The sequence below is a fragment of the Heterodontus francisci genome, unplaced genomic scaffold, assembly GCF_036365525.1.
Source record: "Heterodontus francisci isolate sHetFra1 unplaced genomic scaffold, sHetFra1.hap1 HAP1_SCAFFOLD_56, whole genome shotgun sequence".
NCBI lineage: Eukaryota > Metazoa > Chordata > Chondrichthyes > Heterodontiformes > Heterodontidae > Heterodontus > Heterodontus francisci.
The window spans coordinates 10908310-10980398 of NW_027141174.1; positions in this window are offsets into that span (position 1 = coordinate 10908310).

Here is a 72089-nt window from a genome sequence, read left to right on the forward strand (position 1 = left end):
ACAGACACACACTTACACCAAGTAAGACAGACATACACTGACACCCAGTAACACAGACACACACTTACGCCAAGTAACTAAGACATACACTGACACCCAGTAACACAGACGCACACTTACACCAAGTAACAGACATCCACTGACACCCACTAACAAAGACATACACTTACACCAAGTAACACAGACACACACTGACACCCAGTTGCACAGACACACACATACACCAAGTAACACAGACATACACTGACACCAAGTAAAAAAGACATACACTGACACCAATTAACAAAGACAGACAATTACACCAAGTAACAAAGACATACACTTACACCAAGTATTTTGACATACACTGATACCCAGTAACACAGACACACACTTACACCAAGTAACAAATACATACACTGACACCCAGTAACAAAGACATACACTGACACCCAGTAACACAGACAAACACTGACACCAAATAACACAGACACACACTGACACCCAGTAAAAAAGAGATACACTGACACCAAGTCACAAAGACGTACACTGATACCAAGTCACAAAGACATACACTGATGCCCAGTAACACAGACACACACAGACACCAACTAACAAAGACATACACTGACACCAAGTAACAAAGACATACACTTACACCAAGTAACAAAGACACACACTTACACCAAGTAACACATACATACACTCACACCAAGTAACAAAGACGTACACTTACACCAAGTAACAAAGACATACACTTACTCCAATTATTTTGACATACACTGACACCAAGTAACAAAGACATACACTGATAACCAGTAACGCAGACACACAATAACACCCAGTAAAATAGACATACACTGACACCAAGTCACAAAGACATACACTGACACCAAGTCACAAAGACATACACTGATGCCAAGTCACAAAGACATACACTGATGCCCAGTAACAAAGACACAAACTTACACCAAGTAACACAGACATACACTGACACCAAGTAACAAAGACAGTCAATTACACCAAGTAACAAAGACATCCACTTACACCAAGTATTTTGACATCCACTGACACCAAGTAACAAAGACATACACTGATACCCAGTAACACAGACACACACTTACACCAAGTAACACCAACATACACTGACATCAAGTAACAAAGACATGCACTGACACCCACTAACAAAGACATACACTTACACCCAGTAACACAGACACACACTTACACCAAGTAACTAAGACATCCACTGACACCCACTAACAAAGACATACACTTACACCAAGTAACACAGACACACACTGACACCAAGTAACACATACATACATTGACACCAAGTAACAAAGACTGACAATTACACCAAGTAACAAAGACATACACTTACACCAAGTATTTTGACATACACTGACACCAAGGAACAAAGACATACACTGATAACCAGTAACACAGACACACACTTACACCAAGTAACACAGACACACACTGACACCCAGTAACACAAACAAACACACACTGACACCCAGTAACACAGACACACACTTACACCAAGTAACAAAGACATCCACTGACACCCACTAACAAAGACGTACACTTACACCAAGTAACACAGACATACACTGACACCAAGTAACAAAGAAATACACTTACACCAAGTAACAAAGACAGACAATTACACCAAGTAACAAAGATATACACTTACACCAATTATTTTGACATACACTGACACCAAGTAACAAAGACATACACTGATACCCAGTAACACAGACACACACTTGCACCAAGTAACAAAGACATACACTGACACCAAGTCGCAAAGACACACACTGACACCCAGTAACAAAGACATATACTGACAGCAAGTCACAAAGTCATACACTGATACCGAGTAACACAGATACACACTTACACCAAGTAACAAAGACAGACACCGATACCCAGTAACACAGACATACACTTACACCAAGTAACAAAGACATACACTGACACCCTGGAACAAAGACATACACTGACACCCAGTAACACAGACACACACGGACACCAAGTAACACAGACACACACTGACACCCAGTAAAAAAGACATACACTGACACCAAGTCACAAAGACATACACTGATAGAAATTCACAAAGACATACACTGATGCCCAGTAACACGGACACACACAGACACCAACTAACAAAGACATACACTCACACCAAGTAACAAAGACACACACTTGCACCAAGTAACACATACAAACACTGACACCAAGTAACAAAGACAGACAATTACACCAAGTAACAAAGACATACACTTACAACAAGCAGTCTGACATACACTGACACCAAGTAACAAAGACATACACTGATACCCAGTAACACACACACACACTTACACCAAGTAACACAGACACACACTGACACCCAGTAACACAAACAAACACACTGACACCAAGTAACACAGACATACACTTACACCAAGTAACAAAGACATACACTGATACCCAGTAACACAGGCACACACTGGGAGGTGGTGGGGGAACATTGGCGCTGTGGTTAGCACCGCAGCCTCACAGCTCCAGGGACCCGGGTTCGATTCTGGGTACTGCCTGTGAGAAGTTTGCAAGTTATCCCTGTGTCTGCATGGGTTTCCTCCGGGTGCTCCGGTTTCCTCCCACATGCCAAAGACTTGCAGGTTGATAGGTTAATGGGCCATTATAAATTGCCCCTAGTATACGTAGGTGGTAGGGAAATATATAGGGACCGGTGGGGATGTGATAGGAATACGGGATTAGTGTAGGATTAGTATAAATGGGTTGTTGATGGTCGGCACTGATTCGGTGGGCCGAAGGGCCTGTTTAAGTGCTGTATCTCTAAACTAAACTAAATACTGACACCTAGTGTCACAGACACACACTGACATCCAGTAACACAAACAAACACACACTGACACCCAGTAACACAGAGAAACACTGATGCACAGTAACAAAGACATACACTGACACCAAGTAACAAAGACATACACTGACACCAAGTAACAAAGACCCACACTTACACCAAGTATCACAGGCATACACTGACACCAAGTCACAAAGACAGACAATTACACCAAGTAACAAAGACATACACTTACACCAAGTATTTTGACATACACTGACACCAAGTAACAAAGACTTACACTGATACCCAGTAACACAGGCACACACTTACACCAAGTAACACAGACACACACTGACACCCAGTAACACAAACAAACACACACTGACACCCAGTAACACAGACACACACTTACACCAAGTAACAAAGACATCCACTGACACCCAGTAACAAAGACGTACACTTAAACCAAGTAACACAGACACATACTGACACCCAGTAACACAGACACACACATACACCAAGTAACACAGACATACACTGACACCAAGTAACAAAGACATACGCTGACACCAAGTAACAAAGACATACACTTACACCAAGTAACAAAGACAGACAATTACACCAAGTAACAAAGACATACACTTACACCAATTATTTTGACATACACTGACACCAAGTAACAAAGACATACACTGATACCCAGTAACACAGACACACACTTGCACCAAGTAACAAAGACATACACTGACACCAAGTCACAAAGACACACACTGACACCCAGTAACAAAGACATATACTGACAGCAAGTCACAAAGACATACACTGATACCCAGTAACACAGATACACACTTACACCAAGTAACAAAGACAGACACCGATACCCAGTAACACAGACACACACTTACACCAAGTAACAAATACATACACTGACACCCAGTAACAAAGACATACACTGACACCCAGTAACACAGACACACACGGACACCAAGTAACACAGACACACACTGACACCCAGTAAAAAAGACATACACTGACACCAAGTCACAAAGGCATACACTGATAGCAATTCACAAAGACATACACTGATGCCGAGTAACACGGACACACACAGACACCAACGAACAAAGACATACACTGACACCAAGTAACAAAGACACACACATACACCAAGTAACACATACATACACTGACACCAAGTAACAAAGACAGACAATTACACCAAGTAACAAAGACATCCACTTACACCAAGTATTTTGACATCCACTGACACCAAGTAACAAAGACATACACTGATACCCAGTAACACAGGTACACACTGGGGGCGGGGGGTGGGGGGGACATTGGCGCAGTGGTTAGCACCGCAGCCTCACAGCTCCCGGGACCCGGGTTCGATTCTGGGTATTGCCTGTGCGGAGTTTGCAAGTTCTCCCTGTGTCTGCGTGGCTTTCCTCCGGGTGCTCCGGTTTCCTCCCACATGCCAAAGACTTGCAGGTTGATAGGTTAATTGGCCATTATATGTTGCGGCTAGTACAAGTAGGTGGTAGCGAAATATATAGGGACCGGTGGGGATGTGATAGGAATACGGGATTAGTGTAGGATTAGCATAAATGGGTTGTTGATGGTCGGCACAGACTCGGTGGGCCGAAGGGCCTGCTTAAGTGCTGTATCTCGAAACTAAACTAAATACTGACACCTAGTGTCACAGACACACACTGACACCCAGTAACACAAACAAACACACACTGACACCCAGTAACACAGAGAAACACTGATACACAGTAACAAAGACATACACTGACACCAAGGAACACAGACACACACTGACACCCAGTAAAAAAGACATACACTGATACCAAGTCACAAAGACATACACTGATGCACAGCAACAAAGACACACACTTACACCAAGTAACACAGACAGACACTGACACCAAGTAACAAAGACAGACAATTACACCAAGTAACAAAGACATACACTTACACCAAGTATTTTGACATACACTGACACCAAGTAACAAAGACATACACTGATACCCAGTAACACAGACACACATTACACCAAGTAACAAAGACATACACTGACACCAAGTCACAAAGACACACCCTGACACCCAGTAACGAAGACATACACTGACACCAAGTCACAAAGACATACACTGATACCCAGTAACACACACACACACTTACACCAAGTAACAAAGACATACACTGACACCCGGTAACACAGACACACACTTACACCAAGTAACAAAGACATCCACTGACACCCACTAACAAAGACATACACGTCGACCAAGTAACACAGACACACACTGACACCCAGTAACACAGACACACAAATAGACCAAGTAACACAGACATACACTGACACCAAGTAACAAAGTCATACACTTACAACAAGTAACAAAGACAGACAATTACACCAAGTAACAAAGACATACACTTACACCAAGTATTTTGACATACACTGACACCAAGTAACAAAGACATACACTTGTACCCAGTAACACAGACGCACACTTACACCAAGTAACAAAGACATACACTGACACCAAGTCACAAAGACACACACTGACACCCAGTAACAAAGACATATACTGACACCAAGTCACAAAGACATACACTGATACCAGTAACATAGACACATACTTACACCAAGTAACAAAGACAGACACTGATATACAGTAACACAGACACACACTGACACCAAGTCACAAAGACATACACTGATCCACGTCACAAAGACATACACTGATGCACAGTAACAAAGACAGACAATTACACCAAGTAACAAAGACATACACTGATACCCAGTAACACAGACACACACTTACACCAAGTAACACAGACATACACTGACACCAAGTAACAAAGACATGCACTGATACCCAGTAACACAGACACACACTTACACCAAGTAAGACAGACATACACTGACACCCAGTAACACAGACACACACTTACATCAAGTAACTAAGACATCCACTGTCACCCAGTAACACAGACGCACACTTACACCAAGTAACAAAGACATCCACTGACACCCACTAACAAAGAAATACACTTACACCAAGTAACACAGACACACACTGACACCCAGTAACAAAGACATACACTGACACCAATTAACAAAGACAGACAATTACACCAAGTAACAAAACATACACTTACACCAAGTATTTTGACATACACTGACTCCAAGTAACAAAGACATACACTGATACCCCGTAACAAAGACATACGCTTACACCAAGTAACAAAGACAGACAATTCCACCAAGTAACAAAGACATACACTTACACCAAGCATTTTGACATACACTGCCACCAAGTAACACAGACATACACTGACACCAAGTAACAAAGACATACACTTACACCAAGTAACAAAGACAGACAATTACACCAAGTAACAAAGACATACACTGATACCCAGTAACACAGACACACACTTACACCAAGTAACAAAGACATACACTGACACCAAGTCACAAAGACTCACACTGACACCCAGTAACAAAGACATATACTGACACCAAGTCACAAAGACAGTCACTGATACCCAGTAACACAGACACACACTTACACCAATTAACAAAGACATACACTGACACCCAGTAACAAAGACATACACTGACACCCTATAACACAGACACACACTGACACCCAGTAAAAAGACATACACTGACACCAAGTCACAAAGGCATACAGTGATACCAAGTCACAAAGACATACACTGATGCCCAGTAACACAGACACACACAGACACCAACTAACAAAGACATACACTGACACCAAGTAACAAAGACATACACTGACACCCAGTAAAAAGACATAAACTGACACCAAGTCACAAAGGCATACAGTGATACCAAGTCACAAAGACATACACTGATAACCAGTAACACAGACACACACTTACACCAAGTAACACAGACACACACTGACACCCAGTAACACAAACAAACACACACTGACACTAAGTAACACAGAGAAACACCGATACACAGTATCAAAGACATACACGGACACCAAGTAACACAGACACACACTGACACCCAGTAAAAAAGACATACACTGACACCAAGTCACAAAGACATACACTGATGCCAAGTCACAAAGACATACACTGATGCCCAGTAACAAAGACACAAACTTACACCAAGTAACACAGACATACACTGACACCAAGTAACAAAGACAGTCAATTACACAAAGTAACAAAGACATACACTTACACCAAGTATTTTGAGATACACTGACACCAAGTAACAAAGACATACACTGATACCCAGTAACACAGACACACACTTACACCAAGTAACACAGACACACACTGACATCAAGTCACAAAGACACACACTGACACCCAGTAACGAAGACTTACACTGACACCAAGTCACAAAGACATACACTGATACCCAGTAACACAGACACACACTTACACCAAGTAACACAGACATACACTGACATCAAGTAACAAAGACATGCACTGATACCCAGTAATACAGACACACACTTACACCAAGTAACTAAGACATCCACTGACACCCACTAACAAAGACATACACTTACACCAAGTAACACAGACACACACTGACACCAAGTAACACATACATACACTGACACCAAGTAACAAAGACAGACAATTACACCAAGTAACAAAGACATACACTTACACCAAGTATTTTGACATACACTGACACCAAGTAACAAAGACATACAATGATAACCAGTAACACAGACACACACTTACACCAAGTAACACAGACACACACTGACACCCAGTAACACAAACAAACACACACTGACACCCAGTAACACAGACACACACTTACACCAAGTAACAAAGACATCCACTGACACCCACTAACAAAAACGTACACTTACACCAAGTAACAAAGACACACACTGACACCCAGGAACACAAACAAACACACTGACACCCAGTAACACAGACATACAAAGACACCAAGTAACAAAGACATACACTGATACCCAGTAACACAGGCACACACTGGGAGGTGGTGGGGGGACATTGGCGCAGTGGTTAGCACCGCAGCCTCACAGTTCCAGGGACCCGGGTTCGATTCTGGGTACTGCCTGTGCGGAGTTTGCAAGTTCTCCCTTTGTCTGCGTGGGTTTCCTCCGGGTGCTCCGGTTTCCTCCCACATGCCAAAGACTTGCAGTTTGATAGGTTAATGGGCCATTATAAATTGCCCCTAGTATAGGTAGGTGGTAGGGAAATATATAGGGACGGGTGGGGATGTGATAGGAATACGGGATTAGTGTCGGATTAGTATAAATGGGTTGTTGATGGTCGGCACAGACTCGGTGGGCCGAAGGGCCTGTTTAAGTGCTGTATCTCTAAACTAAACTAAATACTGACACCTAGTGTCACAGACACACACTGACACCCAGTAACACAGAGAAACACTGATACACAGTAACAAAGACATACACTGACACCAAGTAACAAAGACATACACTGATACCCAGTAACACAGGCACACACTGGGAGGTGGTGGGGGGACATTGGCGCAGTGGTTCGCACCGCAGCCTCACAGTTCCAGGGACCCGGGTTCGATTCTGGGTACTGCCTGTGCGGAGTTTGCAAGTTCTCCCTTTGTCTGCGTGGGTTTCCTCCGGGTGCTCCGGTTTCCTCCCACATGCCAAAGACTTGCAGTTTGATAGGTTAATGGGCTATTATAAATTGCCCCTAGTATAGGTAGGTGGTAGGGAAATATATAGGGACCGGTGGGGATGTGATAGGAATACGGGATTAGTGTCGGATGAGTATAAATGGGTTGTTGATGGTCGGCACAGACTCGGTGGGCCGAAGGGCCTGATTAAGTGCTGTATCTCTAAACTAAACTAAATACTGACACCAAGTAACACAGACACACACTGACACCCAGTATAAAGACATACACTGACACCAAGTAACAAAGACAGTCAATTACACCAAGTAACAAAGACATACACTTACACCAAGTATTTTGAGATACACTGACACCAAGTAACAAAGACATACACTGATACCCAGTAACACAGACACACACTTACACCAAGTAACACAGACACACACTGACATCAAGTCACAAAGACACACACTGACACCCAGTAACGAAGACTTACACTGACACCAAGTCACAAAGACATACACTGATAACCAGTAACACAGTAACACACTTACAACAAAGTAACACAGACACACACTGACACCCATTAACACAAACAAACACACACTGACACCCAGTAACACAGACACACACTTACACCAAGTAACAAAGACATCCACTGACACCCACTAACAAAGACGTACACTTACACCAAGTAACACAGACACACACTGACACCCAGTAACACAAACAAACACACTGACACCCAGTAACACAGACATACAAAGACACCAAGTAACAAAGACATACACTGATACCCAGTAACACAGGCACACACTGGGAGGTGGTGGGGGGACATTGGCGCAGTGGTTAGCACCGCAGCCTCACAGTTCCAGGGACCCGGTTTCGATTCTGGGTACTGCCTGTGCGGAGTTTGCAAGTTCTCCCTTTGTCTGCGTGGGTTTCCTCCGGGTGCTCCGGTTTCCTCCCACATGCCAAAGACTTGCAGTTTGATAGGTTAATGGGCCATTATAAATTGCCCCTAGTATAGGTAGGTGGTAGGGAAATATATAGGGACCGGTGGGGATGTGATAGGAATACGGGATTTGTGTAGGATTAGTATAAATGGGTTGTTGATGGTCGGCACAGACTCGGTGGGCCGAAGGGCCTGTTTAAGTGCTGTATCTCTAAACTAAACTAAATACTGACACCTAGTGTCACAGACACACACTGACACCCAGTAACAAGAGAAACACTGATACACAGTAACAAAGACATACACTGACACCAAGTAACATAGACACACACTGACACCCAGTAAAAAAGACATACACTGACACCAAGTCACAAAGCCATACACAGATACCAAGTCACAAAGACATACACTGATGCCCAGTAACAAAGACACAAACTTACACCAAGTAACACAGACATGCACTGACACCAAGTAACAAAGACAGTCAATTACACCAAGTAACAAAGACATACACTTATACCAAGTATTTTGAGATACACTGACACCAAGTAACAAAAACATACACTGATACCCAGTAACACAGACACACACTTACACCAAGTAACACAGACACACACTGACATCAAGTCACAAAGACACACACTGACACCCAGTAACGAAGACTTACACTGACACCAAGTCACAAAGACATACACTGATACCCAGTAACACAGACACACACTTACACCAAGTAACACAGACATACACTGACATCAAGTAACAAAGACATGCACTGATACCCAGTAACACAGACACACACTTACACCAAGTAACTAAGACATCCACTGACACCCACTGACAAAGACATACACTTACACCAAGTAACACAGACACACACTGACACCAAGTAACACATACATACACTGACACCAAGTAACAAAGACAGACAATTACACCAAGTAACAAAGACATACACTTACACCAAGTATTTTGACATACACTGACACCAAGTAACAAAGACATACACTGATAACCAGTAACACAGACACACACTTACACCAAGTAACACAGACACACACTGACACCCAGTAACACAAACAAACACACACTGACACCCAGTAACACAGAGAAACACCGATACACAGTATCATAGACATACACTGACACCAAGTAACACAGACGCACACTGACACCCAGGAAAAAAGACATACACTGACACCAAGTCACAAAGACATACACTAATGCCAAGTCACAAAGACATACACTGATACCCAGTAACAAAGACACACACTTACACCAAGTAACGCAGACATACACTGACACCAAGTAACAAAGACAGTCAATTACACCAAGTAACAAAGACATACACTTACACCAAGTATTTTGAGATACACTGACACCAAGTAACAAAGACATACACTGATTCCCAGTAACACAGACACACACTGACACCCAGTAACACAAACAAACACACACTGACACCCAGTAACACAGACACACACTTACACCAAGTAACAAAGACATCCACTGACACCCACTAACAAAGACGTACACTTACACCAAGTAACACAGACACATACTGACACCCAGTAACACAGACACACACAGACACCAAGTAACAAAGACATACACTTACACCAAGTAACAAAGTCAGACAATTACACCAAGTAACGAAGACATACACTTACATCAATTATTTTGACATACACTGACACCAAGTAACAAAGACATACACTGGTACCCAGTAACACAGACACACACTTGCACCAAGTAACAAAGACATACACTGACACCAAGTCACAAAGACACACACTGACACCCAGTAACAAAGACATATACTGACATCAAGTCACAAAGACATACACTGATACCCAGTAACACAGACACACACTTACACCAAGTAACAAAGACAGACACCGATACCCAGTAACACAGACACACACTTACACCAAGTAACAAAGACATACACTGACACCCAGTAACAAAAACATACACTGACACCCAGTAACACAGACACACACGGACACCAAGTAACACAGACACACACTGACACCCAGTAAAAATGACATACACTTACACCAAGTCACAAAGACATACACTGATACCAACTAACAAAGACATACACTGACACCAAGTAACGAAGACATACACTTACACCAAGTAACAAAGACACACACTTACACCAAGTAACACATACATACACTGACACCAAGTAACAAAGACAGACAATTACACCAAGTAACAAAGACATACACTTACACCAAGTATTTTGACATACACTGACACCAAGTAACGAAGACATACACTGATACCCAGTAACACAGACACACACTTACACCAAGTAACACAGACACACAGACACCCAGTAACACAAACAAACACACTGACACCAAGTAACACAGACATACACTGACACCATGTAACAAAGATATGCACTGATACCCAGTAACACAGGCACACACTGGGAGGTGGTGGGGGAACATTGGCGCTGTGGTTAGCACCGCAGCCTCACAGCTCCAGGGACCCGGGTTCGATTCTGGGTACTGCGTGTGCGGAGTTTGCAACTTCTCCCTGTGTCTGCGTGGGTTTCCTCCGGGTGCTCCGGTTTCCTCCCACATGCCAAAGACTTGCAGGTTGATAGGTTAATGGGCCATTATAAATTGCCCCCAGTATAGGTAGGTGGTAGGGAAATATATAGGGACCGGTGGGGATGTGATAGGAATACGGGATTAGTGTAGGATTAGTATAAATGGGTTGTTGATGGTCGGCACAGTTTCGGTGGGCCGAAGGGCCTGTTTAAGTGCTGTATCTCTAAACTAAATACTGACACCTAGTGTCACAGACACACACTGACACCCAGTAACACAAACAAACACACACTGACACCCAGTAACACAGAGAAACACTGATACACAGTAACAAAGACATACACTGACACCAAGTAACAAAGACATACACTGACACGAAGTAACAAAGACATACACTTACACCAAGTAACAAAGACACACACTTGCACCAAGTAACACAGGCATACACTGACACCAAGTAACAAAGACAGACAATTGCACCAAGTAACAAAGACATACACTTACACCAAGTATTTTGACATCCACTGACACCAAGTATCAAAGACATACACTGATACCCAGTAACACAGGCACACACTTACACCAAGTAACAAAGCCAGACACCGATACCCAGTAACACAGACACACACTTACACCAAGTAACAAAGACATACACTGACACCAAGTAACAAAGATAAAGAACAAAGAACAAAGATAATTACAGCACAGGAACAGGCCCTTCGGCCCTCCAAGCCTGCGCCGATCCAGATCCTCTCTCTAAACATGTCGCCTATCTTCTAAGGTTCTGTATCTCTTTTCTTGCTGCCCATTCATGTATCTGTCTAGATACATCTTAAAAGACTCCATCGTGCCCGCGTCTACCACCTCCGCTGGCAATGCGTTCCAGGTGCCCACAACCCTCTGCGTAAAGATCTTTCCACGTATATCCCCCCTAAACATTTCCCCTCTCACTTTGAACTCGTGTCCCAGAGTAATTGAATCCCACACTCTGGGAAAAAGCTTCTATCCACTCTGTCTATACCTCTCATGATTTTGTACACCTCAATCAGGTCCCCCCTAAACCTCCGTCTTTCTAATGAAAATAATCCTAATCTACTCAACCTCTCTTCATAGCTTGCGCCCTCCATACCAGGCAACATCCTGGTGAACCTCCTCTGCACCCTCTCCAAAGCATCCACATCCTTTTGATAATGTGGCGACCAGAACTGTACGCAGTATTCCAAATGTGGCCGAACCAAAGTCCTATACAACTGTAACATGACCTGCCAACTCTTGTACTCAATGCCCCGTCCGATGAAGGAAAGCATGCCGTATGCCTTCTTGACCACTCTATTTACCTGCGTTGCCACCTTCAGGGAACAGTGGACCTGAACACCCAAATCTCTCTGGACATCAATTTTCCCCAGGACTTTTCCATTTACTGTATAGTTCACTCTTGAATTGGATCTTCCAAAATGCATCACCTCGCATTTGCCCTGATTGAACTCCATCTGCCATTTCTCTGCCCAACTCTCTAATCTATCTATGTTCTGCTGTATTCTCTGACAGTCCCCTTCACTATCTGCTACTCCACCAATCTTAGTGTCGTCTGCAAACTTGCTAATCAGTCCACCTATACTTTCCTCCAAATCATTAATGTATATCACAAACAACAGTGGTCCCAGCACGGATCCCTGTGGAACACCACTGGTCACACGTCTCCATTTTGAGAAACTCCCCTCTACTGCTACTCTCTGTCTCCTGTTGCCCAGCCAGTTCTTTATCGATCTAGCTAGTACACCTTGGACCCCAAGCGCCTTCACTTTCTCCATCAGCCTGCCATGGGGAACCTTATCAAACGCCTTACTGAAGTCCATGTATATGACATCGACAGCCCTTCCCTCATCAATCAACTTTGTCACTTCCTCAAAGAATTCTATTAAGTTGGTAAGACATGACGTTCCCTGCACAAAACCATGTTGCCTATCACTGATGAGCCCATTTTCTTCCAAATGGGAATAGATCCCAGCAGCTTCCCTACCACTGACGTCAGGCTCACCGGTCTATAATTACCTGGATTATCCCTGCTACCCATCTTAAACAAGGGGACAACATTAGCAATTCTCCAGTCCTCCGGGACCTCACCCGTGTTTAAGGATGCTGCAAAGATATCTGTTAAGGCCCCAGCTATTTCCTCTCTCGCTTCCCTCAGTAACCTGGGATAGATCCCATCCGGACCTGGGGACATGTCCACCTTAATGCCCTTTAGAATACCCAACACTTCCTCCCTCCTTATGCCGACTTGACCTAGAGTAATCAAACAGCTGTTCCTAACCTCAACATCCGTCATGTCCCTCTCCTCGGTGAATACCGATGCAAAGTACTCGTTTAGAATCTCACCCATTTTCTCTGAGTCCAAGCATAACATTCCTCCTTTGTCCTTTAGTGGGCCAATCCTTTCTCTAGTTACCCTCCTTCTCCTTATATATGAATAAAAGGCTTTGGGATTTTCCTTAACCCTGACATACACTTACACCAAGTATTTTGAGATACACTGACACCAAGTAACAAAGACATACACTGATACCCAGTAACACAGACACACATTACACCAAGTAACAAAGACATACACTGACACCAAGTCACAAAGACACACACTGACACCCAGTAACGAAGACATACACTGACACCAAGTCACAAAGACATACACTGATACCCAGTAACACAGACACATACTGACACCCAGTAACACAGAGAAACACTGATACACAGTAACAAAGACATACACTGACACCAAGTCACACAGACACAGACTGACATCCAGTAAAAAAGGCATACACTGACTCCAAGTCACAAAGACATACACTGATACAAAGTCACAAAGACATACACTGATGCCCAGTAACAAAGACACACACTGACACCAAGTAACACAGACATACACTGACACCAAGTAACAAAGACAGACAATTACACCAAGTAACAAAGACATACACTTACACCAAGTATTTTGAGATACACTGACACCAAGTAACAAAGACATAAACTGATACCCAGTAACACAGGCACACACTGGGAGGTGGTGGGGGGACATTGGCGCAGTGATTAGCACCGCAGCCTCACAGCTCCAGGGACCCGGGTTCGATTCTGGGTACTGCCTGTGCGGAGTTTGCAAGTTCTCCCTGTGTCTGCGTGGGTTTCCTCCGGGTGCTCCGGTTTCCTCCCACATGCCAAAGACCTGCAGGTTGATAGGTTAATGGGCCATTATAAATTGCCCCTAGTATAGGTAGGTGGTAGGGAAATATATAGGGACCGGTGGGGATGTGATAAGAATACGGGATTAGTGTAGGATTAGAATAAATGGGTTGTTGATGGTCGGCACAGACTCGGTGGGCCGAAGGGCCTGTTTAAGTGCTGTATCTCTAAACTAAACTAAATAATGACACCTAGTGTCACAGACACACACTGACACCCAGTAACACAAACAAACACACACTGACACCCAGTAACACAGAGACACACTGATACACAGTAACAAAGACATACACTGACACCAAGTAACACAGACACACATTGACATCCAGTAAAAAAGGCATACACTGACACCAAGTCACAAAGACATACACTGATACAAAGTCACAAAGACATACACTGATGCCCAGTAACAAAGACACACACTTACACCAAGTAACACAGACATACACTGACACCAAGTAACAAAGACAGACAATTACACCATGTAACAAAGACATACACTTACACCAAGTATTTTGAGATACACTGACACCAAGTAACAAAGACATACACTGATACCCACTAACAAAGACACACACTTACACCAAGTAACAAAGACATACACCGACACCAAGTCACAAAGACACACACTGACACCCAGTAACGAAGGCATACATTTACACCAAGTAACACAGACATACACTGACACCCAGTAACACAGACACACAATTACACCAAGTAACTAAGACATACACTGACACCCAGTAACACAGACACACACTTACACCAAGTAACAAAGACATCCACTGACACCCACTAACAAAGACACACACTTACACCAAGTAACACAGACACACACTGACACCCAGTAACACAGACACACACATACACCAAGTAACACAGATATACACTGACACCAAGTAACAAAGACATACACTGATACCCAGTAACACAGGCACACACTGGTGGGGGGGGGGAGGGGGGACACATTGGCGCAGTGGGTAGCACCGCAGCCTCGCAGCTCCAGGGACCCGGGTTCGATTCTGGGTTCTGCCTGTGCGGAGTTTGCAAGTTCTCTCTGTGACTGCGTGGGTTTCCTCCGGGTGCTCCGGTTTCCTCCCACATGCCAAAGACTTGCAGGTTGATAGGTTAATGGGCCATTATAAATTGACCCTAGTATAGGTAGGTGGCAGGGAAAAATATAGGGACCGGTGGGGATGTGATAGGAATACGGGATTAGTGTAGGATTAGTATAAATGGGTTGTTGATGGTCGGCACAGACTCGGTGGGCCGAAGGGCCTGTTTAAGTGCTGTATATCTAAACTAAACTAAATACTGACTCCTAGTGTCACAGACACACACTGACACCCAGTCACACAAACAAACACACACTGACAACCAGTAACACAGATAACCACTGATACACAGTAACAAAGACATACACTGACATCAAGTAACACAGACACACACTGACACCCAGTAACAAAGACATACACTGACACCAAGTCACAAAGACATACATTGATACCAAGTCACAAAGACATACACTGATACCCAGTAACACAGACACACAATGAGAGCAAGTAACAAAGACTTACACTGACACCAAGTAACAAAGGCATACACTTACACCAAGTAACAAAGACATACACTGACACCAAGTAACAAAGACAGACAATTACACCAAGTAACAAAGACATACACTGACACCAAGTAACAAAGACAGACAATTACACCAAGTAACAAAGACATGCACTGACACCCAGTAACACAGACACACACTTACACCAAGTAACAAAGACATTCACTGATACCCAGTTACACAGACGCACAAATACACCAATTAACGAAGACATACACTGAGACCCAGTAACAAAGACATACACTGACACCCAGTAACACAGACATACACTGACACCAAGTAACAAAGACATACACTGACACCAATTAACAACGACATACACAAAGACCCTTAACAAAGACATACACTGACACCCAGTAACACAGACATACACTGACACCAAGTAACAAAGACACACACTTACACCAAGTAACACAGACTCACACTGACACCCAGTAACACAGACACACGCTTACACCAAGTAACACAGACATACACTGACACCAAGTAACAAAGACATACACTGATACCTAGTAACACAGGCACACACTTACACCAAGTAACACAGACATGCACTGACACCAAGTAACAAAGACATACACTTACACCAAGTAACAAAGGCATACACTTACACCAAGTAACACAGACATACACTGACACCAAGTAACAAAGACATACACTGACACCAAGTAACACAGACACACACTTACACCAGGTAACAAAGACACACACTTACACCAAGTAAAAAAGACATACACTGACACCAGGTATTTTGACATACACTGACACCAAGCAACAAAGACATACACTGATACCCAGTAACACAGACACACACTTTCACCAAGTAAGACAGACATACAATTACACCAAGTCACAAAGACAATCACTGACACACAGTAACAAAGGCATACTCTGACACGAAGTCACAAAGACACACACTGACACCCATTAACAAAGACATACACTGACACCAAGTCACAAAGACACACACTTACACCAAGTAAGACAGATATACACTTACAGCAAGTAACAAAGACATACACTGACACCAAGTCTCAAAGACACACACTGACACCCAGTAACAAAGACATACACTGACACCAAGTCACAAAGACATACACCGATACCCAGTAGCACAGACACACACTTACACCAAGTAAGACAGACATACACTGACACCCGGTAACACAGATACACACTTACACCAAGTAACACAGACATACACTGATACCCAGTAACACAGACACGCACTTCCACCAATTAACAAAGACATACACTGACACCCAGTAACACAGACACACACTTACACCAATTAACAAATACATACACTGAGACCCAGTAACAAAGACATACACTGACACCCAGTAACACAGACATACACTGACACCAAGTAACAAAGACATACACTGACACCAATTAACAACGACATACACAAAGACCCTTAACAAAGACATACACTGACACCCAGTAACACAGACATACACTGACACCAAGTAACAAAGACACACACTTACAGCAAGTAACACAGACTCACACTGACACCCAGTAACACAGACACACGCTTACACCAAGTAACACAGACATACACTGACACCAAGTAACAAAGACATACACTGATACCCAGTAACACAGGCACACACTTACACCAAGTAACACAGACATGCACTGACACCAAGTAACAAAGACATACACTTACACCAAGTAACAAAGACATACACTGACACCAAGTCGCAAATACATACACTGATACCCAGTAACACAGACACACAATGACACGAAGTAACAAAGACATACACTGACACCAAGTAACAAAGGCATACACTTACACCAGGTAACACAGACATACACTGACACCAAGTAACAAAGACATACACTGACACCAAGTAACAAAGACACACACTTACAAAAAGTAACAAAGACACACACTTACACCAAGTAAAAAAGACATACACTGACACCAGGTATTTTGACATACACTGACACCAAGCAACAAAGACATACACTGATACCCAGTAACACAGACACACACTTTCACCAAGTAAGACAGACATACAATTACACTAAGTCACAAAGACAATCACTGACACCCAGTAACAAAGGCATACTCTGACACCAAGTCACAAAGACACACACTGACACCAAGTCACAAAGACATACACTGATACCCAGTAACACAGACACACACTTACACCACGTAAGACAGATATACACTTACAGCAAGTAACAAAGACATACACTGACACCAAGTCACAAAGACACACACTGACACCCAGTAACAAAGACATACACTGACACCAAGTCACAAAGACATACACTGATACCCAGTAGCACAGACACACACTTACACCAAGTAAGACAGACATACACTGACACCCAGTAACACAGACACACACTTACACCAAGTAACACAGACATACACTGACACCAAGTCACAAAGACATACACTGATACCCAGTAACAAAGACACACGCTTACACCAAGTAACAAAGACATACACTGACCCCAAGTAACAAAGGCATACACATACACCAAGTAACACAGACATACACTGACACCAAGTAACAAAGACAGACACTGACACCAAGTAACAAAGGCAGACACTTACACCAAGTAACACAGACATACACTGACACCAAGTAACAAAGACAGACAATTACACCAAGTAACAAGACATACACTTACACAAAGTTTTGTGACATACACTGACACCAAGTAACAAAGACATGCACTGATACCCAGTAACACAGACACACACTTACACCAAGTAACAAAGACATACACTGACATCACGTCACAAAGACACACACTGACACCCAGTAACAAAGACATACAGTGACACGAAGTCACAAAGACATACACTGATACCCTGTAACACAGACACACACTAGCACCAAGTAACACAGACATACACTGACACCAAGTAACAAAGACATACACTGATACCAAGTCACAAAGACCTACACTGATACCCAGTATCGCAGAAACACACTGACACCAAGTAACCAAGGCATACACTGACACCAAGTAACACAGACACACAATGACACCCATTAACAAAGACATACACTGACACCAAGTCACAAAGACATACACTGATACCAAGTCACAAAGACATACACTGATACCCAGTAACAAAGACACACACTGACACCAAGTAACAAAGACAAACTCTGATACCCTGTAATACAGACACACACTTACATCAAGTAACAAAGACAGACACTGATACCCAGTAACACAGACACACACTTACACCAAGTAACAAAGACATACACTGACACCCAGTAACAAAGACATACATTGACACCCAGTAACACAGACACCTACGGACACCAAGTAACAAAGACACACACTTTCACCAAGTAACACAGACACACACTGACACCCAGTAACACAAACAAACATACTGACACCAAGTAACACAGACATACACTGACACCAAGTAACAAAGACATACACTGATACCCAGTAACACAGGCACAGACTGGGGGGTGGGGGGGGGCACATTGGCGCAGTGTTTCGCACCGCAGCCTCACAGGTCCAGGGACCCGGGTTCGATTCTGGGTACTGCCTGTGCGGAGTTAGCAAGTTCTCCCTGTCTCTGCGTGAGTTTCCTCCGGGTGCTCCGGTTTCCTCCCACATGCCAAAGACTTGCAGCTTGATAGGTAAATTGGCCATCATAAATTGCCCCTAGTATAGGTAGGTGGCAGTGAAATATATAGGGACAGGTGGGGATGTGATAGAAATACGGGATTAGTGTAGGATTAGTATAAATGTGTGGTTGATGGGCGGCACAGACTCGGTGGGCCGAAGGGACTGTTTAAGTGCTGTATCTCTAAACTAAACTAAATACTGACACCTAGTGTCACAGACACTCACGACACCCAGTCACACAAACAAACACACACTGACAACCAGTAACACAGAGAAACACTGATACACAGTAACAAAGACATACACTGACACCAAGTAACACAGACACATACTGACACCCAGTAACAAAGACATACACTGACACCAAGTCACAAAGAGATACATTAATACCAAGTCACAAAGAAATACACTGATACCCAGTAACACAGACACACAATGACACCAAGTAACAAAGACATACACTGACACCAAGTAACAAAGGCATACACTTCCACCAAGTAACAAAGACATACACTGACACCAAGTAACAAAGACAGACAATTACACCAAGTAACAAAGACATACACTTACACCAATTATTTTGACATACACTGACACCAAGTAACAAAGACATACACTGATACCCAGTAACACAGACACACACTCACACCAAGTAACAAAGACATACACTGATACCCAGTAACACAGACACACACTTACACCAAGTAACAAAGACATACACTTACACAAAGTATTTTGACATACACTGACACCAAGTAACAAAGACATACACTGATACCCAGTAACACAGACACACACTTACACCAAGTAACAAAGACATCCACTGACACCCACTAACAAAGACGTACACTTACACCAAGTAACACAGACACATACTGACACCCAGTAACACAGACACACACAGACACCAAGTAACAAAGACATACACTTACACCAAGTAACAAAGTCAGACAATTACACCAAGTAACGAAGACATACACTTACATCAATTATTTTGACATACACTGACACCAAGTAACAAAGACATACACTGATACCCAGTAACACAGACACACACTTGCACCAAGTAACAAAGACATACACTGACACCAAGTCACAAAGACACACACTGACACCCAGTAACAAAGACATATACTGACATCAAGTCACAAAGACATACACTGATACCCAGTAACACAGACACACACTTACACCAAGTAACAAAGACAGACACCGATACCCAGTAACACAGACACACACTTACACCAAGTAACAAAGACATACACTGACACCCAGTAACAAAAACATACACTGACACCCAGTAACACAGACACACACGGACACCAAGTAACACAGACACACACTGACACCCAGTAAAAAAGACATACACTTACACCAAGTCACAAAGACATACACTGATACCAACTAACAAAGACATACACTGACACCAAGTAACGAAGACATACACTGACATCAAGTAACACAGACACACACTGACACCCAGTAACAAAGACATACACTGACACCAAGTCACAAAGACATACATTGATACCAAGTCACAAAGACATACACTGATACCCAGTAACACAGACACACAATGAGAGCAAGTAACAAAGACTTACACTGACACCAAGTAACAAAGGCACACACTTACACCAAGTAACAAAGACATACACTGACACCAAGTAACAAAGACAGACAATTACACCAAGTAACAAAGACATACACTTACACCAAGTATTTTGACAGACACTGACACCAACTAACAAAGACATACCCTGATACCCAGTAACACAGACATACACTTACACCAAGTAACAAAGACATACACTGACACCAAGTCACAAAGACACACACTGACACCCAGTAGCAAAGACATACACTGACACCAAGTCACAAAGACATACACTGATACCCAGTAACACAGACACACACTTACACCAAGTAACACAGACATACACTGACACCAAGTAACAAAGACATACACTGATACCCAGTAACACAGACACACACTTGCACCAAGTAACAAAGACAAACACTGATACCCAGTAACACAGACACACACTTACTCCAATTAACAAAGACATACACTGAGACCCAGTAACAAAGACATACACTGACACCCAGTAACACATACACACACGGTCACCAAGTAACAAAGACACACACTTACACCAAGTAACACAGACTCACACTGACACCCAGTAACACAGACACACAAATACACCAAGTAACACAGACACACACTGACAACAAGTAACAAAGACATCCACTGATACCCAGTAACACAGACACACACTTACACCAAGTAACAAAGACAGGCACTGATACCCAGTAACACAGACACACACTTACACCAAGTAACACAGACTCACACTGACACCCAGTAATAAAGACACACACTTACACTAAGTAACATAGACATACACTGACACCAACTAACAAAGACACACACTGATACCCAGTAACACAGGCACACACTTACACCACGTAACACAGACATACACTGACACCAAGTAACAAAGAAATACACTGACACCAAGTAACAAAGACATACACTTACACCAAGTAACAAAGACATACACTTACACCAAGTATTTTGACATACACTGACACCAAGTAACAAAGACATACACAGATAACCAGTAACACAGACACACACTTGCACCAAGTAACAAAGACATACACTGACACCAAGTCACAAAGACACACACTGACACCAAGTAACAAAGAAATACACTGACACCAAGTCACAAAGACATACACTGATCCCCAGTTACACAGACGCACACGTACACCAAGTAAGACAGACATACACTGACACCAAGTAACAAAGACATACACTGACACCCAGTAACACAGACACACACTTACACCAAGTAACAAAGACATTCACTGATACCCAGTTACACAGACGCACAAATACACCAATTAACGAAGACATACACTGAGACCCAGTAACAAAGACATACACTGACACCCAGTAACACAGACATACACTGACACCAAGTAACAAAGACATACACTGACACCAATTAACAACGACATACACAAAGACCCTTAACAAAGACATACACTGACACCCAGTAACACAGACATACACTGACACCAAGTAACAAAGACACACACTTACACCAAGTAACACAGACTCACACTGACACCCAGTAACACAGACACACGCTTACACCAAGTAACACAGACATACACTGACACCAAGTAACAAAGACATACACTGATACCTAGTAACACAGGCACACACTTACACCAAGTAACACAGACATGCACTGACACCAAGTAACAAAGGCATGCACTTACACCAAGTAACAAAGGCATACACTTACACCAAGTAACACAGACATACACTGACACCAAGTAACAAAGACATACACTGACACCAAGTAACACAGACACACACTTACACCAGGTAACAAAGACACACACTTACACCAAGTAAAAAAGACATACACTGACACCAGGTATTTTGACATACACTGACACCAAGCAACAAAGACATACACTGATACCCAGTAACACAGACACACACTTTCACCAAGTAAGACAGACATACAATTACACCAAGTCACAAAGACAATCACTGACACACAGTAACAAAGGCATACTCTGACACGAAGTCACAAAGACACACACTGACACCCATTAACAAAGACATACACTGACACCAAGTCACAAAGACACACACTTACACCAAGTAAGACAGATATACACTTACAGCAAGTAACAAAGACATACACTGACACCAAGTCTCAAAGACACACACTGACACCCAGTAACAAAGACATACACTGACACCAAGTCACAAAGACATACACCGATACCCAGTAGCACAGACACACACTTACACCAAGTAAGACAGACATACACTGACACCCGGTAACACAGACACACACTTACACCAAGTAACACAGACATACACTGATACCCAGTAACACAGACACGCACTTCCACCAATTAACAAAGACATACACTGACACCCAGTAACACAGACACACACTTACACCAATTAACAAATACATACACTGAGACCCAGTAACAAAGACATACACTGACACCCAGTAACACAGACATACACTGACACCAAGTAACAAAGACATACACTGACACCAATTAACAACGACATACACAAAGACCCTTAACAAAGACATACACTGACACCCAGTAACACAGACATACACTGACACAAAGTAACAAAGACACACACTTACAGCAAGTAACACAGACTCACACTGACACCCAGTAACACAGACACACGCTTACACCAAGTAACACAGACATACACTGACACGAAGTAACAAAGACATACACTGATACCCAGTAACACAGGCACACACTTACACCAAGTAACACAGACATGCACTGACACCAAGTAACAAAGACATACACTTACACCAAGTAACAAAGACATACACTGACACCAAGTCGCAAATACATACACTGATACCCAGTAACACAGACACACAATGACACGAAGTAACAAAGACATACACTGACACCAAGTAACAAAGGCATACACTTACACCAGGTAACACAGACATACACTGACACCAAGTAACAAAGACATACACTGACACCAAGTAACAAAGACACACACTTACAAAAAGTAACAAAGACACACACTTACACCAAGTAAAAAAGACATACACTGACACCAGGTATTTTGACATACACTGACACCAAGCAACAAAGACATACACTGATACCCAGTAACACAGACACACACTTTCACCAAGTAAGACAGACATACAATTACACTAAGTCACAAAGACAATCACTGACACCCAGTAACAAAGGCATACTCTGACACCAAGTCACAAAGACACACACTGACACCAAGTCACAAAGACATACACTGATACCCAGTAACACAGACACACACTTACACCACGTAAGACAGATATACACTTACAGCAAGTAACAAAGACATACACTGACACCAAGTCACAAAGACACACACTGACACCCAGTAACAAAGACATACACTGACACCAAGTCACAAAGACATACACTGATACCCAGTAGCACAGACACACACTTACACCAAGTAAGACAGACATACACTGACACCCAGTAACACAGACACACACTTACACCAAGTAACACAGACATACACTGACACCAAGTCACAAAGACATACACTGATACCCAGTAACAAAGACACACGCTTACACCAAGTAACAAAGACATACACTGACCCCAAGTAACAAAGGCATACACATACACCAAGTAACACAGACATACACTGACACCAAGTAACAAAGACAGACACTGACACCAAGTAACAAAGGCAGACACTTACACCAAGTAACACAGACATACACTGACACCAAGTAACAAAGACAGACAATTACACCAAGTAACAAGACATACACTTACACAAAGTTTTGTGACATACACTGACACCAAGTAACAAAGACATGCACTGATACCCAGTAACACAGACACACACTTACACCAAGTAACAAAGACATACACTGACATCACGTCACAAAGACACACACTGACACCCAGTAACAAAGACATACAGTGACACGAAGTCACAAAGACATACACTGATACCCTGTAACACAGACACACACTAGCACCAAGTAACACAGACATACACTGACACCAAGTAACAAAGACATACACTGATACCAAGTCACAAAGACCTACACTGATACCCAGTATCGCAGAAACACACTGACACCAAGTAACCAAGGCATACACTGACACCAAGTAACACAGACACACAATGACACCCATTAACAAAGACATACACTGACACCAAGTCACAAAGACATACACTGATACCCAGTAACAAAGACACACACTGACACCAAGTAACAAAGACAAACTCTGATACCCTGTAATACAGACACACACTTACATCAAGTAACAAAGACAGACACTGATACCCAGTAACACAGACACACACTTACACCAAGTAACAAAGACATACACTGACACCCAGTAACAAAGACATACATTGACACCCAGTAACACAGACACCTACGGACACCAAGTAACAAAGACACACACTTTCACCAAGTAACACAGACACACACTGACACCCAGTAACACAAACAAACATACTGACACCAAGTAACACAGACATACACTGACACCAAGTAACAAAGACATACACTGATACCCAGTAACACAGGCACAGACTGGGGGTGGGGGGGGGGCACATTGGCGCAGTGTTTCGCACCGCAGCCTCACAGGTCCAGGGACCCGGGTTCGATTCTGGGTACTGCCTGTGCGGAGTTTGCAAGTTCTCCCTGTCTCTGCGTGAGTTTCCTCCGGGTGCTCCGGTTTCCTCCCACATGCCAAAGACTTGCAGCTTGATAGGTAAATTGGCCATCATAAATTGCCCCTAGTATAGGTAGGTGGCAGTGAAATATATAGGGACAGGTGGGGATGTGATAGAAATACGGGATTAGTGTAGGATTAGTATAAATGTGTGGTTGATGGGCGGCACAGACTCGGTGGGCCGAAGGGACTGTTTAAGTGCTGTATCTCTAAACTAAACTAAATACTGACACCTAGTGTCACAGACACTCACGACACCCAGTCACACAAACAAACACACACTGACAACCAGTAACACAGAGAAACACTGATACACAGTAACAAAGACATACACTGACACCAAGTAACACAGACACATACTGACACCCAGTAACAAAGACATACACTGACACCAAGTCACAAAGAGATACATTAATACCAAGTCACAAAGAAATACACTGATACCCAGTAACACAGACACACAATGACACCAAGTAACAAAGACATACACTGACACCAAGTAACAAAGGCATACACTTCCACCAAGTAACAAAGACATACACTGACACCAAGTAACAAAGACAGACAATTACACCAAGTAACAAAGACATACACTTACACCAATTATTTTGACATACACTGACACCAAGTAACAAAGACATACACTGATACCCAGTAACACAGACACACACTCACACCAAGTAACAAAGACATACACTGATACCCAGTAACACAGACACACACTTACACCAAGTAACAAAGACATACACTTACACAAAGTATTTTGACATACACTGACACCAAGTAACAAAGACATACACTGATACCCAGTAACACAGACACACACTTACACCAAGTAACAAAGACATCCACTGACACCCACTAACAAAGACGTACACTTACACCAAGTAACACAGACACATACTGACACCCAGTAACACAGACACACACAGACACCAAGTAACAAAGACATACACTTACACCAAGTAACAAAGTCAGACAATTACACCAAGTAACGAAGACATACACTTACATCAATTATTTTGACATACACTGACACAAAGTAACAAAGACATACACTGATACCCAGTAACACAGACACACACTTGCACCAAGTAACAAAGACATACACTGACACCAAGTCACAAAGACACACACTGACACCCAGTAACAAAGACATATACTGACATCAAGTCACAAAGACATACACTGATACCCAGTAACACAGACACACACTTACACCAAGTAACAAAGACAGACACCGATACCCAGTAACACAGACACACACTTACACCAAGTAACAAAGACATACACTGACACCCAGTAACAAAAACATACACTGACACCCAGTAACACAGACACACACGGACACCAAGTAACACAGACACACACTGACACCCAGTAAAAAAGACATACACTTACACCAAGTCACAAAGACATACACTGATACCAACTAACAAAGACATACACTGACACCAAGTAACGAAGACATACACTTACACCAAGTAACAAAGACACACACTTACACCAAGTAACACATACATACACTGACACCAAGTAACAAAGACAGACAATTACGCCAAGTAACAAAGACATACACTTACACCAAGTATTTTGACATACACTGACACCAAGTAACGAAGACATACACTGATACCCAGTAACACAGACACACACTTACACCAAGTAACACAGACACACACTGACACCCAGTAACACAAACAAACACACTGACACCAAGTAACACAGACATACACTGACACCAAGTAACAAAGATATGCACTGATACCCAGTAACACAGGCACACACTGGGAGGTGGTGGGGGAACATTGGCGCTGTGGTTAGCACCGCAGCCTCACAGCTCCAGGGACCCGGGTTCGATTCTGGGTACTGCGTGTGCGGAGTTTGCAAGTTCTCCCTGTGTCTGCGTGGGTTTCCTCCGGGTGCTCCGGTTTCCTCCCACATGCCAAAGACTTGCAGGTTGATAGGTTAATGGGCCATTATAAATTGCCCCCAGTATAGGTAGGTGGTAGGGAAATATATAGGGACCGGTGGGGATGTGATAGGAATACGGGATTAGTGTAGGATTAGTATAAATGGGTTGTTGATGGTCGGCACAGTTTCGGTGGGCCGAAGGGCCTGTTTAAGTGCTGTATCTCTAAACTAAATACTGACACCTAGTGTCACAGACACACACTGACACCCAGTAACACAAACAAACACACACTGACACCCAGTAACACAGAGAAACACTGATACACAGTAACAAAGACATACACTGACACCAAGTAACAAAGACATACACTGACACGAAGTAACAAAGACATACACTTACACCAAGTAACAAAGACACACACTTGCACCAAGTAACACAGGCATACACTGACACCAAGTAACAAAGACAGACAATTGCACCAAGTAACAAAGACATACACTTACACCAAGTATTTTGACATCCACTGACACCAAGTATCAAAGACATACACTGATACCCAGTAACACAGGCACACACTGGGGGCGGGGGGCACATTGGCGCAGTGGTTAGCACCGCAGCCTCACAGCTCCCGGGACCCGGGTTCGATTCTGGGTACTGCCTGTGCGTAGTTTGCAAGTTCTCCCTGCGTCTGCGTGGCTTTCCTCCGGGTGCTCCGGTTTCCTCCCACATGCCAAAGACCTGCAGTTTGATAGGTTAATGGGCCATTATAAATTGCCCCTAGTACAGGTAGGTGGTAGCGAAATATATAGGGACCGGTGGGGATGTGATAGGAACGTAGGATTGGTATAAATGGGTTGTTGATGGTCGGCACAGACTCGGTGGGCCGAAGGGCCTGTTTAAGTGCTGTATCTCGAAACTAAACTAAATACTGACACCTAGTGTCACAGACACACACTGACACGCAGTAACACAAACAAACACACACTGACACCCAGTAACACAGAGAAACACAGATACACAGTAACAAAGACATACACTGACACCAAGTAACACAGACACACACTGACACCCAGTAAAAAAGACATACACTGATGCACAGTAACAAAGACACACACTTACACCAAGTAACACAGACATACACTGACACCAAGTAACAAAGACAGACAATTACACCAAGTAACAAAGATAAAGAACAAAGAACAAAGATAATTACAGCACAGGAACAGGCCCTTCGGCCCTCCAAGCCTGCGCCGATCCAGATCCTCTCTCTAAACATGTCGCCTATTTTCTAAGGTTCTGTATCTCTTTTCTTGCTGCCCATTCATGTATCTGTCTAGATACATCTTAAAAGACTCCATCGTGCCCGCGTCTACCACCTCCGCTGGCAATGCGTTCCAGGTGCCCACAACCCTCTGCGTAAAGATCTTTCCACGTATATCCCCCCTAAACATTTCCCCTCTCACTTTGAACTCGTGTCCCAGAGTAATTGAATCCCACACTCTGGGAAAAAGCTTCTATCCACTCTGTCTATACCTCTCATGATTTTGTACACCTCAATCAGGTCCCCCCTAAACCTCCGTCTTTCTAATGAAAATAATCCTAATCTACTCAACCTCTCTTCATAGCTTGCGCCCTCCATACCAGGCAACATCCTGGTGAACCTCCTCTGCACCCTCTCCAAAGCATCCACATCCTTTTGATAATGTGGCGACCAGAACTGTACGCAGTATTCCAAATGTGGCCGAACCAAAGTCCTATACAACTGTAACATGACCTGCCAACTCTTGTACTCAATGCCCCGTCCGATGAAGGAAAGCATGCCGTATGCCTTCTTGACCACTCTATTTACCTGCGTTGCCACCTTCAGGGAACAGTGGACCTGAACACCCAAATCTCTCTGGACATCAATTTTCCCCAGGACTTTTCCATTTACTGTATAGTTCACTCTTGAATTGGATCTTCCAAAATGCATCACCTCGCATTTGCCCTGATTGAACTCCATCTGCCATTTCTCTGCCCAACTCTCTAATCTATCTATGTTCTGCTGTATTCTCTGACAGTCCCCTTCACTATCTGCTACTCCACCAATCTTAGTGTCGTCTGCAAACTTGCTAATCAGTCCACCTATACTTTCCTCCAAATCATTAATGTATATCACAAACAACAGTGGTCCCAGCACGGATCCCTGTGGAACACCACTGGTCACACGTCTCCATTTTGAGAAACTCCCCTCTACTGCTACTCTCTGTCTCCTGTTGCCCAGCCAGTTCTTTATCGATCTAGCTAGTACACCTTGGACCCCAAGCGCCTTCACTTTCTCCATCAGCCTGCCATGGGGAACCTTATCAAACGCCTTACTGAAGTCCATGTATATGACATCGACAGCCCTTCCCTCATCAATCAACTTTGTCACTTCCTCAAAGAATTCTATTAAGTTGGTAAGACATGACGTTCCCTGCACAAAACCATGTTGCCTATCACTGATGAGCCCATTTTCTTCCAAATGGGAATAGATCCCAGCAGCTTCCCTACCACTGACGTCAGGCTCACCGGTCTATAATTACCTGGATTATCCCTGCTACCCATCTTAAACAAGGGGACAACATTAGCAATTCTCCAGTCCTCCGGGACCTCACCCGTGTTTAAGGATGCTGCAAAGATATCTGTTAAGGCCCCAGCTATTTCCTCTCTCGCTTCCCTCAGTAACCTGGGATAGATCCCATCCGGACCTGGGGACATGTCCACCTTAATGCCCTTTAGAATACCCAACACTTCCTCCCTCCTTATGCCGACTTGACCTAGAGTAATCAAACAGCTGTTCCTAACCTCAACATCCGTCATGTCCCTCTCCTCGGTGAATACCGATGCAAAGTACTCGTTTAGAATCTCACCCATTTTCTCTGAGTCCAAGCATAACATTCCTCCTTTGTCCTTTAGTGGGCCAATCCTTTCTCTAGTTACCCTCCTTCTCCTTATATATGAATAAAAGGCTTTGGGATTTTCCTTAACCCTGACATACACTTACACCAAGTATTTTGAGATACACTGACACCAAGTAACAAAGACATACACTGATACCCAGTAACACAGACACACATTACACCAAGTAACAAAGACATACACTGACACCAAGTCACAAAGACACACACTGACACCCAGTAACGAAGACATACACTGACACCAAGTCACAAAGACATACACTGATACCCAGTAACACAGACACATACTGACACCCAGTAACACAGAGAAACACTGATACACAGTAACAAAGACATACACTGACACCAAGTCACACAGACACAGACTGACATCCAGTAAAAAAGGCATACACTGACTCCAAGTCACAAAGACATACACTGATACAAAGTCACAAAGACATACACTGATGCCCAGTAACAAAGACACACACTGACACCAAGTAACACAGACATACACTGACACCAAGTAACAAAGACAGACAATTACACCAAGTAACAAAGACATACACTTACACCAAGTATTTTGAGATACACTGACACCAAGTAACAAAGACATAAACTGATACCCAGTAACACAGGCACACACTGGGAGGTGGTGGGGGGACATTGGCGCAGTGATTAGCACCGCAGCCTCACAGCTCCAGGGACCCGGGTTCGATTCTGGGTACTGCCTGTGCGGAGTTTGCAAGTTCTCCCTGTGTCTGCGTGGGTTTCCTCCGGGTGCTCCGGTTTCCTCCCACATGCCAAAGACCTGCAGGTTGATAGGTTAATGGGCCATTATAAATTGCCCCTAGTATAGGTAGGTGGTAGGGAAATATATAGGGACCGGTGGGGATGTGATAAGAATACGGGATTAGTGTAGGATTAGAATAAATGGGTTGTTGATGGTCGGCACAGACTCGGTGGGCCGAAGGGCCTGTTTAAGTGCTGTATCTCTAAACTAAACTAAATAATGACACCTAGTGTCACAGACACACACTGACACCCAGTAACACAAACAAACACACACTGACACCAAGTAACACAGACACACATTGACATCCAGTAAAAAAGGCATACACTGACACCAAGTCACAAAGACATACACTGATACAAAGTCACAAAGACATACACTGATGCCCAGTAACAAAGACACACACTTACACCAAGTAACACAGACATACACTGACACCAAGTAACAAAGACAGACAATTACACCATGTAACAAAGACATACACTTACACCAAGTATTTTGAGATACACTGACACCAAGTAACAAAGACATACACTGATACCCACTAACAAAGACACACACTTACACCAAGTAACAAAGACATACACCGACACCAAGTCACAAAGACACACACTGACACCCAGTAACGAAGGCATACACTTACACCAAGTAACACAGACATACACTGACACCCAGTAACACAGACACACAATTACACCAAGTAACTAAGACATACACTGACACCCAGTAACACAGACACACACTTACACCAAGTAACAAAGACATCCACTGACACCCACTAACAAAGACACACACTTACACCAAGTAACACAGACACACACTGACACCCAGTAACACAGACACACACATACACCAAGTAACACAGATATACACTGACACCAAGTAACAAAGACATACACTGATACCCAGTAACACAGGCACACACTGGTGGGGGGGTGGAGGGGGGACACATTGGCGCAGTGGGTAGCACCGCAGCCTCGCAGCTCCAGGGACCCGGGTTCGATTCTGGGTTCTGCCTGTGCGGAGTTTGCAAGTTCTCTCTGTGACTGCGTGGGTTTCCTCCGGGTGCTCCGGTTTCCTCCCACATGCCAAAGACTTGCAGGTTGATAGGTTAATGGGCCATTATAAATTGACCCTAGTATAGGTAGGTGGCAGGGAAAAATATAGGGACCGGTGGGGATGTGATAGGAATACGGGATTAGTGTAGGATTAGTATAAATGGGTTGTTGATGGTCGGCACAGACTCGGTGGGCCGAAGGGCCTGTTTAAGTGCTGTATCTCTAAACTAAACTAAATACTGACTCCTAGTGTCACAGACACACACTGACACCCAGTCACACAAACAAACACACACTGACAACCAGTAACACAGAGAACCACTGATACACAGTAACAAAGACATACACTGACATCAAGTAACACAGACACACACTGACACCCAGTAACAAAGACATACACTGACACCAAGTCACAAAGACATACATTGATACCAAGTCACAAAGACATACACTGATACCCAGTAACACAGACACACAATGAGAGCAAGAAACAAAGACTTACACTGACACCAAGTAACAAAGGCACACACTTACACCAAGTAACAAAGACATACACTGACACCAAGTAACAAAGACAGACAATTACACCAAGTAACAAAGACATACACTTACACCAAGTATTTTGACAGACACTGACACCAACTAATAAAGACATACCCTGATACCCAGTAACACAGACATACACTTACACCAAGTAACAAAGACATACACTGACACCAAGTCACAAAGACACACACTGACACCCAGTAGCAAAGACATACACTGACACCAAGTCACAAAGACATACACTGATACCCAGTAACACAGACACACACTTACACCAAGTAACACAGACATACACTGACACCAAGTAACAAAGACATACACTGATACCCAGTAACACAGACACACACTTGCACCAAGTAACAAAGACAAACACTGATACCCAGTAACACAGACACACACTTACTCCAATTAACAAAGACATACACTGAGACCCAGTAACAAAGACATACACTGACACCCAGTAACACATACACACACGGTCACCAAGTAACAAAGACACACACTTACACCAAGTAACACAGACTCACACTGACACCCAGTAACACAGACACACAAATACACCAAGTAACACAGACACACACTGACAACAAGTAACAAAGACATCCACTGATACCCAGTAACACAGACACACACTTACACCAAGTAACAAAGACAGGCACTGATACCCAGTAACACAGACACACACTTACACCAAGTAACACAGACTCACACTGACACCCAGTATTAAAGACACACACTTACACTAAGTAACATAGACATACACTGACACCAACTAACAAAGACACACACTGATACCCAGTAACACAGGCACACACTTACACCACGTAACACAGACATACACTGACACCAAGTAACAAAGAAATACACTGACACCAAGTAACAAAGACATACACTTACACCAAGTAACAAAGACATACACTTACACCAAGTATTTTGACATACACTGACACCAAGTAACAAAGACATACACAGATAACCAGTAACACAGACACACACTTGCACCAAGTAACAAAGACATACACTGACACCAAGTCACAAAGACACACACTGACACCAAGTAACAAAGAAATACACTGACACCAAGTCACAAAGACATACACTGATCCCCAGTTACACAGACGCACACGTACACCAAGTAAGACAGACATACACTGACACCAAGTAACAAAGACATACACTGACACCCAGTAACACAGACACACACTTACACCAAGTAACAAAGACATTCACTGATACCCAGTTACACAGACGCACAAATACACCAATTAACGAAGACATACACTGACACCCAGTAACACAGACATACACTGACACCAAGTAACAAAGACATACACTGACACCAATTAACAACGACATACACAAAGACCCTTAACAAAGACATACACTGACACCCAGTAACACAGACATACACTGACACCAAGTAACAAAGACACACACTTACACCAAGTAACACAGACTCACACTGACACCCAGTAACACAGACACACGCTTACACCAAGTAACACAGACATACACTGACACCAAGTAACAAAGACATACACTGATACCTAGTAACACAGGCACACACTTACACCAAGTAACACAGACATGCACTGACACCAAGTAACAAAGACATACACTTACACCAAGTAACAAAGGCATACACTTACACCAAGTAACACAGACATACACTGACACCAAGTAACAAAGACATACACTGACACCAAGTAACACAGACACACACTTACACCAGGTAACAAAGACACACACTTACACCAAGTAAAAAAGACATACACTGACACCAGGTATTTTGACATACACTGACACCAAGCAACAAAGACATACACTGATACCCAGTAACACAGACACACACTTTCACCAAGTAAGACAGACATACAATTACACCAAGTCACAAAGACAATCACTGACACACAGTAACAAAGGCATACTCTGACACGAAGTCACAAAGACACACACTGACACCCATTAACAAAGACATACACTGACACCAAGTCACAAAGACACACACTTACACCAAGTAACAAAGACATACACTGACACCAAGTCACAAAGACACACACTGACACCCAGTAACGAAGGCATACACTGACACCAAGTCACAAAGACATACACTGATACCCAGTAACACAGACATACACTTACACCAAGTAACACAGACATACACTGACACCCAGTAACACAGACACACACTTACACCAAGTAACTAAGACATACACTGACACCCACTAACACAGACACACACTTACACCAAGTAACAAAGACATCCACTGACACCCACTAACAAAGACACACACTTACACCAAGTAACACAGACACACACTGACACCCAGTAACACAGACACACACATACACCAAGTAACACAGATATACACTGACACCAAGTAACAAAGACATACACTGATACCCAGTAACACAGGCACACACTGGGGGGAAGAGGGGGGACACATTGGCGCAGTGGGTAGCACCGCAGCCTCGCAGCTCCAGGGACCCGGGTTCGATTCTGGGTTCTGCCTGTGCGGAGTTTGCAAGTTCTCTCTGTGACTGCGTGGGTTTCCTCCGGGTGCTCCGGTTTCCTCCCACATGCCAAAGACTTGCAGGTTGATAGGTTAATGGGCCATTATAAATTGACCCTAGTATAGGTAGGTGGTAGGGAAATATATAGGGACCGGTGGGGATGTGATAGGAATACGGGATTTGTGTAGGATTAGTATAAATGGGTTGTTGATGGTCGGCACAGACTCGGTGGGCCGAAGGGCCTGTTTAAGTGCTGTATCTCTAAACTAAACTAAATACTGACTCCTAGTGTCACAGACACACACTGACACCCAGTCACACAAACAAACACACACTGACAACCAGTAACACAGAGAACCACTGATACACAGTAAAAAAGACATACACTGACACCAAGTAACACAGACACACACTGACACCCAGTAACAAAGACATACACTGACACCAAGTCACAAAGACATACATTGATACCAAGTCACAAAGACATACACTGATACCCAGTAACACAGACACACAATGAGAGCAAGTAACAAAGACTTACACTGACACCAAGTAACAAAGACAGACAATTACACCAAGTAACAAAGACATACACTTACACCAAGTATTTTGACAGACACTGACACCAACTAACAAAGACATACCCTGATACCCAGTAACACAGACATACACTTACACCAAGTAACAAAGACATACACTGACACCAAGTCACAAAGACACACACTGACACCCAGTAGCAAAGACATACACTGACACCAAGTCACAAAGACATACACTGATACCCAGTAACACAGACACACACTTACACCAAGTAACACAGACATACACTGACACCAAGTAACAAAGACATACACTGATACCCAGTAACACAGACACACACTTGCACCAAGTAACAAAGACAAACACTGATACCCAGTAACACAGACACACACTTACTCCAATTAACAAAGACATACACTGAGACCCAGTAACAAAGACATACACTGACACCCAGTAACACATACACACACGGACACCAAGTAACAAAGACACACACTTACACCAAGTAACAAAGACATCCACTGATACCCAGTAACACAGACACACACTTACACCAAGTAACAAAGACAGGCACTGATACCCAGTAACACAGACACACACTTACACCAAGTAACACAGACTCACACTGACACCCAGTAATAAAGACACACACTTACACTAAGTAACATAGACATACACTGACACCAACTAACAAAGACACACACTGATACCCAGTAACACAGGCACACACTTACACCAAGTAAGACAGACATACACTGACACCAAGTAACAAAGAAATACACTGACACCAAGTAACAAAGACATACACTTACACCAAGTAACAAAGACATACACTGACACCAAGTATTTTGACATACACTGACACCAAGTAACAAAGACATACACAGATAACCAGTAACACAGACACACACTTGCACCAAGTAACAAAGACATACACTGACACCAAGTCACAAAGACACACACTGACACCAAGTAACAAAGAAATACACTGACACCAAGTCACAAAGACATACACTGATCCCCAGTTACACAGACGCACACGTACACCAAGTAAGACAGACATACACTGACACCAAGTAACAAAGACATACACTGACACCCAGTAACACAGACACACACTTACACCAAGTAACAAAGACAGACACTGATACTCAGTAACACCCACACACACCAACACCAAGTAACAAAGAATACACTGAAACCCAGTAACAAAGACATACACTGACACCCAGTAACACAGACACACACGGACACCAAGTAACAAAGACAAACACTTACACCAAGTAACACAGACACACACTGACACCCAGTAACACAGACACACACTTACACCAAGTAACAAAGACATACACTGACACCAAGTAACAAAGACATACACTTGCACCAAGTAACAAAGACATACACTGACACCAAGTAACAAAGACATTCACTGATACCCAGTAACACAGACACACAAATACACCAATTAACGAAGACATACACTGAGACCCAGTAACAAAGACATACACTGATACCCAGTAACACAGACACACACTTCCACCAATTAACAAAGACATACACTGACACCGAGTAACACAGACACACACTTACACCAATTAACAAATACATACACTGAGACCCAGTAACAAAGACATACACTGACACCCAGTAACACAGACATACACTGACACCAAGTAACAAAGACATACACTGACACCAATTAACAACGACATACACAAAGACCCTTAACAAAGACATACACTGACACCCAGTAACACAGACATACACTGACACCAAGTAACAAAGACACACACTTATACCAAGTAACACAGACTCACACTGACACCCAGTAACACAGACACACGCTTACACCAAGTAACACAGACATACACTGACACCAAGTAACAAAGACATACACTGATACCCAGTAACACAGGCACACACTTACACCAAGTAACACAGACATGCACTGACACCAAGTAACAAAGACATACACTTACACCAAGTAACAAAGGCATACACTTACACCAAGTAACACAGACATACACTGACACCAAGTAACAAAGACATACACTGACACCAAGTAACAAAGATACACACTTACACCAGGTAACAAAGACACACACTTACACCAAGTAAAAAAGACATACACTGACACCAGGTATTTTGACATACACTGACACCAAGCAACAAAGACATACACTGATACCCAGTAACACAGACACACACTTTCACCAAGTAAGACAGACATACAATTACACCAAGTCACAAAGACAATCACTGACACCCAGTAACAAAGGCATACTCTGACACCAAGTCACAAAGACACACACTGACACCCATTAACAAAGACATACACTGACACCAAGTCACAAAGACACACACTTACACCAAGTAAGACAGATATACACTTACAGCAAGTAACAAAGACATACACTGACACCAAGTCACAAAGACACACTCTGTCACCCAGTAACAAAGACATACACTGACACCAAGTCACAAAGACATACACCGATACCCAGTAGCACAGACACACACTTACACCAAGTAAGACAGACATACACTGACACCCGGTAACACAGACACACACTTACACCAAGTAACACAGACATACACTGATACCCACTAACACAGACAAGCACTTCCACCAATTAACAAAGACATACACTGACACCCAGTAACACAGACACACACTTACACCAATTAACAAATACATACACTGAGACCCAGTAACAAAGACATACACTGACACCCAGTAACACAGACATACACTGACACCAAGTAACAAAGACATACACTGACACCAATTAACAACGACATACACAAAGACCCTTAACAAAGACATACACTGACACCCAGTAACACAGACATACACTGACACCAAGTAACAAAGACACACACTTACACCAAGTAACACAGACTCACACTGACACCCAGTAACACAGACACACGCTTACACCAAGTAACACTGACATACACTGACACCAAGTAACAAAGACATACACTGATACCCAGTAACACAGGCACACACTTACACCAAGTAACACAGACATGCACTGACACCAAGTAACAAAGACATACACTTACACCAAGTAACAAAGACATACACTGACACCAAGTCGCAAATACATACACTGATACCCAGTAACACAGACACACAATGACACGAAGTAACAAAGACATACACTGACACCAAGTAACAAAGGCATACACTTACACCAGGTAACACAGAAATACACTGACACCAAGTAACAAAGACATACACTGACACCAAGTAACAAAGACACACACTTACAAAAAGTAACAAAGACACACACTTACACCAAGTAAAAAAGACATACACTGACACCAGGTATTTTGACATACACTGACACCAAGCAACAAAGACATACACTGATACCCAGTAACACAGACACACACTTTCACCAAGTAAGACAGACATACAATTACACCAAGTCACAAAGACAATCACTGACACCCAGTAACAAAGGCATACTCTGACACCAAGTCACAAAGACACACACTGACACCAAGTCACAAAGACATACACTGATACCCAGTAACACAGACACACACTTACACCACGTAAGACAGATATACACTTACAGCAAGTAACAAAGACATACACTGACACCAAGTCACAAAGACACACACTGACACCCAGTAACAAAGACATACACTGACACCAAGTCACAAAGACATACACTGATACCCAGTAGCACAGATACACACTTACACCAAGTAAGACAGACATACACTGACACCCAGTAACACAGACACACACTTACACCAAGTAACACAGACATACACTGACACCAAGTCACAAAGACATACACTGATACCCAGTAACAAAGACACACACTTACACCAAGTAACAAAGACATACACTGACCCCAAGTAACAAAGGCATACACATACACCAAGTAACACAGACATACACTGACACCAAGTAACAAAGACAGACACTGACACCAAGTAACAAAGGCAGACACTTACACCAAGTAACACAGACATACACTGACACCAAGTAACAAAGACAGACAATTACACCAAGTAACAAGACATACACTTACACAAAGTTTTGTGACATACACTGTCACCAAGTAACAAAGACATGCACTGATACCCAGTAACACAGACACACACTTACACCAAGTAACAAAGACATACACTGACACCACGTCACAAAGACACACACTGACACCCAGTAACAAAGACATACAGTGACACGAAGTCACAAAGACATACACTGATACCCTGTAACACAGACTCATACTAGCACCAAGTAACACAGACATACACTGACACCAAGTAACAAAGACATACACTGATACCAAGTCACAAAGACCTACACTGATACCCAGTATCGCAGAAACACACTGACACCAAGTAACCAAGGCATACACTGACACCAAGTAACACAGACACACAATGACACCCAGTAACAAAGACATACACTGACACCAAGTCACAAAGACATACACTGATACCAAGTCACAAAGACATACACTGATACCCAGTAACACAGACACACACTGACACCAAGTAACAAAGACAAACTCTGATACCCAGTAATACAGACACACAGTTACATCAAGTAACAAAGACAGACACTGATACCCAGTAACACAGACACACACTTACACCAAGTAACAAAGACATACACTGACACCCAGTAACAAAGACATACATTGATACCCAGTAACACAGGCACAGACTGGGGGTGAGGGGGGGGGGCACATTGGCGCAGTGTTTCGCACCGCAGCCTCACAGGTCCAGGGACCCGGGTTCGATTCTGGGTACTGCCTGTGCGGAGTTTGCAAGTTCTCCCTGTCTCTGCGTGAGTTTCCTCCGGGTGCTCCGGTTTCCTCCCACATGCCAAAGACTTGCAGCTTGATAGGTAAATTGGCCATCATAAATTGCCCCTAGTATAGGTAGGTGGCAGTGAAATATATAGGGACAGGTGGGGATGTGATAGAAATACGGGATTAGTGTAGGATTAGTATAAATGTGTGGTTGATGGGCGGCACAGACTCGGTGGGCCGAAGGGCCTGTTTAAGTGCTGTATCTCTAAACTAAACTAAATACTGACACCTAGTGTCACAGACACTCACGACACCCAGTCACACAAACAAACACACACTGACAACCAGTAACACAGAGAAACACTGATACACAGTAACAAAGACATACACTGACACCAAGTAACACAGACACATACTGACACCCAGTAACAAAGACATACACTGACACCAAGTCACAAAGAGATACATTGATACCAAGTCACAAAGAAATACACTGATACCCAGTAACACAGACACACAATGACACCAAGTAACAAAGACATACACTGACACCAAGTAACAAAGGCATACACTTCCACCAAGTAACAAAGACATACACTGACACCAAGTAACAAAGACAGACAATTACACCAAGTAACAAAGACATACACTTACACCAATTATTTTGACATACACTGACACCAAGTAACAAAGACATACACTGATACCCAGTAACACAGACACCCACTCACACCAAGTAACAAAGACATACACTGATACCCAGTAACACAGACACACACTTACACCAAGTAACAAAGACATACACTTACACAAAGTATTTTGACATACACTGACACCAAGTAACAAAGACATACACTGATACCCAGTAACACAGACATACACTTACACCAAGTAACAAAGACATACACTGACACCAAGTCACAAAGACACACACTGACACCAAGTCACAAAGACATACACTGTTACCCAGTAACACAGACACACACTTACACCAAGTAACACAGACATACACTGACACCAAGTAACAAAGACATACACAGATAGCCAGTAAGACAGGACGGGCTGCATCTGAACCAGAGGGGCACCAATATCCTGGGAGGGAGGTTTGCTAGTACTGTTCGGGAGGGTTTAAACTAGTTTGGGAGGGGGATGGGAACCGGACTTGTAATCCAGGGACCAGTGGGTCCACTCAGAAAGACAAAGAGTGTAGTGAGGTATTGGGGAAGGTAGCACTGTCACAGAGGACAGATGGGCACGGAGAAGGGTTAAAGTGCGTATACTTCAACGCAAGAAGCATCAGGAATAATTTGAGTGAATTGAAGGCGTGGATGGGCACTTGGGACTACGATGTTGTGGCCATCACTGAAACGTGGATAGGTGAGGGGGAGGAATGGTTTTTGGAGGTACCTGGTTATAGATGTTTTCATAAGATTAGGAATGGTGGTAAAAGAGGTGGGGGGGTGGCATTGTTAGTTAGAAATAGTGTAACAACTGCTGAAAGAATTTTCGAGGAGGATCTGCCGACTGAGGCACTGTGGGTTGAGGTCAGGAACAGGAAAGGAGCAGTCACCTTGATGGGAGTTTTCTATAGGCCCCCCAATAGCAGCAGGGAGGTGGAAGAGCAGATTGGGAAACAGATTTTGGAAAGGAGCAGAAGTCACAGGGTAGTAATTATGGGGGATTTCAACTTCCCAAATATTGATTGGCAACTCTTTAGATCGAATAGTTTGGATGGGGTAGTGTTTGTGCAGTATGTCCAGGAAGCTTTTCTGACTCAGTATGTAGACTGCCCGACCAGAGGGGAGGCAATATTGGATTTGGTACTAGGTAATGAACCAGGGCAAGTGATAGAGCTGTTGGTGGGCGAGCACTTTGGAGATAGTGATCACAATTCTGTAGCATTCACTGTGGTAATGGAGAGGGATAGGTATGTGCAACAGGGCAAGGTTTACAATTGGGGGAAGGGTAGATATGATGCTGTCAGGCAGGAACTGAGGAGCATAAGTTGGGAGCATATGCTGGCAGGGAAGGGCACGGTCGAAATGTGGAACTTTTTCAAGGAGCAGATAGTAGGGGCCATTGATAAGCATGTCCCTGTCAGACAGGGAAGGGATGGTCATGTGAGGGAACCGTGGTTGACAAGAGAGGTTGAGAGTCTTGTTAGGAAGAAGAAGGATGCGTATATAAAGTTGAGGAAAAAGGGCACAGGCATAGCTCTGGAGGGATACAAGTTGGCCAGGAAGGATCTGAAGAAAGGGATTAGGAGAGCTAAGAGAGGGCATGAAAAATGCTTGGCGGGTAGGATAAAAGAAAACCCCAAGGCCTTTTACGCGTATGTCAGAAATATGAGGATGACTAGGGGGACCATAGGTCCGGTCAAGGACAATAGCGGGAGACTGTGTGTTGAGCCGGAAGAGATAAGTGAGGTTTTGAATGAGTACTTCTCTTCGGTATTTACGAATGAGAAGGGGTGTATTACTGAAGAGGACGGTGGGAAGCAGACTGGTAAGCTCGAGGAAGTGCTCGTTAGGAGGGAAGATGTGTTGGGGTTTTTGAATAACTTGAAGATAGACAAGTCTCCCGGGCCTGACGGGGTATATCCAAGGATGTTATGGGAAGCAAGGGATGAAATTGCAGAGCCGCTGGCAATGATCTTTTCATCTTCTCTGCTGACGGGGGTGGTACCAGGTGATTGGAGGGTGGCAAATGTTGTGCCCCTGTTCAAGAAAGGGAATAGGAACAACCCTGGGAATTACAGGCCAGTTAGTCTTACTTCGGTGGTAGGCAAGTTGATGGAAAAGGTGCTGAGGGATAGGATTTCTGAGCATTTGGAAAGACACTGCTTGATTCGGGACAGTCAGCACGGTTTTGTGAGGGGTAGGTCTTGCCTCACAAGCCTGATTGAATTCTTTGAGCAGGTGACCAAGCAAGTGGATGAGGGTAAACCAGTGGATGTGGTGTACATGGATTTTAGTAAGGCATTTGATAAGGTCCCCCATGGTAGACTTATGGAGAAAGTCAGGAGGCATGGGATAGTGGGGAATGTGGCCAGTTGGATTAAGAATTGGCTAACTGATAGAAGGCAGAGAGTGGTCTTAGATGGTAAATACTCAGCCTGGAGCCCAGTTACCAGTGGCGTGCCGCAGGGATCAGTTCTGGGTCCTCTCCTGTTTGTGATTTTTTATTAACGACTTGGATGAGGAAGTCGAAGGGTGGGTCAGTAAATTTGCAGATGATACAAAGGTTGGTGGAGTTGTGGATACCGAGGAGGGCTATTGTCGTCTGCAAAGGGACTTGGATAGGTTGCAGTGCTGGGCTGAAAAGTGGCAGATGGAGTTTAACCCTGAAAAGTGTGAGGTCGTCCATTTTGGAAGGACAAACATGAATGCAAAATACTGGGTTAACGGTAGGGTTCTTGGGCATGTGGAGGAGCAGAGAGACCTTGGGGTCTATGTGCATAGATCATTGAAAGTTGCAACTCAAGTGGATAGGGCTGTGAAGAAGGCATATGGGGTGTTAGCGTTCATTAGCAGAGGGATTGAATTTAAGAGCCGTGAGGTGATGATGCAGCTGTACAGGACCTTGGTAAGGCCTCATTTGGAGTACTGTGTGCAGTTCTGGTCGCCTCATTTTAGGAAGGATGTGGAAGCCTTGGAGAGGGTGCAGAGGAGATTTACCAGGATGTTGCCTGGAATGGAGAATAAGTCTTACGAGGAAAGGCTGAACATTCTAGGCCTCTTCTCATTAGAAAGGAGAAGGATGAGGGGTGACATGATAGAGGTTTATAAGATGATCAGGGGAATAGATAGGGTAGACAGTCAGAAACTTTTTCCCCGGGTGGAGCAAAGCGTTACAAGGGGTCATAAATTTAAGGTGAAGGGTGGGAGATATAAGGGGGATGTCAGGGGAAGGTTCTTTACCCAGAGAGTGGTCGAGGCATGGAATGCCTTGCCCGGGGAAGTTGTTGAGTCAGAAACTTTAGGGACTTTCAAAAGGCTTTTGGATAGGTATATGGATAAAGGAGAATGATGGGGTATAGAATAAATTGTCCTTGACAGAGGACAAAGGATCGGCACAACATTGTGGGCCGAAGGGCCTGTTCTGTGCTGTATGTTCTATGTTCTATGTTCTATAAGACAGACACACACTTACACCAAGTAACAAAGACAGACACTGATACCCAGTAACAAAGACACACACTTACACCAATTAACAAAGACATACACTGAGACCCAGTAACAAAGACATACACTGACACCCAGTAACACAGACACACCCGGACACCAAGTAACAAAGACACACACTTACACCAAGTAACACAGACTCACACTGACACCCAGTAACACAGACACACACTTCCACCAAGTAACACAGACATACACTGACACCAAGTAACAAAGACATACACTGATACTCAGTAACAAAGACAAACACTTACACCAAGTAACAAAGACAGACACTGATACCCAGTAACACAAACACACACTTACACCAATTCACATGACATACACTGACACCCAGTAACACAGACACACAAGGACACCAAGTAACAAAGACACACACTTACACCAAGTAACACAGACTCTCACTGACACCCAGTAACACAGACACACACTTACACCAAGTAACACAGACATACACTGACACCAAGTAACAAAGACATACACTGATACCCAGTAACACAGGCACACACTTACACCAAGTAATACAGGCATACACTGACACCAGGTAACAAAGACATACACTTACACCAAGTAACAAAGACACACACTTACACCAAGTAACACAGACATACACTGACACCCAGTAACAAAGACAGACAATTACACCAAGTAACAAAGACATACACTAACACCAAATATTTTGACATACACTGACACCAAGTAACAAAGACATACACTGATACCCAGTAACACAGACACACACTTACACCAAGTAACAAAGACATACACTGACACCAAGTCACAAAGACACACACTGACACCCAGTAACAAAGACATAAACTGACACCAAGTCACAAAGACATACACTGATACCCAGTAACACAGACACACACTTACACCAAGTAAGACAGACACACACTGACACCAAGTAACAAAGACATACACTGACACCAAGTAACAAAGACAGACAATTACACCAAGTAACAAAGACATACACGTACACCAAGTATTTTGACATACACTGACACAAAGTACCAAAGACATACACTGATACCCAGGAACACAGACAAACACTCACACCAAGTAACAAAGACATCCAGTGATACCCAGTAACACAGACACACACTTACACCAAGTAACAAAGACATACACTGACACCAAGTCACAAAGACACACACTGACACCCAGTAACAAAGACATACACTGACACCAAGTCACAAAGACATACACTGACACCCAGTAACACAGACACACACTTACACCAAGTAACACAGACATACACTGACACCAAGTAACAAAGACATACACTAATACCCAGTAACACAGACACACACTTACACCAAGTAACAAAGACAGACACTGATACCCAGTAACACAGACACACACTTACACCAAGTAACAAAGACATACACTTACACCAAGTATTTTGACATGCACTGACACCAAGTAACAAAGACATACACTGATACCCAGTAACACAGACAAACACTCACACCAATTAACAAAGACATACAGTGATACCCTGCAACACAGACACACACTTACACCAAGTAACACAGACATACGTTGATGCCAAGTCACAAAGACATACACTGATACCCAGTAACACAGACACACACTTACACCAAGTCACAAAGACATACACTGTCACCAAGTAACAAAGACATACACTTACACCAAGTAACAAAGGCATACACTGACACCAAGTAACAAAGACATACACTGATACCCAGTAACACTGACACACACTAGCACCAAGTCACAAAGACATACACTGTCACCAAGTAACAAAGACACACACTCACACCATGTAACAAAGACATACACTGACACCAAGTAACAAAGACATACACTGATACCCAATATAACAGGCACACACTGGTGGGGGGGGCGCGGGGGGTACATTGGCGCAGTGTTTAGCACCGCAGCCTCACAGCTCCAGGGACCCGGGTTCGATTCTGGGTACTGCCTGTGCGGAGTTTGCAAGTTCTCCCTGTGTCTGCGTGAGTTTCCTCCGGGTGCTCCGGTTTCCTCCCACATGCCAAAGACTTGCAGGTTGATAGGTTAATTGGCCATCATAAATTGCCCCTAGTCTGTGGTCGGGAAATATATAGGGACAGGTGGGGATGTGATCGGAATACGGAATTAGTGTAGGATTAACATAAATGGGTGGTTGATGGTCGGCACAGACTAGGTTGGCCGAAGGGCCTGTTTAAGTGCTGTGTCTCTAAACTAAACTAAATACTGACACCTAGTGTCACAGACAAGCACTGACACCCAGTCACTACAAACAAACACACACTGACAACCAGTAACACAGAGAACCACTGATACACAGTAACAAAGACATACACTGACACCAAGTAACACAGACACACACTGACACCCAGTAACAAAGACATACACTGACACCAAGTCACAAAGACATACATTGATACCAAGTCACAAAGACATACACTGATACCCAGTAACACAGACACACAATGACACCAAGTAACAAAGACATACACTGATATCCAGTAACACAGACACACACTTACACCAAGTAACAAAGACATGCACTGACACCAAGTAACAAAGACAGACAATTACACCAAGTAACAAAGACATACACTTACACCAAGTATTTTGACATACACTGACGCAAAGTAACAAAGACATACACTGATACCCAGTAACACAGACAAACACTCACACCAAGTAACAAAGACAAACACTGATACCCAGTAATACAGCCACACACTTACACCAAGTAACAAAGACAGACACTGATACCCAGTGACACAGACACACACTTACACCAAGTAACAAAGACATACACTGACACCCAGTAACAAAGACATACATTGACTACCCAGTAACACAGACACACACGGACACCAAGTAACAAAGACACACACTTACACCAAGTAACACAGACACACACTGACACCCAGTTACACAGACTCTCACTGACACCCAGTAACACAGACACACACTTACACCAAGTAACACAGACATACACTGATACCCAGTAACACAGGCACACACTTACACCAAGTAACACAGACATACACTGACACCAAGTAACAAAGACATACACTTACACCAAGTCACAAAGACATACACTGTCACCAAGTAACAAAGACATACACTTACACCAAGTAACAAAGGCATACACTGACACCAAGTAACAAAGACATACACTGATACCCAGTAACACAGACACACACTCACACCAAGTAACAAAGACATACACTGATACCCAGTAACACAGAGAACCACTGATACACAGTAACACAGACACACACTTACACCAAGTAACACAGACATGCACTGATACCCAGTAACACAGGCACACACTTACACCAAATAACACAGACATACACTGACACCAAGTAACAAAGACATACACTTACACCAAGTAACAAAGACACACACTTACACCAAGTAACACAGACATACACTGACACCAAGTAACAAAGACATACACTGATACCCAGTAACACAGGCACACACTTACACCAAGTAACACAGACATACACTGACACCAAGTAACAAAGACATACACTTACACCAAGTAACAAAGACACACACTTACACCAAGTAACACAGACATACACTGACACCCAGTAACAAAGACAGACAATTACACCAAGTAACAAAGACATACACTCACACCAAGTATTTTGACATACACTGACGCCAAGTAACAAAGACATACACTGATACCCAGTAACACAGACACACACTTACACCAAGTAACAAAGACATACACTGACACCAAGTCACAAAGACACACACTGACACCCAGTATCAAAAACAGACACTGACACTAAGTCACAAAGACATACACTGATACCCAGTAACACAGACACACACTTGCACCAAGTAAGACAGACATACACTGACACCAAGTAACAAAGACATACACTGATATTCAGTAACACAGACACACACCGACACCAAGCAACAAAGACAGACACCGATACTCATTAACACAGACACAAACTTACACCAAGTAACAAAGAATACATTGACACCCAGTAACAAAGACATACACTGACACCCAGTAACACAGACACCCACGGACACCAAGTAACAAAGACACACACTTACACCAAGTAACACAGACACACATTGACACCCATTAACACAGACACACACTTACACCAAGTAACAAAGACATACACTGTCACCAAGTAACAAAGACATACACTTACACCAAGTAACAAAGACATACACTGACACCAACTAACAAAGACATCCTCTGATAGCAAGTAACACAGACACACACTCACACCAAGTAACAAAGACATACACTGATACCCAGTAACAGAGACACACACTTGCACCAAGTAACACAGACATACACTGACACCAAGTAACAAAGACATACACTGATACCCATTATAACAGGCACACACTGGTGGTGGGGGGTGGGGGGGGTACTTTGGCGCAGTGTTTAGCACCGCAGCCTCACAGCTCCAGGGACCCGGGTTCGATTCTGGGTACTGCCTGTGCGGAGTTTGCAAGTTCTCCCTGTGTCTGCGTGAGTTTCCTCCGGGTGCTACGGTTTCCTCCCACATGCCAAAGACTTGCAGGTTGATAGGTTAATTGGCCATCATAAATTGCCGCTAGTTGGTGGTAGGGAAATATATAGGGACAGGTGGGGATGTGATCGGAATACGGAATTAGTGTAGGATTAGCATAAATGGGTGGTTGATGGTCGGCACAGACTCTGTGGGCCGAAGGGCCTGTTTAAGTGCTGTATCTCAAAACTAAACTAAATACTGACACCTAGTGTCACAGACACACACTGACACCCAGTCACACAAACATACACACACTGACAACCAGTAACACAGAGAAACACTGATACACAGTAACAAAGACATACACTGACACCAAGTAACACAGACACACACTTACACCAAGTAACACAGACATACACTGACACCAGGTCACAAACACATACATTGATACCAAGTCACAAAGACATACACTGATACCCAGTAACACAGACACACAATGACACCAAGTCACAAAGACATACACTGACAGCAAGTAACAAAGGCATACACATACTCCAAGTAACAAAGACATACACTGATACCAAGTAACAAAGACAGACAATTACACCAAGTAACAAAGACATACACTGACACCAAGTAACAAAGACATACACTGATACCCAGTAACACAGACAAGCTCTCACACCAAGTAACAAAGACATACAGTGATACCCAGTAACACAGACACACACTTACACCAAGTAACACAGACATACATTGATACCAAGTCACAAAGACATACACTGATACCCAGTAACACAGACACACACTTACACCAAGTAACAAAGACATACACTGACACCCAGTAACAAAGACATACACTTACACCAAGTAACACAGACATACACTGACACCAAGTAACAAAGACATACACTTACACCAAGTATTTTAACATACACTGACACCAAGTAACAAAGACATACACTGATACCAAGTCACAAAGACACACACTGACACCCAGTAACAAAGACATACACTGACACCAAGTCACAAAGACATACACTGACACCCAGTAACAAAGACATACACTGACACCCAGTAACACAGACACCCACGGACACCAAGTAACAAAGACACACACTTACACCAAGTAACACAGACACACACTGACACCCATTAACACAGACACACACTTACACCAAGTAACAAAGACATACAATGTCACCAAGTAACAAAGACATACACTTACACCAAGTAACAAAGACATACACTGACACCAAGTAACAAAGACATCCTCTGATAGCCAGTAACACAGACACACACTCACACCAAGTAACAAAGACATACACTGATACCCAGTAACAGAGACACACACTTGCACCAAGTAACACAGACATACACTGACACCAAGTAACAAAGACATACACTGATACCCATTATAACAGGCACACACTGGTGGTGGGGGTGGGGGGGGGTACTTTGGCGCAGTGTTTAGCACCGCAGCCTCACAGCTCCAGGGACCCGGGTTCGATTCTGGGTACTGCCTGTGCGGAGTTTGCAAGTTCTCCCTGTGTCTGCGTGAGTTTCCTCCGGGTGCTACGGTTTCCTCCCACATGCCAAAGACTTGCAGGTTGATAGGTTAATTGGCCATCATAAATTGCCCCTAGTTGGTGGTAGGGAAATATATAGGGACAGGTGGGGATGTGATCGGAATACGGAATTAGTGTAGGATTAGCATAAATGGGTGGTTGATGGTCGGCACAGACACTGTGGGCCGAAGGGCCTGTTTAAGTGCTGTATCTCAAAACTAAACTAAATACTGACACCTAGTGTCACAGACACACACTGACACCCAGTCACACAAACATACACACACTGACAAACAGTAACACAGAGAAACACTGATACACAGTAACAAAGACATACACTGACACCAAGTAACACAGACACACACTTACACCAAGTAACACAGACATACACTGACACCAGGTCACAAACACATACATTGATACCAAGTCACAAAGACATACACTGATACCCAGTAACACAGACACACAATGACACCAAGTAACAAAGACATACACTGACAACAAGTAACAAAGGCATACACATACACCAAGTAACAAAGACATACACTGATACCAAGTAACAAAGACAGACAATTACACCAAGTAACAAAGACATACACTGACACCAAGTAACAAAGACATACACTGATACCCAGTAACACAGACAAACACTCTCACCAAGTAACAAAGACATACAGTGATACCCAGTAACACAGACACACACTTACACCAAGTAACACAGACATACATTGATACCAAGTCACAAAGACATACACTGATACCCAGTAACACAGACACACACTTACACCAAGTAACAAAGACATACACTGACACCCAGTAACAAAGACATACACTTACACCAAGTAACACAGACATACACTGACACCAAGTGACAAAGACATACACTTACACCAAGTATTTTAACATACACTGACACCAAGTAACAAAGACATACACTGATACCCAGTCACACAGACAAACACTCACAACATGTAACAAAGACATACAGTGATACCCTGTAACACAGACACACACTGACACCCAGTAACACAGACAAACATTGATACCAAGTCACAAAGATATACACTGATACCCAGTAACACAGACACACACATACACCAAGTAACAAAGACATACACTGATACCAAGTAACACAGACATACACTTACACCGAGCAACAAAGACATACACTAACACCAAGTCACAAAGACACACACTGACACCCAGTAACAAAGACATACACTGACACCAAGTCACAAAGACATACACTGACACCCAGTAACACAGACACACACTTACACCAAGTAACACAGACATACATTGACAACAAGTCACAAAGACATACACTGATACCCAGTAACACAGACACACACTTACACCAAGTAACAAAGACAGACACTGATACCCAGTAACACAGACACACACTTTCACCAATTAACAAAGACATACACTGAGGCCCAATACAAAGACATACACTGACACCCAGTAACACAGTCACACACGGACACCAAGTAACAAAGACACACACTTACACCAAGTAACACAGACTCACACGGACACCAAGTAACAAAGACATACACTGTCACCAAGTAACAAAGACATACACTTACACCAAGTAACAAAGACATACAAAGACACCAAGTAACAAAGACATACTCTGATACCCAGTAACACAGACACACACTCACACCTAGTAACAAAGACATACACTGATACCCAGTAACAGAGACACACACTTGCACCAAGTAACACAGACATACACTGACACCAAGTAACAAAGATATACACTGATACCCAATATAACAGGCACACACTGGTGGGGGGGGGGGGGGGGGGGGGGTTGGGGTACATTGGCGCAGTGTTTAGCACCGCAGCCTCACAGCTCCAGGGACCCGTGTTCGATCCTGGGGACTGCCTGTGCGGATTTTGCATGTTCTCCCTGTGTCTGCGTGAGTTTCCTCCGGGTGCTCCGGTTTCCTCCCACATGCCATATGACTTGCAGGTTGATAGGTTAATTGGCCATCATAAATTGCCCCTAGTCGGTGGCAGGAAAATATATAGGGACAGGTAGGGATGTGATCGGAATACGGAATTAGTGTAGGATTAGCATAAATGGGTGGTTCATGGTCGGCACAGACTAGGTGGGCCGAAGGGCCTGTTTAAGTGCTGTATCTCTAAACTAAACTAAATACTGACACCTAGTGTCACAGACACACACTGACACCCAGTAACACAAACAAACACACACTGACATCCAGTAACACAGACACACACTGACACCCAGTAAAAAAGACATACACTGACACCAAGTCACAAAGACATACACTGATGCCCAGTAACAAAGACACACACTTACACCAAGTAACACAGACATAAACTGACACCAAGTAACAAAGACAGACAATTACACCAAGTAACAAAGACATACACTTACACCAAGTATTTTGACATACACTGACACCAAGTCACAAAGACATACACTGACACCCAGTAACACAGACACACACTTACACCAAGTAACACAGACATACACTGACACCAAGTAACAAAGACATACACTAATACCCAGTAACACAGACACACACTTACACCAAGTAACAAAGACAGACACTGATACCCAGCAACACAGACACACACTTACACCAAGTAACAAAGACATACACTGACACCAAGTAACAAAGATATACACTGATACCCAATATAACAGGCACACACTGGTGGGGGGGGGGGGGGGTTGGGGTACATTGGCGCAGTGTTTAGCACCGCAGCCTCACAGCTCCAGGGACCCGTGTTCGATCCTGGGGACTGCCTGTGCGGATTTTGCATGTTCTCCCTGTGTCTGCGTGAGTTTCCTCCGGGTGCTCCGGTTTCCTCCCACATGCCATATGACTTGCAGGTTGATAGGTTAATTGGCCATCATAAATTGCCCCTAGTCGGTGGCAGGAAAATATATAGGGACAGGTAGGGATGTGATCGGAATACGGAATTAGTGTAGGATTAGCATAAATGGGTGGTTCATGGTCGGCACAGACTAGGTGGGCCGAAGGGCCTGTTTAAGTGCTGTATCTCTAAACTAAACTAAATACTGACACCTAGTGTCACAGACACACACTGACACCCAGTAACACAAACAAACACACACTGACATCCAGTAACACAGACACACACTGACACCCAGTAAAAAAGACATACACTGACACCAAGTCACAAAGACATACACTGATGCCCAGTAACAAAGACACACACTTACACCAAGTAACACAGACATAAACTGACACCAAGTAACAAAGACAGACAATTACACCAAGTAACAAAGACATACACTTACACCAAGTATTTTGACATACACTGACACCAAGTCACAAAGACATACACTGACACCCAGTAACACAGACACACACTTACACCAAGTAACACAGACATACACTGACACCAAGTAACAAAGACATACACTAATACCCAGTGACACAGACACACACTTACACCAAGTAACAAAGACAGACACTGATACCCAGCAACACAGACACACACTTACACCAAGTAACAAAGACATACACTTACACCAAGTATTTTGACATGCACTGACACAAAGTAACAAAGACATACACTGATACCCAGTAACACAGACAAACACTCACACCAATTAACAAAGACATACAGTGATACCCTGCAACACAGACACACACTTACACCAAGTAACACTGACATACATTGATGCCAAGTCACAAAGACATACACTGATACCCAGTAACACAGACACACACTTACACCAAGTCACAAAGACATACACTGTCACCAAGTAACAAAGACATACACTTACACCAAGTAACAAAGACATACACTGACACCAATTAACAAAGACATACTCTGATACCCAGTAACACAGACACACACTCACACCAAGTAACAAAGACATACACTGATACCCAATATAACAGACACACACTTGTGGGGGGAGGCGGGGGGTACATTGGCGCAGTGTTTAGCACCGCAGCCTCACAGCTCCAGGGACCCGGGTTCAATTCTGGGTACTGCCTGTGCGGAGTTTGCAAGTTCTCCCTGTGTCTGCGTGAGTTTCCTCCGGGTGCTCCGGTTTCCTCCCACATGCCAAAGACTTGCAGGTTGTTAGGTTAATTGGCCATCATAAATTGACCCTAGTAGGTGGTAGGGAAATATATAGTGACAGGTGGGGATGTGATAGGAATACGGGATTAGTGTAGGATTAGTATAAACGGGTTGTTGATGGTCGGCACAGACTCGGTGGGCCGAAGGGCCTGTTTAAGTGCTGTATCTCTAAACTAAACTAAATACTGACACCTAGTGTCACAGACACACACTGACACCCAGTAACACAAACAAACACACACTGACATCCAGCAACACAGACACACACTGACACCCAGTAAAAAAGACATACACTGACACCAAGTCACAAAGACATACACTGATGCCCAGTAACAAAGACACACACCTACACCAAGTAACACAGACATACACTGACACCAAGTAACAAAGACAGACAATTACACCAAGTAACAAAGACATACACTTACACCAAGTATTTTGACATACACTGACACCAAGTAACACAGACAAACACACACACCAAGTAACAAAGACATACAGTGATACCCAGAAACACAGACACACACTTACACCAAGTAACACAGACATACATTGACACCAAGTAACAAACACATACACTGATACCCAGTAGCACAGACACACACTTCCACCAAGTAACAAAGACATACACTGACACCAAGTAACAAAGACATACAATTACACCAAGTAACACAGGCATACACTGACACCAAGAAACAAAGTTATACAATTATACCAAGTAACAAAGACACACAAATACACCAATTAACACAGACATACACTGACAGCAAGTAACAAAGACATACACTGTTACCCAGTAACACAGACACACACCTACACCAAGTAACAAAGACATACACTGACACCAAGTCACAAAGACATACACTGATACCCAGTAACACAGACAGACACTGACACCAAGTAACAAAGACATACACTGATAACAAGTAACAAAGACAAACACTTACACCAAGTAACAAAGACGGACAATTACACCAAGTAACAAAGACATACACTGACACCAAGTAACACAGACACACATTTACACCAGGTAACAAAGACATACACTGACACCAAGTCATGAAGACACACACTGACACCCAGTAACAAAGTCATACACTGATACCCAGTAACACAAACACACACTTACACCAAGTAACACAGACACACACTTACACCCAGTAACACAGACACACACTTACATCAAGAAACAAAGACATACACTGACACCAAGTAACAAAGACAATCACTGATACCCAGTAACACAGGCACACACTTATACCAAGTATCAATGACATAAACTGACACCAAGTCACAAAGACACACACTGACACCCACTAACAAAGACATACTCTGACACCATGTCACAAAGACATACACTGATACCCATTAACACAGACACACATTTACACCAAGTAACACAGACATACACTGACACCAAGTAACAAAGACATGCATTGATACCCAGTAACACAGACACACACTTACACCAAGTAACAAAGACAGACACTGATACCCAGTAACACAGACACACACTAACGCCAAATAACAAAGACATACACTTACATCAAGTAACAAAGACATACACTGACACCCAGCAACACAGACACACACGGACACCAAGTAACAAAGACACACACTTACACCCAGTAACACAAACAAACACACAGTGACACCCAGTAATACAGAGAAACACTGATAAACAGTAACAAAGACATGCACTGACACCAAGAAACACAGACACACACTGACACCCAGTAACAAAGACATACACTGACACCAAGTAACAAAGACTTGCACTGACACCAAGTAACAAAGACGGACAATTACACCAAGTAACAAAGACATACATATACAACAAGTATTTTGACATACACTGACACCAAGTAACAAAGGCATACACTGATACCCAGTAGCACAGACACACATTTACACCAAGTAACACAGACATACACTGACACCAAGTCATAAAGACACACACTGACACCCAGTAACACAGACACACACGGACACCAAGTAACAAAGACACACACTTACACCAAGTAACACAGACACACACTGACACCCAGTAACACAGACACACATTTACACCAAGTAACACAGACATACACTGACACCAAGTAACAAAGACATACACTGATACCCAGGAACACAGACACACACTTACACCAAGTAACACAGACACACACTTACACCAAGTAACAAAGACATACACTTACACCAAGTAACACAGACATACACTGACACCAAGTAACAAAGACATAGAATTACACGAAGTAACAAAGACACACACTTACACCAAGTAACACAGATATACACTGACACCAAGTAACAAAGACATGCACTGACACCCAGTAACACAGACACACACGGACACCAAGTAACAAAGACACACACTTACACCAAGTAACACAGACTCACACTGACACCCAGTAACACAGACACACGCTTACACCAAGTAACAAATACATACACTGACCCCAAGTAACAAAGGCATACACATACACCAAGTAACACAGACATACACTGACACCAAGTAACAAAGACAGACACTGACACCAAGTAACAAAGGCAGACACTTACACCAAGTAACACAGACATACACTGACACCAAGTAACAAAGACAGACAATTACACCAAGTAACAAGACATACACTTACACAAAGTTTTGTGACATACACTGACACCAAGTAACAAAGACATGCACTGATACCCAGTAACACAGACACACACTTACACCAAGTAACAAAGACATACACTGACATCACGTCACAAAGACACACACTGACACCCAGTAACAAAGACATACAGTGACACGAAGTCACAAAGACATACACTGATACCCTGTAACACAGACACACACTAGCACCAAGTAACACAGACATACACTGACACCAAGTAACAAAGACATACACTGATACCAAGTCACAAAGACCTACACTGATACCCAGTATCGCAGAAACACACTGACACCAAGTAACCAAGGCATACACTGACACCAAGTAACACAGACACACAATGACACCCATTAACAAAGACATACACTGACACCAAGTCACAAAGACATACACTGATACCCAGTAACAAAGACACACACTGACACCAAGTAACAAAGACAAACTCTGATACCCTGTAATACAGACACACACTTACATCAAGTAACAAAGACAGACACTGATACCCAGTAACACAGACACACACTTACACCAAGTAACAAAGACATACACTGACACCCAGTAACAAAGACATACATTGACACCCAGTAACACAGACACCTACGGACACCAAGTAACAAAGACACACACTTTCACCAAGTAACACAGACACACACTGACACCCAGTAACACAAACAAACATACTGACACCAAGTAACACAGACATACACTGACACCAAGTAACAAAGACATACACTGATACCCAGTAACACAGGCACAGACTGGGGGTGGGGGGGGGCACATTGGCGCAGTGTTTCGCACCGCAGCCTCACAGGTCCAGGGACCCGGGTTCGATTCTGGGTACTGCCTGTGCGGAGTTTGCAAGTTCTCCCTGTCTCTGCGTGAGTTTCCTCCGGGTGCTCCGGTTTCCTCCCACATGCCAAAGACTTGCAGCTTGATAGGTAAATTGGCCATCATAAATTGCCCCTAGTATAGGTAGGTGGCAGTGAAATATATAGGGACAGGTGGGGATGTGATAGAAATACGGGATTAGTGTAGGATTAGTATAAATGTGTGGTTGATGGGCGGCACAGACTCGGTGGGCCGAAGGGACTGTTTAAGTGCTGTATCTCTAAACTAAACTAAATACTGACACCTAGTGTCACAGACACGCACGACACCCAGTCACACAAACAAACACACACTGACAACCAGTAACACAGAGAAACACTGATACACAGTAACAAAGACATACACTGACACCAAGTAACACAGACACATACTGACACCCAGTAACAAAGACATACACTGACACCAAGTCACAAAGAGATACATTAATACCAAGTCACAAAGAAATACACTGATACCCAGTAACACAGACACACAATGACACCAAGTAACAAAGACATACACTGACACCAAGTAACAAAGGCATACACTTCCACCAAGTAACAAAGACATACACTGACACCAAGTAACAAAGACAGACAATTACACCAAGTAACAAAGACATACACTTACACCAATTATTTTGACATACACTGACACCAAGTAACAAAGACATACACTGATACCCAGTAACACAGACACACACTCACACCAAGTAACAAAGACATACACTGATACCCAGTAACACAGACACACACTTACACCAAGTAACAAAGACATACACTTACACAAAGTATTTTGACATACACTGACACCAAGTAACAAAGACATACACTGATACCCAGTAACACAGACACACACTTACACCAAGTAACAAAGACATCCACTGACACCCACTAACAAAGACGTACACTTACACCAAGTAACACAGACACATACTGACACCCAGTAACACAGACACACACAGACACCAAGTAACAAAGACATACACTTACACCAAGTAACAAAGTCAGACAATTACACCAAGTAACGAAGACATACACTTACATCAATTATTTTGACATACACTGACACAAAGTAACAAAGACATACACTGATACCCAGTAACACAGACACACACTTGCACCAAGTAACAAAGACATACACTGACACCAAGTCACAAAGACACACACTGACACCCAGTAACAAAGACATATACTGACATCAAGTCACAAAGACATACACTGATACCCAGTAACACAGACACACACTTACACCAAGTAACAAAGACAGACACCGATACCCAGTAACACAGACACACACTTACACCAAGTAACAAAGACATACACTGACACCCAGTAACAAAAACATACACTGACACCCAGTAACACAGACACACACGGACACCAAGTAACACAGACACACACTGACACCCAGTAAAAAAGACATACACTTACACCAAGTCACAAAGACATACACTGATACCAACTAACAAAGACATACACTGACACCAAGTAACGAAGACATACACTTACACCAAGTAACAAAGACACACACTTACACCAAGTAACACATACATACACTGACACCAAGTAACAAAGACAGACAATTACGCCAAGTAACAAAGACATACACTTACACCAAGTATTTTGACATACACTGACACCAAGTAACGAAGACATACACTGATACCCAGTAACACAGACACACACTTACACCAAGTAACACAGACACACACTGACACCCAGTAACACAAACAAACACACTGACACCAAGTAACACAGACATACACTGACACCAAGTAACAAAGATATGCACTGATACCCAGTAACACAGGCACACACTGGGAGGTGGTGGGGGAACATTGGCGCTGTGGTTAGCACCGCAGCCTCACAGCTCCAGGGACCCGGGTTCGATTCTGGGTACTGCGTGTGCGGAGTTTGCAAGTTCTCCCTGTGTCTGCGTGGGTTTCCTCCGGGTGCTCCGGTTTCCTCCCACATGCCAAAGACTTGCAGGTTGATAGGTTAATGGGCCATTATAAATTGCCCCCAGTATAGGTAGGTGGTAGGGAAATATATAGGGACCGGTGGGGATGTGATAGGAATACGGGATTAGTGTAGGATTAGTATAAATGGGTTGTTGATGGTCGGCACAGTTTCGGTGGGCCGAAGGGCCTGTTTAAGTGCTGTATCTCTAAACTAAATACTGACACCTAGTGTCACAGACACACACTGACACCCAGTAACACAAACAAACACACACTGACACCCAGTAACACAGAGAAACACTGATACACAGTAACAAAGACATACACTGACACCAAGTAACAAAGACATACACTGACACGAAGTAACAAAGACATACACTTACACCAAGTAACAAAGACACACACTTGCACCAAGTAACACAGGCATACACTGACACCAAGTAACAAAGACAGACAATTGCACCAAGTAACAAAGACATACACTTACACCAAGTATTTTGACATCCACTGACACCAAGTATCAAAGACATACACTGATACCCAGTAACACAGGCACACACTGGGGGCGGGGGGCACATTGGCGCAGTGGTTAGCACCGCAGCCTCACAGCTCCCGGGACCCGGGTTCGATTCTGGGTACTGCCTGTGCGTAGTTTGCAAGTTCTCCCTGCGTCTGCGTGGCTTTCCTCCGGGTGCTCCGGTTTCCTCCCACATGCCAAAGACCTGCAGTTTGATAGGTTAATGGGCCATTATAAATTGCCCCTAGTACAGGTAGGTGGTAGCGAAATATATAGGGACCGGTGGGGATGTGATAGGAACGTAGGATTGGTATAAATGGGTTGTTGATGGTCGGCACAGACTCGGTGGGCCGAAGGGCCTGTTTAAGTGCTGTATCTCGAAACTAAACTAAATACTGACACCTAGTGTCACAGACACACACTGACACGCAGTAACACAAACAAACACACACTGACACCCAGTAACACAGAGAAACACAGATACACAGTAACAAAGACATACACTGACACCAAGTAACACAGACACACACTGACACCCAGTAAAAAAGACATACACTGATGCACAGTAACAAAGACACACACTTACACCAAGTAACACAGACATACACTGACACCAAGTAACAAAGACAGACAATTACACCAAGTAACAAAGATAAAGAACAAAGAACAAAGATAATTACAGCACAGGAACAGGCCCTTCGGCCCTCCAAGCCTGCGCCGATCCAGATCCTCTCTCTAAACATGTCGCCTATTTTCTAAGGTTCTGTATCTCTTTTCTTGCTGCCCATTCATGTATCTGTCTAGATACATCTTAAAAGACTCCATCGTGCCCGCGTCTACCACCTCCGCTGGCAATGCGTTCCAGGTGCCCACAACCCTCTGCGTAAAGATCTTTCCACGTATATCCCCCCTAAACATTTCCCCTCTCACTTTGAACTCGTGTCCCAGAGTAATTGAATCCCACACTCTGGGAAAAAGCTTCTATCCACTCTGTCTATACCTCTCATGATTTTGTACACCTCAATCAGGTCCCCCCTAAACCTCCGTCTTTCTAATGAAAATAATCCTAATCTACTCAACCTCTCTTCATAGCTTGCGCCCTCCATACCAGGCAACATCCTGGTGAACCTCCTCTGCACCCTCTCCAAAGCATCCACATCCTTTTGATAATGTGGCGACCAGAACTGTACGCAGTATTCCAAATGTGGCCGAACCAAAGTCCTATACAACTGTAACATGACCTGCCAACTCTTGTACTCAATGCCCCGTCCGATGAAGGAAAGCATGCCGTATGCCTTCTTGACCACTCTATTTACCTGCGTTGCCACCTTCAGGGAACAGTGGACCTGAACACCCAAATCTCTCTGGACATCAATTTTCCCCAGGACTTTTCCATTTACTGTATAGTTCACTCTTGAATTGGATCTTCCAAAATGCATCACCTCGCATTTGCCCTGATTGAACTCCATCTGCCATTTCTCTGCCCAACTCTCTAATCTATCTATGTTCTGCTGTATTCTCTGACAGTCCCCTTCACTATCTGCTACTCCACCAATCTTAGTGTCGTCTGCAAACTTGCTAATCAGTCCACCTATACTTTCCTCCAAATCATTAATGTATATCACAAACAACAGTGGTCCCAGCACGGATCCCTGTGGAACACCACTGGTCACACGTCTCCATTTTGAGAAACTCCCCTCTACTGCTACTCTCTGTCTCCTGTTGCCCAGCCAGTTCTTTATCGATCTAGCTAGTACACCTTGGACCCCAAGCGCCTTCACTTTCTCCATCAGCCTGCCATGGGGAACCTTATCAAACGCCTTACTGAAGTCCATGTATATGACATCGACAGCCCTTCCCTCATCAATCAACTTTGTCACTTCCTCAAAGAATTCTATTAAGTTGGTAAGACATGACGTTCCCTGCACAAAACCATGTTGCCTATCACTGATGAGCCCATTTTCTTCCAAATGGGAATAGATCCCAGCAGCTTCCCTACCACTGACGTCAGGCTCACCGGTCTATAATTACCTGGATTATCCCTGCTACCCATCTTAAACAAGGGGACAACATTAGCAATTCTCCAGTCCTCCGGGACCTCACCCGTGTTTAAGGATGCTGCAAAGATATCTGTTAAGGCCCCAGCTATTTCCTCTCTCGCTTCCCTCAGTAACCTGGGATAGATCCCATCCGGACCTGGGGACATGTCCACCTTAATGCCCTTTAGAATACCCAACACTTCCTCCCTCCTTATGCCGACTTGACCTAGAGTAATCAAACAGCTGTTCCTAACCTCAACATCCGTCATGTCCCTCTCCTCGGTGAATACCGATGCAAAGTACTCGTTTAGAATCTCACCCATTTTCTCTGAGTCCAAGCATAACATTCCTCCTTTGTCCTTTAGTGGGCCAATCCTTTCTCTAGTTACCCTCCTTCTCCTTATATATGAATAAAAGGCTTTGGGATTTTCCTTAACCCTGACATACACTTACACCAAGTATTTTGAGATACACTGACACCAAGTAACAAAGACATACACTGATACCCAGTAACACAGACACACATTACACCAAGTAACAAAGACATACACTGACACCAAGTCACAAAGACACACACTGACACCCAGTAACGAAGACATACACTGACACCAAGTCACAAAGACATACACTGATACCCAGTAACACAGACACATACTGACACCCAGTAACACAGAGAAACACTGATACACAGTAACAAAGACATACACTGACACCAAGTCACACAGACACAGACTGACATCCAGTAAAAAAGGCATACACTGACTCAAATTACAAAGACATACACTGATACAAAGTCACAAAGACATACACTGATGCCCAGTAACAAAGACACACACTGACACCAAGTAACACAGACATACACTGACACCAAGTAACAAAGACAGACAATTACACCAAGTAACAAAGACATACACTTACACCAAGTATTTTGAGATACACTGACACCAAGTAACAAAGACATAAACTGATACCCAGTAACACAGGCACACACTGGGAGGTGGTGGGGGGACATTGGCGCAGTGATTAGCACCGCAGCCTCACAGCTCCAGGGACCCGGGTTCGATTCTGGGTACTGCCTGTGCGGAGTTTGCAAGTTCTCCCTGTGTCTGCGTGGGTTTCCTCCGGGTGCTCCGGTTTCCTCCCACATGCCAAAGACCTGCAGGTTGATAGGTTAATGGGCCATTATAAATTGCCCCTAGTATAGGTAGGTGGTAGGGAAATATATAGGGACCGGTGGGGATGTGATAAGAATAGGGGATTAGTGTAGGATTAGAATAAATGGGTTGTTGATGGTCGGCACAGACTCGGTGGGCCGAAGGGCCTGTTTAAGTGCTGTATCTCTAAACTAAACTAAATAATGACACCTAGTGTCACAGACACACACTGACACCCAGTAACACAAACAAACACACACTGACACCAAGTAACACAGACACACATTGACATCCAGTAAAAAAGGCATACACTGACACCAAGTCACAAAGACATACACTGATACAAAGTCACAAAGACATACACTGATGCCCAGTAACAAAGACACACACTTACACCAAGTAACACAGACATACACTGACACCAAGTAACAAAGACAGACAATTACACCATGTAACAAAGACATACACTTACACCAAGTATTTTGAGATACACTGACACCAAGTAACAAAGACATACACTGATACCCACTAACAAAGACACACACTTACACCAAGTAACAAAGACATACACCGACACCAAGTCACAAAGACACACACTGACACCCAGTAACGAAGGCATACACTTACACCAAGTAACACAGACATACACTGACACCCAGTAACACAGACACACAATTACACCAAGTAACTAAGACATACACTGACACCCAGTAACACAGACACACACTTACACCAAGTAACAAAGACATCCACTGACACCCACTAACAAAGACACACACTTACACCAAGTAACACAGACACACACTGACACCCAGTAACACAGACACACACATACACCAAGTAACACAGATATACACTGACACCAAGTAACAAAGACATACACTGATACCCAGTAACACAGGCACACACTGGTGGGGGGGTGGAGGGGGGACACATTGGCGCAGTGGGTAGCACCGCAGCCTCGCAGCTCCAGGGACCCGGGTTCGATTCTGGGTTCTGCCTGTGCGGAGTTTGCAAGTTCTCTCTGTGACTGCGTGGGTTTCCTCCGGGTGCTCCGGTTTCCTCCCACATGCCAAAGACTTGCAGGTTGATAGGTTAATGGGCCATTATAAATTGACCCTAGTATAGGTAGGTGGCAGGGAAAAATATAGGGACCGGTGGGGATGTGATAGGAATACGGGATTAGTGTAGGATTAGTATAAATGGGTTGTTGATGGTCGGCACAGACTCGGTGGGCCGAAGGGCCTGTTTAAGTGCTGTATCTCTAAACTAAACTAAATACTGACTCCTAGTGTCACAGACACACACTGACACCCAGTCACACAAACAAACACACACTGACAACCAGTAACACAGAGAACCACTGATACACAGTAACAAAGACATACACTGACATCAAGTAACACAGACACACACTGACACCCAGTAACAAAGACATACACTGACACCAAGTCACAAAGACATACATTGATACCAAGTCACAAAGACATACACTGATACCCAGTAACACAGACACACAATGAGAGCAAGAAACAAAGACTTACACTGACACCAAGTAACAAAGGCACACACTTACACCAAGTAACAAAGACATACACTGACACCAAGTAACAAAGACAGACAATTACACCAAGTAACAAAGACATACACTTACACCAAGTATTTTGACAGACACTGACACCAACTAATAAAGACATACCCTGATACCCAGTAACACAGACATACACTTACACCAAGTAACAAAGACATACACTGACACCAAGTCACAAAGACACACACTGACACCCAGTAGCAAAGACATACACTGACACCAAGTCACAAAGACATACACTGATACCCAGTAACACAGACACACACTTACACCAAGTAACACAGACATACACTGACACCAAGTAACAAAGACATACACTGATACCCAGTAACACAGACACACACTTGCACCAAGTAACAAAGACAAACACTGATACCCAGTAACACAGACACACACTTACTCCAATTAACAAAGACATACACTGAGACCCAGTAACAAAGACATACACTGACACCCAGTAACACATACACACACGGTCACCAAGTAACAAAGACACACACTTACACCAAGTAACACAGACTCACACTGACACCCAGTAACACAGACACACAAATACACCAAGTAACACAGACACACACTGACAACAAGTAACAAAGACATCCACTGATACCCAGTAACACAGACACACACTTACACCAAGTAACAAAGACAGGCACTGATACCCAGTAACACAGACACACACTTACACCAAGTAACACAGACTCACACTGACACCCAGTAATAAAGACACACACTTACACTAAGTAACATAGACATACACTGACACCAACTAACAAAGACACACACTGATACCCAGTAACACAGGCACACACTTACACCACGTAACACAGACATACACTGACACCAAGTAACAAAGAAATACACTGACACCAAGTAACAAAGACATACACTTACACCAAGTAACAAAGACATACACTTACACCAAGTATTTTGACATACACTGACACCAAGTAACAAAGACATACACAGATAACCAGTAACACAGACACACACTTGCACCAAGTAACAAAGACATACACTGACACCAAGTCACAAAGACACACACTGACACCAAGTAACAAAGAAATACACTGACACCAAGTCACAAAGACATACACTGATCCCCAGTTACACAGACGCACACGTACACCAAGTAAGACAGACATACACTGACACCAAGTAACAAAGACATACACTGACACCCAGTAACACAGACACACACTTACACCAAGTAACAAAGACATTCACTGATACCCAGTTACACAGACGCACAAATACACCAATTAACGAAGACATACACTGACACCCAGTAACACAGACATACACTGACACCAAGTAACAAAGACATACACTGACACCAATTAACAACGACATACACAAAGACCCTTAACAAAGACATACACTGACACCCAGTAACACAGACATACACTGACACCAAGTAACAAAGACACACACTTACACCAAGTAACACAGACTCACACTGACACCCAGTAACACAGACACACGCTTACACCAAGTAACACAGACATACACTGACACCAAGTAACAAAGACATACACTGATACCTAGTAACACAGGCACACACTTACACCAAGTAACACAGACATGCACTGACACCAAGTAACAAAGACATACACTTACACCAAGTAACAAAGGCATACACTTACACCAAGTAACACAGACATACACTGACACCAAGTAACAAAGACATACACTGACACCAAGTAACACAGACACACACTTACACCAGGTAACAAAGACACACACTTACACCAAGTAAAAAAGACATACACTGACACCAGGTATTTTGACATACACTGACACCAAGCAACAAAGACATACACTGATACCCAGTAACACAGACACACACTTTCACCAAGTAAGACAGACATACAATTACACCAAGTCACAAAGACAATCACTGACACACAGTAACAAAGGCATACTCTGACACGAAGTCACAAAGACACACACTGACACCCATTAACAAAGACATACACTGACACCAAGTCACAAAGACACACACTTACACCAAGTAACAAAGACATACACTGACACCAAGTCACAAAGACACACACTGACACCCAGTAACGAAGGCATACACTGACACCAAGTCACAAAGACATACACTGATACCCAGTAACACAGACATACACTTACACCAAGTAACACAGACATACACTGACACCCAGTAACACAGACACACACTTACACCAAGTAACTAAGACATACACTGACACCCAGTAACACAGACACACACTTACACCAAGTAACAAAGACATCCACTGACACCCACTAACAAAGACACACACTTACACCAAGTAACACAGACACACACTGACACCCAGTAACACAGACACACACATACACCAAGTAACACAGATATACACTGACACCAAGTAACAAAGACATACACTGATACCCAGTAACACAGGCACACACTGGGGGGAAGAGGGGGGACACATTGGCGCAGTGGGTAGCACCGCAGCCTCGCAGCTCCAGGGACCCGGGTTCGATTCTGGGTTCTGCCTGTGCGGAGTTTGCAAGTTCTCTCTGTGACTGCGTGGGTTTCCTCCGGGTGCTCCGGTTTCCTCCCACATGCCAAAGACTTGCAGGTTGATAGGTTAATGGGCCATTATAAATTGACCCTAGTATAGGTAGGTGGTAGGGAAATATATAGGGACCGGTGGGGATGTGATAGGAATACGGGATTTGTGTAGGATTAGTATAAATGGGTTGTTGATGGTCGGCACAGACTCGGTGGGCCGAAGGGCCTGCTTAAGTGCTGTATCTCTAAACTAAACTAAATACTGACTCCTAGTGTCACAGACACACACTGACACCCAGTCACACAAACAAACACACACTGACAACCAGTAACACAGAGAACCACTGATACACAGTAAAAAAGACATACACTGACACCAAGTAACACAGACACACACTGACACCCAGTAACAAAGACATACACTGACACCAAGTCACAAAGACATACATTGATACCAAGTCACAAAGACATACACTGATACCCAGTAACACAGACACACAATGAGAGCAAGTAACAAAGACTTACACTGACACCAAGTAACAAAGACAGACAATTACACCAAGTAACAAAGACATACACTTACACCAAGTATTTTGACAGACACTGACACCAACTAACAAAGACATACCCTGATACCCAGTAACACAGACATACACTTACACCAAGTAACAAAGACATACACTGACACCAAGTCACAAAGACACACACTGACACCCAGTAGCAAAGACATACACTGACACCAAGTCACAAAGACATACACTGATACCCAGTAACACAGACACACACTTACACCAAGTAACACAGACATACACTGACACCAAGTAACAAAGACATACACTGATACCCAGTAACACAGACACACACTTGCACCAAGTAACAAAGACAAACACTGATACCCAGTAACACAGACACACACTTACTCCAATTAACAAAGACATACACTGAGACCCAGTAACAAAGACATACACTGACACCCAGTAACACATACACACACGGACACCAAGTAACAAAGACACACACTTACACCAAGTAACAAAGACATCCACTGATACCCAGTAACACAGACACACACTTACACCAAGTAACAAAGACAGGCACTGATACCCAGTAACACAGACACACACTTACACCAAGTAACACAGACTCACACTGACACCCAGTAATAAAGACACACACTTACACTAAGTAACATAGACATACACTGACACCAACTAACAAAGACACACACTGATACCCAGTAACACAGGCACACACTTACACCAAGTAAGACAGACATACACTGACACCAAGTAACAAAGAAATACTCTGACACCAAGTAACAAAGACATACACTTACACCAAGTAACAAAGACATACACTGACACCAAGTATTTTGACATACACTGACACCAAGTAACAAAGACATACACAGATAACCAGTAACACAGACACACACTTGCACCAAGTAACAAAGACATACACTGACACCAAGTCACAAAGACACACACTGACACCAAGTAACAAAGAAATACACTGACACCAAGTCACAAAGACATACACTGATCCCCAGTTACACAGACGCACACGTACACCAAGTAAGACAGACATACACTGACACCAAGTAACAAAGACATACACTGACACCCAGTAACACAGACACACACTTACACCAAGTAACAAAGACAGACACTGATACTCAGTAACACCCACACACACCAACACCAAGTAACAAAGAATACACTGAAACCCAGTAACAAAGACATACACTGACACCCAGTAACACAGACACACACGGACACCAAGTAACAAAGACAAACACTTACACCAAGTAACACAGACACACACTGACACCCAGTAACACAGACACACACTTACACCAAGTAACAAAGACATACACTGACACCAAGTAACAAAGACATACACTTGCACCAAGTAACAAAGACATACACTGACACCAAGTAACAAAGACATTCACTGATACCCAGTAACACAGACACACAAATACACCAATTAACGAAGACATACACTGAGACCCAGTAACAAAGACATACACTGATACCCAGTAACACAGACACACACTTCCACCAATTAACAAAGACATACACTGACACCCAGTAACACAGACACACACTTACACCAATTAACAAATACATACACTGAGACCCAGTAACAAAGACATACACTGACACCCAGTAACACAGACATACACTGACACCAAGTAACAAAGACATACACTGACACCAATTAACAACGACATACACAAAGACCCTTAACAAAGACATACACTGACACCCAGTAACACAGACATACACTGACACCAAGTAACAAAGACACACACTTATACCAAGTAACACAGACTCACACTGACACCCAGTAACACAGACACACGCTTACACCAAGTAACACAGACATACACTGACACCAAGTAACAAAGACATACACTGATACCCAGTAACACAGGCACACACTTACACCAAGTAACACAGACATGCACTGACACCAAGTAACAAAGACATACACTTACACCAAGTAACAAAGGCATACACTTACACCAAGTAACACAGACATACACTGACACCAAGTAACAAAGACATACACTG